At 36.7% G+C, this 72089-nt stretch overlaps 1 protein-coding gene across 1 annotated transcript; it reads left to right on the plus strand.

The window, feature by feature from the left end:
• The first annotated feature begins 20830 nt into the window (after positions 1-20830).
• On the plus strand, positions 20831-52944 carry LOC116633796 (T-cell receptor-associated transmembrane adapter 1). Its single transcript, XM_032406498.1, has 6 exons — positions 20831-21027; positions 33539-33649; positions 40251-40287; positions 47130-47191; positions 49242-49330; positions 52404-52944. The coding sequence occupies exons 1-6, from the start codon at positions 21021-21023 to the stop codon at positions 52659-52661; spliced, it is 564 nt and encodes a 187-aa protein (XP_032262389.1). The 5' UTR covers positions 20831-21020; the 3' UTR covers positions 52662-52944.
• The last annotated feature ends 19145 nt before the right edge of the window (positions 52945-72089 follow it).

Raw genomic sequence — 72089 nt, forward strand, 5'->3', positions numbered from 1 at the left:
GAGTTCTCATGGTAAAGATTTAAGAAAGATAGCCATTTTGGCTTTGGCAAGGAAAGTGGAAGAATAATTATTGTGAAATTCACCTGCCTGGAGCCCTCCTCCTAACAAAGGCCTATTCTCGTGAGGAAAAAACAAAAACAAAAACAAAAAAACTGTTCAGCCTGTTTCAGAACTGTGGCAGAAGGACACTCCTCTCACTCCAGTCTCATCTAGCCCTCCTGCCTCACCTGAGGAAGGTGGCGGGGTTGGGGAGAGCTACACAAGAAGAATCACTTGTGAAAGTCATAAGCCAGAGATGCAGCTCACTGAAAGGCTGAGACTAAATTAGAAGATTACAGAATGTCCCCTCCACCAACACCTTACCACCACACCAATGGGGTTCCAGTGTAACTGCAGTAGATTACAGCTGAAAGACCTATAAGACACTGATTCTGTTTGAAGTGGAGTACTTATGCAAGCCCAGAGTCAATGTGGGAGACAAAACATGAGGACACTAGAGAAATTTGATGCCTCCATCAGCTACAGAAAATATTAAAGAAAGCCCAACTCCTAGCCAAATTAACATAAATCCTCACACTGAGGCCTATTTAGCTGAGTTCCTATTTCCCAATACAACATATCTGGCTTTCAAAAAGGTATAACAAAAGGTAAGGAAAAAACAGTCCAAAAAGACAAATCATCAGAACTAGACTCAAATATGACACAGATGTTGGAATGATCAGAACATCATAAAATAAATATGGTTATGTTAAAGGCTCTAATGGAAAATGTAGACAACATCAAGAACACATGGATAATATAAGTAGAGAAATGGAAATTCTAAGAGTCACCAGAAAATGCTAGAAAGACTTGAGATGGCTGAATAAAGAACTGGTGTGTCTAAAGACAGGTTACTAGAAAATCCCCAAGCTGAAATTTAAAGTGAATGAAAAATGAAGAAAATGGAACAGAATGTCGAAGAACTGTAAGACAAAAAGAAAGAGAAAAGGGAATCAAATATGTGAAATAATGTCATGGAGAACTTTCCAAAATTCATGACAGACACCAAGCCACAAATTCAGGAAGCCCAGAGAACACAAAGCAGGATAAACATCAAAAAATACACCTAGCTATATCAGAGTCAGACTGCAGAAAACCAAAGACAACTTGAAAATCTTGGAAGGAGCCAGAAGGAAAAAAGCAAACAAACACTTTACCCATGGAAGAACAAGGATGAGAATGACAGCAGGCTTGTAAGAAAAGAGGAAAGCCAGAGGAAAGTATAATGAAATATTGAAGGTGTTGAAAGAAAAAAAAATCCATCAACTTAGAATTCTATATGTGGTGAAATTATATTTGACAAGTGAAGGAGAAATGAAGACTTTCTCAGACCAATAAAAATGGGATTAAATTCATCACCAGCACACTTACTGTGCAAGAACTGTTTAAAGACTTTTTCCAGGGGACGCCTGGGTGGCTCAGTCGTTAAGCGTCTGCCTTCGGCTCAGGTCATGATCCCAGGGTCCTGGGATCGAGCCCCACATCGGGCTCCCTGCTCTGCGGGAAGCCTGCTTCTCCCTCTCCCACTCCCCCGGCTTGTGTTCCCTCTCTCGCTGTGTCTCTCTCTGTCAAATAAATAAATAAAATCTTTAAAAAAAATAAAAAATAAAAAAATAAAGACTTTTTCCAGGAAGAAAGAACACCATGGGGCGCCTGGGTGGCTCAGTTGATTAAGCGACTGCCTTCGGCTCAGGTCATGATCCTGGAGTCCCGAGATCAAGTCCCGCATCGGGCTCCCTGCTCAGCAGGGAGTCTGCTTCTCCCTCTGACCCTCCCCCCTCTCATGTGCTCTCTCTCTCATTCTCTCTCTCAAATAAATAAATAAAATCTTTAAAAAAAAAAAAAAAAGAACACCATATAAGTCAGAAACTTGGATTTACATCAAGAAAGGAAGAGTTTTAGAGAAGGAATAAATGTAGGTAAAATAAAATATTTTTTATTCTTAATTGACCTAAAACATAAATATTTAGAGCAGTAATATAATAGCGTATTGGGTAATTATAATATCACGGATAAATAAATGGATGGCAGCAATGTCACAAGAAGTGAGGGGGAAGAACTGGGAACTCTGTCAGAAGGTTCCTACATTACACATGAAGTAGAATAGTTTTATTGAAGGTAGATTTAGTTAAAAATGTATATTACAAACTCTAGGACAAATGATACATTATGTTTTTAAAAAGTATAACTGACATTCTAAGAGAGGAGTGAAATAGAAAATACTTATAAAATACACGTTTTGAAGTATAGAAGGCAGAAAAAGAAATCTCTGGCAATCAATAGAAAACAGTTCCAAAATTTGCTGATTTTAATTCATATATCTCAATAATCATTTTAAATGTGATGTGAATGATTTTTTTTTTAGAGAGAGAGAGAGAGAGAGCATGCACACAAGCAGAAGGTGGGAAGGGGCAGAGGGAGAGGGACAGAGAGAATCCTAAGTAGGCTCCATGCTCAGCACGAAGCTGGATGTGGGGCTCAGACTTACAACCCTGAGATCATGACCTGAGCAGAAATCAAGGGTCTGATGCCTAACTGACTAAGCCACGCAGGTGCCCCTAAGTGTGAATGGTTTAAATGCACTAATTAAAAGACAGAGACAGTCAGGGTGGATTAAAAAAGAATACCCAACTATATGTGATCTTGGAGAAATCATTTAGACAATGATTGGTCAAAAGTAAAGAGATGGAGAAGATACACCATGCTAGCCTTTATAATTGTAACAAATGTACCAATGTAACATAAAATTATAGGGGAAACTTGGTGTGAGGCATGTGAAAACTCTGTGCTATCTTCGTCATAGTTCTGTAAATCTAAAAGTACTCAAAAATTAAAACTTTGCAAAAAATAGGTGTATATTAAGTTATTTGAGCAAGAGACAAGGTAAGACAGTTAAATGTAAAATTAAAGTTAAAAATAAAATACCTTTGAATTAGAAAAAAAAAAAAAGAAGCTGCTCTGAAATGTGCATCTTAAAGATCACAGCATCTCTTAGCTTGCCATGCTGTTCTACATGATGAATGGTAACCATATATCAGGCTGATAGAATGTATAATTCAAAAACCAGTCTTCTATAAAATCTGCCAATTGTTCACCAAGAACTGATACTAATTTACCCATTTAAATACATTTGAATTTCAGGAGAGATAAAAATACAAGAGTATATAACAAAATGAAGTCCTTTACAATTTTTAAGTCTAAAATATGAATAAGTCACTGTACAATTTAGGATTGTCTAGGTTTACTAGTTTGATTTAGCACTAAGTCCATTCTGTTAGGAAACAAACACTGGACAGCTCCTATATTCATGGAACTGTTTCAGGCATTATGGAGAATCACAAAAATGTATAAGAAATGGTTTCTGCCCTAAGAAGGTTACATAATACAATTTAAAGGCCTTTATATACAACTTCTATAACACTTACCCTTTCCTACAAATCCAGATTCTTTATACTATAGAGCCACTAAATAAGTTGGACCTTGGCCTGATAGGGTTTTGCTGGACAGTGAGTTTGTGTGTTTCACCTGTAAGAGAGAAACAGTACTGATTTCTTCTCAACTACATGGTAGTTGAGTTGACATTGAGCTATTAATAGTACTATTTGATTTTTAAAAATTTATCTGCATTTCCTTACCTGACTAAAACTATTTTCTCATTTTTCTTGTGGACATAATTAATTCAATGTTATTCAAATACATGGAAGTTTCTGAAACAGCTGTGAAATTCCAATATTTACCCTTAGCCACGATTCTCAAAATGATTTATTAGCCTTTTATTTTGTCCGGATGGTTTTAAATGCTTCAACCTAGCAGCTTTTTGGTATCAAATGAGGACATGGATTCTGAGCAAAGTGATATCCTTATGCTGTGCTCTCTTCCACCCAAATAGTTTTGCTTTTATTGATGACAGGGCAATATTGAGCTTTTCATATAATCATCAATTGCTAGCAATTTGTTTTGCTATTTCTAGTACAACGTCTTCACTGATAGAAGAATGATGGCAAATAGGAACAATGTGTATGAATATTTACTAGAATAATTAGCAAGAAGTGGCTCTCAAGTATGAAAGTGAAAATAGACAAAAGAACCTTTTTTTAAAATTGTAATCCTCTCTGTAGCAAGGACAGTCTAAAGTTGAAAGGCTTTGTACCAATGTATGCAAAGCATTTCAATAAGACTAAACAAATAGCAACTGTACACGTAACACTTAATATGCTCTTTCCTTCTTTCCTTTTTTGTCGAGGGATGTAGATACTTAAAAATCATCATCATCATTGTTGTTGTTGTTGTTTGCTAACTCTACTGAGCTTTCTTGGAAATGATGCCAGTTAAGAGTGGTGGGAGGAGGAGGGTTAGGGGCAGAGTGGTGGTTTCCACAGGAAATGCATCTTGCAGCTTGTTGTAAAACTGATTTCAAGGGCAGGTTAATGAGATTATAGCTTGCTAATCATCCTAGCACCCATCCTTTGCCATTTCCAAACAAGATGGCCGCTTTATCTTTTGACACCAAAAGCCCTTAGGTCTATCTTTCAATACTGCCATTGCAGATTCACCTCTACGCACAGTTTACAAAGAGTTTCAGAAACTGAATGGGTTTAGTAGCATGGAACACCTGCCTTACTCTAGTGAAAAACCATGCAAGTGCTTTCGGTGCATTCATTGTAGATGAAATCAGAGGGAAAATCCCTTCTCTCGAAGTGTACTTGCTATTCAATTTAGCAAATATGTAAGAGAAATCTTTGAGTTGGGCACTTTGAGAGATACAAAGACAAATAAGGCAAGACCTGCAAACTGTGGCCGAGGCTGAAGAGAAGAGATTGGCAGTGGGACATGGGGCAATTGTCATAATGCAGAAAAATTATGCTTTTGCTTTTTTCTCCACCCCTATCCTTAGCTATCAGATGACATTTTGTCTAGTTCCACAAATACCTAGTGCCCACAGCTCTCTACTACAGGGCCACATCCAAGCCCAATATCACCGAGCTCCAGAAAAGTCCATCTCAAACTGCTCCTCTCTCTCCATCACTAACCAGACTCCTAACCACCACAAGAAACATCAGTTACTTCAACCCAGCTTATAGAATGCTTCAGCCACATCTATCTATCCAGGCTGAGTTCTACAGAACAGTTTCCACTGGGTCTTGTAAGACCTTATGCTGACTACTCTCACCCTGGGGTTAACAGCAAAATTCTTGCTGAGTCTTTGAGGTGGCAGTCCTGGATGAGTAGGGTAGCAGGTTGGGGAAATCTCAGAATGGTGTCTCTTTGACTTTCAAAATCTCTTAGTCAAATTAAGACAGTGATAATCACACTTCTGCCTAATGGCCAAGCCTATTAAATCCTATCTCGCCCCACACTTCCCACTGATGACAATCAATAACTATTTGTTGAATGAATAAATGCATGAATTAATTAATACAAAATGCATCCGGACTACCTCTAGGAGTAGCAATCATAATATCTGTTGTTATCCTCTCATGAAAGGAAAGGAAAAGCACTGTATTTCCTGTGGGAAATTTATACTGGACATCAAACTAAATGAGGACTGTCATTCAGGAAAATTGGTTAATAGTAGTTACTTTCTAAAATCGACAAATATTTGCTGAGCATTTACTACGTGCAGTCACTTTCTAGACATTGGGGAAGCAGTGCTGAAGGAGATGGACATGGGCCCTGACTTCCTGGAGCTTAGAGTCTTGTGGAGGAAAGTAGACCACAAACAAAAACATAAGCAAAGTAATTTCCATTCTAACGTGTTACACAAGAAATAGGATATAATAGAGTAGAGTGTACCTGGGGAGATGAGTGCCCTACTTCAGTTAGAGTTCTAAAGGAAGGCTGTTCTGAATATTCAAATTTGAGCTGAGCCACTGAGGAGGAGATAAAAGAAGCTTTATAACGAAATATTTTACCCTCTCCAAGCAGGGCAAAGGCTGAAGGTAATAAAGAGCTTATCTTGATCAAGGGGGTAAAAAAAAAAGGCTAGTGAGGCTCTAGAGAAGGGGTGGCACATTTTTTCTCTAACAGGTCTGATGGTGACTATTTTAGGCTTTTTGGGTCATGTGTTCTCTGGGGAAACTGCTCAACTCCGCTTTGCCGCACAAAAGCAGCCACAGATGTCCATAAATGATTGAGTGTGGCTGTGTTCTAACGAAACTTAGTTTGCAAAAACAGGTGATGGGGGGATTTGCCCCATGGGTTGTAATTTGCTCTGCTCTAGACAATAGAGCAAAAGGGAAAATGTTACATGTTTAAGTTGGAAAACCATGCACAGGCCAATGCGGGGCCTGAGGGCATAGTAAGGAGTTGGAATTTTATTCTTAGTGCAATAGAATGTCATTGAGAGCTCCCATGAAGCAAGGGAGGGACTTCGTCTAATTCAGTTTTTAAAATATTATTCTGGATGATGGGTGGGCAATAGATCAAAAATGTCATCAGGGTAGAAGTAGGGAGGCAGTGGTCGAGGCAAGAGATCATGATGCTTGGCCCACAGGGGGCAGCAGAAAGATGGTGTGAATGAATGACTACATCTTCTCAAGTCAGGACATGAAAATGGATTGGATGTGAGGTGGGTGGGGGCATGCCAAGGCAGCAAGGAGGAATTCTAGGTTTCTGGGTGACGATAGTGCTTTTATCAAAATGTGGCAGATGGAGAAGGAATCAAAAGTTCAGTTTCAGAAAATTTTAGTTTGAGGGGCGCCTGGGTGGCTCGGTCATTAAGCGTCTGCCTTTGGCTCAGGTCATGATCCCAGGATCCTGGGATCGAGCCCTGCATCGGGCTCCCTGCTCAGTGGGAAGCCTGCTTCTCCCTCTCCCACTCCCCCTGCTTGTGTTCCTGCTCTCGCTATCTCTCTGTCAAGTAATTAAATAAAACTTAAAAAAAAAAAAAAAGAGAGTACAGAAAATTTTAGTTTGACATGTCTGCGAGACATTAGGTCATCCTTCAGAAGAAGACTGACTGAATAACTACAAGATGGACCATTTTGAAGCAGGTCGAAGAGAATCAAGGCCAGTTCCCAGTCATTCACGCGAGAATGACTTTTCGGGGGAGTGTCCCACAGCACTTTCTATAGGGGCTGGGGTGAGAAACTACACCCAGCAAGTGCAACTCAGGACATTTGTTGAAGTGGTCACAACCCTTACTTCCTGTGTCAAAACAAAGGACGCCCTCCTTCTTCAGCATAGGGAACGGGGTGTCTCCACATTAAGTCTATTTCCGCATTAAGCAAGCCTACCCAGGAGTGAAAGGGGGCTGATTGCAGGCGAGATAAAAATAATTAGCGTAGAGACACAGGATGTTAGTTGTGACCAGCAAACAAAGTTTGCAGGTTGATTGTGACCTGCAAATGTGCTGCTACACGTGTTTCTCTGCTAAGCGTTGACCACATCCTAAAACACAGACATGTCAATATTTCACAGCTAGTTTGTTTTGAGTAATCCAGTCATAGGCATAAGGAAAAAAAAGTCACCATGTTTGACTGCTTTTGCTTAATTCAACTTGAACTGGATGCTCCTAGGAATACTGCTGCAGAAAATAATCAAGAAATAGGGAACAGGGTAGTGAACCATGCATGGGTCAGAACATGTATGACCTGTTTCCTAATCCATCCCACAGAAGTAGGTGAAGGGATTTTAGTAGGTATTTTTGGGTCAAATATGGGTAAGAAGGATAAACTTTGAAATAGATTTATGGATTATATGTTAAAAAAAAGAAGATAGTAGGAAGGGAGAAATGAAGGGGAAATCAGTGGGGAGATGAACCATGAGAGACTATGGACTCTGAGAAACAAACTGAGGGTTCTGGGGGGTGGGGGTGGGGAGGATGGGTTAGCCCGGTGATGGATATTAAGGAGGGCACGTTCTGCATGGAGCACTGGGTGTTATACGCAAACAATGAATCATGGAACACTACATCAAAAACTAATGATGCAATGTATGGTGATCAACATAACATAATAAAATAAAAAAAAAACAGATTTATGACAGAACAGTTTAACACTAATAATATCATTCATGCTAATATGCAGTATGCAACCCCAGAAGGAAATTACTGTCCTTGGTGTTTCCAAACTTACTGAAAATACACCACAGTTTGGTAAACACACACATACATTAGATATATCAATTCTATATTTTCAATAGAATCGTGGTCCCATCTTATAGCTCAACTCATTTCAGATTATGCTTCACTACCAGTGACAGACTATCCAATTTTAGCTACTTAAACAATTAGGGGTTATTTCATTAAAGAGCAAGAAACCCAGAGGTAGGTTTGTGGTTTTATTCAGTGGTTCATAAATGTCAGAACAAACTCATAAAAATTCTCTTGACCTTTTCCTCTCAGTTGCAAGATTCCTTCAACAGCTACAAGTACCACAGGGGTGTTTGAGAAAAGGAAGAGGGAATTGAGAGGTCATAAGGGGACATCAGCTTCATTCTTTCCTTTTAACAAGGAAAACAAATATTTTTCAGAATTCCTGTAGCGGACATTTCCTTGAGTCTCATTATCTTATTATCGTCAGGCTATTTGACCACATCTAACTGCGGCAGAGGGTGGGCAAGCAGGTGGAGGCTCTAGGAAAGCAGAGATCGGGATTCTTAGAATTGGTTTAGACACTCGTGTCATTTCCCCCGGCCTTGGCCCATTGTTGCTTCAAACAAAGTAGACCACAAGGAGAAGCTGAATCTCGTCTGGGCAACTAAGTGTCTGTTCTACAGACCGGGTTATAAGACACACTTCATGTAAGTCATTTGTCGTTTTCAAATTGTAACGCACACTGTAATATAGGGCCCAGATCACCCCTCAGGAATAAAGCGCTGATCGCCCTGCTGCTAGGAGGGTTGTCCAAGGAAGACAGGCCTCAAGCTATCAGCTCCCTTCAGGTATCGCCCCAACGGAAGAGAGTCACCTCCCCAAGGACTCACCTCCTTCTCGGGGCCATCTTCATCAACACGAGCCTGCAGAAGCTCTACCCGCTCCTCTTGCCCTTCACGCCCCCACCCCCGTTTCCCTCTATCTCCCACTGTTCTTCCCACACTCAACAGCACCGGAAGGCCATCTCCTCTTTGGAGCTGGTGGTCGGCTGAAGCTTGGGCGGAGACTGCATTGCAGCTTAACTCTCCCCTCCACCCGATCCTGCTTTCCTGGCCTATTTTCCATGGGTGCGCCCAATGCCAAGTGCACCACTAGTAAACCTCCTGCCTGCCCATGACCGTCTCCGAGTCTCCTAACTGCAGAGCCCAACCTGCTGCAAAAATAAAAGAGGAAATTAAATGTATTCAAAATGTTCTCTATTTTAGTTTTAATGCTTATATGAAATTTTTTAAAGAAGTAATTTTAAAAATCAGAGTTATTAAAGTGAAAATGTAATTTGTAAGACGACCACGTGCCAATGAAATTCTGTGTCATTTTGGCGATGAATGGCAAATATGAAAATATTGGCCATCTGCACTGACTGTTCATTTCCCCAATTGAACAGACATGTGATTTTGTTTATAAAAAATGCATTTTTGGAAATAGCTTTACTTTTCAGAATATAAAATGAATTACTGCTCACTGTAAAATTACAAAAACAAGTAAAAATATAAGTAAAAAAGAAAAGAAATCACCTGTAATCTTATCACATATCTGTTATTAATCTTTGAGTGATATCTGTCCAGACTTTTAAAAGGAGTTAACCTAATTGTGTGATGGACATTAAGGAGGGCATGTGATGTAATGAGCACTGGGTGTTATATAAGACTGATGAATCACTGACGTCTACCTCTGAAACTAATCATACACTATGTTAATTAATTGAATTTAAATTTAATGAAAAACAATTCATTAAAAAAAGTAGTTAACAGCTGTTTCTTTGACATTTCCTTCAGTCTCAAGGAAAATCTGATGATCTGACCCATGTTCAATCCTCCTTGAAATATTAACTGAAGTAATTTTTAGGAATTTAACTAGAAGCAGATCTGTATTAAAAAAGAATCTGGCCAAGGACTAGGTACAGGACCCAATCACCCCTCCTTGTTGGGACCAAGTAATGAATCATTGGTATTTATGCGGCAGAGCTGTCCCAGAGAACTGGGGCTAGTTGCACCCGCCTGAGAAAGCAGGGTGACTTACCAGGAATAAAAGCTTAGAAAGGATCCCAGAGCTAACGATTCCCTGAGCTGTGGTAGTGCGCACATTTTCAGCTTCGTTTCTTTTTTTTTTTTTTTTTTTTTTTTAAAGATTTTATTTATTTGAGAGAGAGAGAATGAGAGAGAGAGAGAGAGCACATGAGAGGGGGGAGGGTCAGAGGGAGAAGCAGGCTCCCTGCCGAGCAGGGAGCCCGATGCGGGACTCGATCCAGGGACTCCAGGATCATGACCTGAGCCGAAGGCAGTCGCTTAACCAACTGAGCCACCCAGGCGCCCTTTCAGCTTCGTTTCTTATGACCATGTGTGTTCTCTAAGCAGCGTGGCGGGAACATTGCAAGCCATGCCTGGGAGGTACAAGACCATGGCTCTGCTGTTCTGTGGGCTGCATTGTATCCTGTTTGCTTTTTTAAAACGAAATAAATTTGGTGCTGGGTCAAGCCTAATGTGTGCTAAGCTGAAATGTACAACAACTATAGCCAGCAGAAACAGACATTTTCATTACCACACAAACAATTGGGGACTATATTCTCATTGTAAATCTTCAAATAACATACAGAATTTTACAAAGTAAACTCTCCACTGCAATTTCCCTCCTCTCTTGTTTTTAATCACTAATTTGCCTTCTTTACTTCGCAGAGGTCTCTTCAGATTTTCCATTACTTCTCAAGTCAGTTTTGGTAATTTGTATCATTCTAGGAATTTATCCATTTCTTCTAAGTGTTAAATTTGTAGGCATATAAAGTTGTTTATATTTCCTTATAGTTCTTATAATTCCTGTAAGGTTTGTATATATCATTTTTATGGATCTTTACAAAGAACCAGCTTGGGGTTCCACTGACATTTTCTCATGTTTTCCTGTTCCTATTCCATTGGTTTCTGCTCTGGTCTTTATTATTTCCTTCTTTCTACTTTGAGTTTGATTTCCTTCTTGCTTGTCAAGGTAGAAGATAAGTTTTGATTTAGATTTTTCATCTTTAACTGTGTAAGCATTTTATGACCTATATCTCCTCCTAAGCATTGCTTTAGCCACATCTCATACATTTTGATATTTGTATTTTTATTTTTATTCTGTTTAAAGTATTGTACAATTTTCCTTGTGAGTTCTTCTTTAACCATCAGTTTTTTTGGAAGTCTGTGGTTTATTTTCCAAATATTTGGGGATCTTCAAATACCTTTCTACTTTATATTTCCAATTTAATTCTGTTATGATAAAAAGTACGTTGTATTATTTCAGTCCTTTTAATTTTTTTAAGACTTGCTTTATGGAATAGCATATAGTCTATCCTGAAGATTGTTCCGTGTGTGCTTGAAAATACATATTTGGCTGTTGCCACGTGGAGAGTGTTCTTTAAATGTCAATTAGATCCTTTTGGTGAATAGTGTTGTTCAACGCTTCTATATCCTTATTCATTTTCTCTCTGCTTTTATTAATTACTGAGGTAAGAGTAGCTAAATCTCCAACTGTGGCTGTTGTATTTTCTATTTCTCCTTAATTCTGTCAGGTTTTGCTTCATTTGTTTTCGGACTTTGTTGTTATTAACGTATATACTTAGTATATCTTTCTGATGTGTTGAACCCATTTATCACTATGAAATGTTATGAACAAAACCATCTCTAGTAATAGTCTTTGTATTGAAGTCTATTTCATCTCATGTACATATAGGCACTCTGTTATGATGACTGTAGGCAGGCATTTTTTCACTTATTAGTATCTTTGAATGTTAAGTATTTCTTTTGTAGACAGAAAGTAAGATCTTGCTTCTAGTTTTTGTTTTTTTAATCCATTCCACCTCTGCCTTTTTAGTAGAGTGCTCAGCTCATTCACATTTAATGTAATTATTGACATAGTTGATTTATATCTGCCATTTTGCTATTTGTTTTCTATATATCTCATTTATTTTCTGTTCCCCTATTCTTCCACAGTCTTTTGTATTAAACAAAACTTTTTGGATATAATTTTAATTCCCTAATACTTTAGATGAATTGTTTGAGTTTTTTTTGCTGTTAGTTGCTTCTAGGGGTTAAAATATTCATCTCTAACTCTCACAATTCACTTAAAGCTAACACAGACTTGATTTCAGTAAAATATGGCATACCAGCACAGCTCTGTTTCATCTCTCCCCATTCCTTTGTGTTACTGTCATACACATAAAGCCTTCATGCCTATTATAAACCTAATAATACTGTGTTAGAATTATGGCTTTAAACAATCTTCTGACATTAAAGAAATTAAGGAAGGAAAAGAAAAAAATCATACATGCACACCCATAGTCTTCATTTGCCCACGTATTTCTGGTGACCTCCATTCCTTCCTGCAGATCTGAGTTGCTGTCTGGTGTCATTTCCTTTGGCTTTAAAGACTGCCCTAGTTTTTCCCTGTTAAGTCAGGTCTGCCAGCAGTTAATTCTATCCACTTGTGTTTATCTGGGAATGTCTTTATTTTGCTTTTTTTTTTTTAAGAATAATTTCACTAGGCTAGAGAATTCTTGGTTGCCTTTTTTTCTTTCAGCACTTTAAATATGTCATCCCTCTTTCTTGTGGCCTCCACTGTTTCTTATGAGAAGCTAACTATTAACCACATTGTTGTTCCCTTCTATACAATGAGTTGTTTTTCTTTTGCTGCTTTCAGGATCTTCTCTTTTCTTTGGCTTTCAGGGATTTGAATATCATGTGTCTAGTTGCATTTTCTTTAATGTGTGTATTTACTTGGTGTTCATTGAGTTTCTTGAGTCTGGAAATAAATGTTTTTCATCAAAAGGGGGAAGTTTTCAGTCATTACATATATATATATGTATTTAAAGGTTTATTTATTTATTTTAGAGGAGGAGGGGCAGAGGGAGAAAGAGAGAATCTTAAGCAAGCTACATGCCCAGCATGGAGCCGGACCTGGGGCTCAATCTCATGACCCTGAGATCATGACTTGAGCCAAAATCAAGAGCCGGTCGCTCAACCAACTGAGCCACCCAGGTGCCCCTCAGCCATTATATTTTAAAATAATTTTCTGCCCCTTTTTTCCCTCTCCTTTTATGAGTCCCAATAAATAGATGCTGAAATTCTTGAAATCGTCCTCCAGATCTCTGAGACTATTCTTTTTTTTTTTAATCTCTTTTATTTTTATTCTTTGGATTAGATAATTTCTATTCATCTATCTTTTAATCCACTAAGGTTTCTGCTATTTTAAATCTGCTGTTGAGTCCCCCTGGTGAATTTTTTATTTCAGTTGTTATGCTTTTCAACTTTAGAATTTCCATTTGGTTCTTCCATCTGGATTTCCAAAGTCAGTTTCTATTGATTGCTTTTGTTTTTGTTTTGTTTTGTTTTTCTTGAATATGGGTGCACTCTTCTGTTTCTTGGCAATCTTGTAATGGTTATGTGAAAATAAAACTTGTAGATAACATGCTGTAGCCCCTGTGCATTCTCTGTCATTTTTCTGAGGCTCACTGTATTGTGGGGTGTTGTTGTGGTTGTTTCTGTCTTTGTTAGAGTAACTTGCCTGGACTTAACTTGCAGACTCTCTCTTCTTCTGAAGCCGACAATGTGTCTGCTCAGTTTTGCTGTTTTGTTTTTTAATTCTTAGCATTCCTTCCTTGTACCCTGCTCCCCCAAGGCCTGTCTGCATAGTTTAGTGGTCAACCAATGATTTGGGCAGACATCGGAATTTTCTAAGGCTACTTTGCTTGAGGTATGTGTGTGTTGAAGAACACCCTCAAAGTTGCAACCCATCTCTCAGAGCTACCTTGTGTTCATTTTTCCCTGGTCCTTCTTAGGTTTCCCCAACACCATGCATTGTTAAGCTGCAGGCAGGGATGAGTGGAGAGTTTCTCTCAGCTCTGGTATGGCTCTCACTATTAAATTTTTTTTTATTATGTTATGTTAATCACCATACATTACATCATTAGTTTTTTTTTTTAAGCTGTGAGCTTTTTTTTTTTGATGTAGTGTTCCATGATTCATTGTTTACATATAACACCCAGTGCTCCATTCAGTACGTGCCCTCTTTAATACCCATCACCAGGCTAACCCATCCCCCCACCCCCCTTCCCTCTAGAACCTTCAGTTTATTTCTCAGAGTCCATAGTCTCTCATGGTTCGTCTCCCCCTCTGATTCCCCCCCTTCATTTTTCCATTCCTGCTATCTTCTTCTTCTTCTTCTTCTTTTTTTAATATATAATGTATTATTTGTTTCAGAGGTACAGGTCTGTGATTCAACAGTCTTACACAGTTCACACCACACACAAATATAAACTCAAAACGGTTGAAAGACCTAAACGTGAGACAGGAGTCCATCAAAATCCTAAAGGAGAACACAGGCAGCAACCTCTCCGACCTCAGCCACAGCAACTTCTTCCTAGAAACATCGCCAAAGGCAAGGGAAGCAAGGGCAAAAATGAACTATTGGGACTTCATCAAGATAAAAAGCTTTTGCACAGCAAAAGAAATAGTCAACAAAACCAAAAGACAACCGACAGAATGGGAGAAGATATTTGCAAATGGCATATCAAATAAAGGACTAGTATCCAAAATCTATAAAGAACTTATTAAACTCAACACCAAAGAACAAATGATCCAATCAAGAAATGGGCAGAAGACATCAACAGACATTTTTCCAAAGAAGACATCCAAATGGCCAACAGACACATGAAAAAGTGTTCAACATCGCTTAGCATCAGGGAAATCCAAATCAAAACCTCAGTGAGATACCACTTCACACCAGTCAGAATGGCTAAAATTAACAAGTCTCACTATTAAATTTTGTCTAGAAGCTCATCGTCCTAAACCAGGCCTGCAACCTTGGACTAGCAACGTTGTGGTCTTTCCCCCTTTATTCTGAAATGACGCTCCACTTTTAGCCAGCAATGTTGGGGTTTTCACACCTATCTTTCCCCCTTGCTCTTCTCCTTCCCACCCCAATTAAGTCTGCTGCCTCTGGTTTTAAAGCTGTTGGTTTTTCTGCCATTTTTAGGCTAATAAGTTACCACACAACAAAGGGTGAAGGAGAAGACAGAGGATGAGAGCAGTCGAAGCCAGAAGACCACAGACTGCTGCCATTCTTATCTCAAACTGCAGCCATTTTCTAGAAATAGGCATTTCTTAATTTTCAGATGGTGGTTTTAGGCATTTTCCCCCTTTATACTTGCTTTTATCGTTGAATTTTATCCTTAGTTTTGTTTTACTACGGAAGAACCAACTTGATATTATTTAGGATATCTCAAGTGTTACTTTAGGGTCAACAAAATTGCCCTGATGAGTATAGTTAAAAATCTAAAAATTAACTGCTCTTACTTACTCTTCTGTGCTCTGGGGAATAAGTCGACTTACAAAATTATAAAGTCCATGTCTGGCAGGACTATCTAAAATTAAGTTCATTCTCAGCACCGCTTATTCGCATATTTATCACTCAGATCCATTCTCCGTTCTCCACCCCTCTTTGACCCATGGGAGGCTGACTTCCATGGACAGCATCATGATTTCCCTCTGACTTTGTTGGGTGTGACTAATGAGGAAAATGGGTAAGAGGTTGGAGGGCAGAGGAGAACAAAACTGGCATGTTTTCCCATAACTCCCTTCTTGCCTGGTCACAACTGGCAATGGCTGTGTTTTTTGTTTTGTTTTGTTTTTAACTGAAAGCCAAAGTTGTCATCAGGCAACCCTTTCTCACAGCTATTTATCTCACCAGGTTCCAGTGGCGGACATTCCTCTAATACCTTCAAGCCTAGGAGTTGTCATGGCTCCCTCTGTGGTTAACCTGGAAGGGCTTCACCATCCCTTGTTCTTCCCATTAGCCCAGGCTGCACCTCTGCAAACAGTCCCTTCTTTAAACTCATTCAACTAACACTTTTGACTGTTGCATCTGTTTCCAGCCAGGACCCCAACTGGTGCATCCCCTCTTGGTGTCCCTGCTCCCAGTCTATGTTTCTAGTCCCTAGGGACCTCCAACTAGAGCTTACTTTCTAGAAATATCCTAGTCCTAAATCTCTTCTTCTGATCAAAACTTAGTCTACCATATGTCTTATTTGATGGAAAATCCACTAGAACTAGTTCTCACTGGGAAGGCCATTCTGAGGATGCTGGTTGTGTTACCTGTCCTGAGACATCTGAATTTTAAGGGCTCATCCCTTTATAATCTCAGGCAAAACACTTCTAGAGACAGAAATCCATATATAGGCAGTAAAGTTGATAGTATCTGTGGTGTCCCTCAGGTAAGCCAGGCCCCGAATGTGGGAGAAGGTCAGAAGAGCCAGTTCCACAGGAAGAAAAGTAGCTTGATCCAGTGTTTTGTCATCAGAGTGGTAGTCCTGCAAAAGGCTTTGAAAAAAATAATAAAATAATAAAATAAGAGAAGGTTTCTCTTGTGAAATAATTTTTGGGAATACTGAATATATCTTCCTCTCGAAAAGAGAAATTGTATATTAGCTTACTAAAGCTACAAGAAGTTCTATGGTAAATAAACTGGATTTATTTTGAGCCAGTTGTGTTTCAAATAACAAAATTTTTCAGAATGCTTTGACTTTACCAATAACACTCTCTCTGGGACATTATGTAGAAATTAGGAGGCAAATTGTTTTCTCCTAGAAAATTTGACTACTTAAGCCTTTCACATGTAGGAAGGACTGTATCTACTATTAGCCATTACTCTCCCTTGTTTCTGAATTTTACCTACTCTTTTATTTTAGTATTTGATTGTCCAAGGATTCTGGTCCTATAAAGTTACAATAAGTATAATAAAAAGGGCTGAGAATCTTATGCCAAATCCATGCATTGTTCTATTACTTTTAACTTGTTTTTTCTTTTCTACATGAATAATTATGTCTTCTGGAGGAACTTATAGAGTAAACTTAATGGAAATATGAATCATCAATATAGTCTAATCAGATGTAACACAGTAATTACTTTTGAATAATTTCATATTTTAAAACCACATAATTGGAAGCACAGTGTCCCTCCCCTCCTGTCTTTCATAAAGTTGTTTGCATACCAGCTTCAGTCTTACTAAAGAATGATTTACCGGAATAAAGAAAAATCACACACAGAGAGAAGTTCTGTTTCTATAAAACAAAGGTACTCCAAAGATCCTTTAAAATAAGGAGGCATCTTGGGCCCCTGGGTGACTCAGTCAGTTAAGTGTCTGACTCTTGGTTCCGGCTCAGGTCATGATCTCAGGGTCATGAGATCAAGCCCCGCATCAGGCTCCACACTCAGTGTGGAGTCTGCTCCTCCCCCCACTCTCTCTCTCTCTGGAATAAATAAATACAATAAGGAGGCATCTTTTATTCCAACTATTTTATTTAGTGCATATTATTGGAAATAATTTAAACAATGGACAAATTTATAAAGTGTAAAGCCAAAGTTCCAGGTAGTCCCCTGTTAGTAACTAATGTTAAGGGTGTGAAACCCCTTGAACTTTAAAATACATATTCATATATATGTGTGTGTGTGTGTAGTATATATATTTGTGTGATATATACAGATATAAATAAATATACTATGGTGATAAGGATTAAAATAAAAATAATAGATGACCATCAAGTCTCAAAAAAGAGACTTGAAAATTGGGCTTCTTTCTATAAACTATGACCCATTTTTCTGAGTGTGGAAGCTCTGAATGTCAGCTGCCATTTTGATATATTTTTCATTTCTTTTGGCAACAAAACCGCAATTTTGATGGCCTTAAAGTTCTCATTTCTTTACAGGTGCCCATCAGAACCACATACCTTCCCCCAAAATTTCTTATATTTTTAACTGCCTCAAGCTTGTCAGGACAGATCTGCTTAGTCCAGCTATCTGCTAAACTTCATTTCGATAACTCAACTCATTAAAAAGTACTACAGAAGGCTCATGTTTATTTAGTATTTGAACATGACTCATGAAGCCATCATTCAAATCTCCGATTGCACTCACTAGTGTATTCCATAACAAACATAAATCCATAGGCTCTTTTAGATTCTGATAATGTCTCCATGTGCTCCACCTATATTTAATGAAAAGCTATCTTTTTTCTGCCCTGGCAAATTTCAAACATTTGTGGAGCTATCTAATACAAAGGTACAGACTTTCTGTGGGACCTTGGACAATCTTACTCTATCTTCTGATTTTATAAATCTACAGAATGGGGAACATTGTCATGCAGATCACTTTTAGAAAGTATTCTAATAATTAGAAACTGTGAAGTGGTTCAGATCTATCAGCCGCAGTTTTACCGCTTTAGAAATGCCAGTCAAGCATCGTGTTCATTAACTGGGTGAGGCCATTAAGTAATCACTCAGCATGTACCACAGCTTGCCTTACTGACCTGAAGGACTGGGATATACCCTTTCTCAGTCCCTTCCTGTCTCCTCTGTTCTTGCCTTCCCCAGATTTCTGCAGACTGTAGTACGTGTCACACAGACTTGGGCCAGGGAAGCCCTCGGGTAGCTTTGGGTGCTGGCCCAACTGGTTCATTTGGTTTGAGACTATGTCCCTGTTGGGCTGTTCTGAGACATACACCTCCGGGGATAAGCACAGGATTCCTGCCTTTTCACCTGAATTATTCTCACTAAAGCTGACCTTCTCCATAACCAAAGCCAACCACTGAACACCCTTGTTTCTGGATTTGTGTTCTATGGATCAACCAGGGTATCCCCGTTCCTTCTTTCCCCATCCTCTGCACTAGTCTTGCTTGAACAGGGGATGCCTGCACATAAATCTCCAGTCCTGAGACCACTTCTCTCTCCCATGTCCTCTGTAGGCCCCTGCTGATATAAACGGGTTTCTACTCTGCCCATGTTTCAAGGTCCCATGCTCCCGCTTAGGCAATCTATGTGGTTTCCTTTTGAGCCTGGGGCTTCTATTTTCCTTGCCAGGACCTCTTTTAGGTCCAAAGCTCAACCCCTCACAACTGTAACACAGCTGGGCCCTCTCCTCCTGAATAGATCTCCATTCCTGTGTCCTACCTAATTGTTGGATGGATCCTTCTAATTCTTTGTTGTTCTCTGGTCCCTACATGAACCTGAGACTTCTATTCCCTTGAGCTCTTGGTCTGTGGGCATCCAGGCCTGTTTCATCCAACCTGTTACCCTGCTAATGGATGGTGCTGAACAAAAAGTTCTCTGGCCAAATAGGTTTAGAAAAAACTCTGTTAAAGTGGCTATTCGGGTGTACTTTTTGTAGGACTTACCTAAGCTTTTAATATACTCATATGCATCCATGAAGGTGAAAATAATAGTTTTTCCAAGTATATCTGTTGAAGGAGCATTTATCCCCAAATTTTCCTTTAAGGCCTGGTGTTTTATGAAATGTATTTTGAAAATGCTTTTTTAGAGGATTAGGGAAGCCATGGTCTCTTTCCGTTTTACAGATTCTGATTCAATGATTCACAAGAAATATTTGGGAGGAAAGCGATTGAAGTGGAAAAATCTGTTACTGTTTAGTCAACTTCATTCAAAGAATAAAGAAGCACTGTATTTTGAGTACTAAGAAGTTGTTTTATATAACGGAGCAAGGAGAAAGCAGAAGATTAACATTCTTTTATTTATTCAATCATTGTGAGAATATTTATTGAGACCTACAGCGTGCCAGATATTATTGTAGATGCTGGGGTTTTCATGATGGATAAGATCAATACTCTCCCTGCCCCAAGAATCTTAGAGAAATCAGCAAGAGTAAGATATCCTGCTATCCATTTAATATTTTTATTCTGAGTCTGTGCATCAAAAGTCTCATCTTTAAGTTTTCCTTAGAGTTTAAATTCTTAAAGTTTATGTGCATCCTCTTTTGTAGTAAACTGGATTCAGGTTTGTCATTTTTTTATAACTAAAGAAAACTGGTAGAATCCATAATCAAATATCCACAGACACACAATATGCAGCAGATATATGTACACACAAACACATACAAACCGTACACACAGATACCGCCCAGATCATCTCTATCTGACTAATGCTAAAAATAAACTCTACCATTAACATATACATGAGTTTTTCAGAGCGTTATTGAGAACACATATATTTTAAAATAATCAGGGGGCACTTGTGAAAAAGGCAGATTCCTGGACTCTGCTCCAAATGTTCAGATTCAGTAAGACTCAGGAATATGCGTGTTAAACCAGTGCCACAGAACATACTTATGCACACTCACATTTAGGAGCCTCTGATTCCTGAGACAGTGGAGTGTGCATTGAGAGCTGGAGCTCATTGCCAAGTGGCCTTAGATTGGGCAGATGGACTCCTATTGGCTGGAGTGAGAGTGGCCGGGAAAGAAGGCAGGCACCCAATCTCCCAGTGGGACCAGGTAAAGAAGGCACCTGATAACATAGCAATGTTCAAAAAGCATCAGTCTCCTTTCCTTCATTGTGCCTCAAAGAAAACACAACCAACAGCTGAGCAGACCTGGGGGCTTCTCACTGTTTCCTCCCCAGTTTGATATATTTTAGTTTGTTTCCATGTGAACTCACTTTGTGAGGCGACCCCTGGATTCTCTCCAGAGGGGTGGGAGATCCCTCCCGGACTAATTCATACTTTGCTTTTGTTGTCATTTTTAACTTAGAATAAGGTATTGATAAAAATCCAAATACCAGAATACAGAGGCTTGTGGGATTTTTCTTCTCACATAATACAAAAATTTAAGAGCGTACTGGTTTCAGATCAAACCTCTAGAAGCCTCCATCACCACATTTCCTGTTTGTAACTGAACAAAGTACACACAAAAGATTTTAAGACACAGAAGAGAGAAAACTGAGGTACAGTTAAAGACACGTTTTCCTAGCACTCTGCTTCTAAAATACCAGAACAACTTAGAAAAAAAAGTTTGTGGGGGCATTTTTAATCCACACATTTGCCTCATGGCTACAGAAAGATTTCTCTGACAAGGGAAGCATGTCAGGTAAGTGGCATTTTAAATTCTTTTCTTCTATTCCTATGCCTAAAAATTCACTAAATAATTTCCACATCTCCAACCAAAAAAACACTTAAAATTTGGGAAATAAATTAGTTTACACATTATTTTTAAAATGTGAGATAACCTTTAGTATAATTTAGAACATACTTGGAAATATTTTAATGAATATAAGTTGATTATTTTCTCTTAAAAGAAAAAAAAGGGAAGTTTCATAAGATAAAGCTAGTTGTAGCCATTCATTGTTTGCTGATAATTATGCCATTTACAGTATCTGTTATTTTTAAAGAAACTTTTGTTGATCCTGCATATTCCTCTTTAGTCTAGTTATATAATTATAAAGCAGGTTAGCAGTAACCACATTCTAATTCCTTTGAGTTTAGGAAATGTATTATCTTGCCAGAAATTAATCCAATTGTCGATATCAGAGAGATGACATTCTGCAAAGGCCAGTGAAAATTTGATCTCCGTGGCATGAATCACAAGGCTTGAATCCCCATCAATTAGCCGAGTGTCTGTTCCACGTTGATGGTTCATACCTTTTTAATGTTTTATGTACTTTTTATGTCTTTAATAAACATCTTTTTGTCATAAAAGACACATGTTCTACAAAGTAGGAGGACTGAAATATATATAAAAAAGAAAAAAATTACATAGTTCCCATCATCTTAAAAAAAAAAACACAAGATATTGTGTTGTATTTCCTTTCTACTTCTATTTCAATGTATTCTACATGGTTTGTTTTTCATACCTGAAAAAATAATGAACATAAAATCATATATCCAGATTTTTTGCTAACATTAGAAAACAAGTATTTCCCTTTTTATGATAATTTCTGCCTAATCATTTTAGATGAATGTAGACAATGATATCCATTGGGTTAATTATAGTTTCCTTAGCTATTTCTTTATTGTTGGACATTTATGTTGTATCCAGTTATATTACATTTCAAATGACAGAAAGATGAACATCTCTATACTTTTCCTATATTAAGGGTTATTTTCTCAGGAAAAAATTCTAGAATTAGCATTACTGAGTAAGAGGTAATGAACACTGTAAGTCTCATTATTATCAAGTTGCTTTTCCAAGAGTGATGCCAATCCACTCTCGTCCTAGCGTGTTTCTCCTGAACAGGCCAGTATCACCTAAAAAAATCTTTACTAATAAAAGTACAATATGCTAACCCATTGTTGATAATGCATTACTTTGATTATAATGAAGCTGAACCTTTTTACATGTGTTTTTAAACTGTTTATCATCATACAGTTTGCCTGAATATATCTTTTGCTTAATTATTGCACTTATAATACTTTTAATATCAATTTGTATGAGCCATTGATAGGGTAAAGATATTATATATGATTTCTGTGAGTTTGCTTCCCAGTATTTTGTTTGCTGAATTTTAAAATCAATTGATTAGATTAATCACACAGGGAGCATAAGCCTGACATACGATTTGCACACCTATCTTTATTTTTTCCAGGTTCATAGATTAGCAAAGAACAAAAACAACTGTTCCAGTTTCGCTAGTGCCCTGCAAAAAATAGACAAGGCAGTATTATGAACAGTTGCCATGAGCTGATGGTGTTGGGGAATTCAGGAAGGGTGGGAAGGCCAAAGGCAGTGAATATGACATTCAACTATTTCCAGGATTCATTAATTCTAATTTTACGAGGGATATGATAAAATTTCTTCCATATCATTTTGTAGTTTAGATGTTCCCTTTAGAGGTAACACAGAAGTTCCTCCATTGACAGTTGAGACCTTCCACAATGTCACGGAAGAGATAAAAATATCAAGTATTTGCTGTTAAAGACTCATAGATCTTAAAAGGAGGGGAAAAAAACTTAATGTGAGAGAAGAGTCAGACAATAGTATTTTTTACATTTAGATAAAGTGAAGTTAAAAAGAAAATTAGTGTGAAAAAGTGAAATTATTCCTAGTTACGTAAAGGAACATAAGAAACCAAATCTCCTTGCGTTTCTCCTGCCTAAATGCCTTGCACTCACTGCTTCAATAAAGGGGCCAATATCCTAATTCCTACCATGTTTCTACATGCACATACAATCAATATTAGCAGAATGAACTGGTGAGAACAACTCCTGTGGGCTACCATTCATTCAGTTTACCGAGTGATCCACAACTTAGTTACACATTGCTGTTTTTCAAAAAACGGATTTTCATTGTCTTTACTCAGTTTTCTCTTCCCATGAGCCTCAATCGCCTTTCCGAGAACAATGAGTCTTTCCTTTAGAGATGAGGTAGGACTAATTTATGAATCATCTTTTAAACTTACGTGTTCTTTAAATTAAAGATGGGTCAAAGACAATGTGTTTCATCATTTAATTTAGGTAATGCGTGCAGTGATTTTAAGGAAAGTCAATCCGGGAAAGATTGTCAACATCATTATTGGTCACATTTCCAGGCATTTTGAATTTCATTTAATTCTCTCAGTATTACAGAACTAGAAAGAGGAGAGACAAAAATTAACAGGCCTTCTTAAAACAATAAAGAAACATAGTAGTTAAAATTTTGTTGGATGAAGATTTCCCACACACCCATGACATCTTCAGAGGATCTCGCCAAGGTGCTTCTCCAATGGAAAACAATAAGTACATATATAAAATGGAGTAGTAAATACAGATAAAGAAAGACTCATCAATGGCAGGGATTTGGGCAGCACTCCAATCCCAAAAGGATTTCTCAAATTGACCAATCCCAATTAAAGTTTAATTATAAAAGTGACAAGTAGTCCAGTACTGGGGGAATTATAAAATGCTGTCTTAAAATCTCCCCCCACCTCCCTCCACATGTATGTTCCCTTTAACAAATTCAGTTAAATGTTGGTTAAGAGCAACTATGATGTACTATGTCACACAGATGGGGATCTGAACTCCAGCTTTACAACTGACTTAGTGAGGTTCAGTGAGATGCAAAAAGACACACAACTAGGAAGTGCCTACACTCATCTTCCTCTGCACTTTGAAGCAGACATTCCAATGCCCCGTGTTGCTATTGTCCCTCTCCCCATCTCCGTCCTTCCCCAACATACACCATCCATTTCTCAAATAACCCTCTGTTCATAACAGACCCTTACTTAAGTTTGACAGATATCAAATTTTGCATTAAAATCAGTATCTTATTTACTCAAAAGCCTGGGAGTAGATTTGAGAATCCCTTCCAGTGCTTCTATCAATGACTCTAATGCCTTTTATTGATGGGCTGATGGGGATGGATAGTGGTGGGATGGGGGGCTGTGTGGATACTGACCACGCGCTACAAAGAGTCATCAAGAATATGCCTAGTTCCACACCAAACTGTCATCACAGTAAGAAAAACTCTTTTTATGCATGAGATCCATGGGGATTGTTATAGCAGAACTTTTTCTTTGAACTTTCTGGGGTGCCTAAAGTAGATATACATATTCATGGAATGCAACAAGGAGATGGTCACTGCCCCGACAGAATTTGCAAGCCAAGGAAGAGAAACCACCGTGAAAATCCATATCCTGTATACTATAAACTCATACAATTGTCTCAGTTACAGACTCCCTGAAGGAAACACAATTAAGGCATTATATGTATTGCTTTTCTATTGTTAGTTAAGTGAAGTCTTCTGTATGAATCAAACCTGCCAGCAGAAAAATGATACATTTGCTTAGCTGGGTTTCCCTCCAGAGCACATGCAAATATGAATTCCAAATACAGTGCCTGCCAAGTACTTTTGGCATTAAAGGAGTCAGAGGTCTCATAATTAAAGCTACCACAATTAGCCCCTGGCAGTAGAAAGCTAGATAGAAACTTAAATCATGGTTTTCCTAGCTGTCATTGCTTCGTTAATAACTTCTTGAGGCCTTTGGCTTTTTAACAGTGTGAAGAGCTAAATTCAAATTGTGTGGGAGTTCTTTTTAACTTGATAAAAGCTTTTTAAATGAAAGTAATTACAATTATGAAATAATGATACTAAAGATTGCATTTGTTGAGCAAGAGCTTTTGAGCACTTTGTGCATCTAATAGTATAAGAAGCATTATGTATGCTGAATAGATACCCACATGGGTCTGGAGATATTCATACTGCATATGGGAAATAACTGGGTGAAGAGAGGTGTGAAAGTATGTGTGTGTGCATGTGAACACTTACATAGATCTGTCATTCAAGTTGAAAATCTCGAACATTTAGCTACTCAATAGCTAAATGTGTACGTTTTTTGTTTTTCTCATCTGTGTAAGTTTTTTTGTTTTTCAAAATTGGGGCATTTATTGTTGGCGATCAAAAAATTATGAATGCTGGGGCGCCTGGGTGGCTCAGTCAGTGTAGCACGTGACTCTTGATCTCAGGGTCGTGACTTTGAGCCCCACGTTGGGTGTAGAGATTATTAAAAATAAAATCTTTAAAAAATTATGGAAGCTATCAAGAATGTCATGAAATACAAAGTTTCTAAAAGAAAATCTTCCTGTTTAAAACTCATATCACATTACACAAGGAAAAAATCTTAGAAAACAGAAGAAGGTTAGATAGGAGTTGGAGACTCTCGAAATCAGAGGAAACCAGAGACCATGCTAAACCAACCCCACACTTTAGAATTTGGCCTGTGTTTTCAAAGGCCTCCAGTTGATTATGTGAAACAAATTTATTGTTACAGTAAATGACAAAACCGAGTCCTAGAAGAATGTACAGTGTGGTCTAAGTTCTTGCCTTACTGTTGCTAACATATTTCATGAAAATTACTAGGACTTTCCTTAAGGCCTTTATGTAAAATGTAGGCTCATGACATTGATTTGGTTGTTTCTTTGTAGTTGAGAGCAAATTATCTTCTTGCCCCAATTAATGGACTGATACAACTTTTTCAGTGTTCCTTTTAATTAAAAAGGATAAAGGGAAACTTCTAATTGAAATATAATTTTGTGCAAATGATAGGATATTTTATAGCTAGAATCAGTGTAATTATAAAAATAAGATGAGGGGTTTTGCCTTGAAGTATGCCTTTTTATACAGTGCTCTATTTTATTTACCCAAACCACAACTATGTATTGAATATATACTAAATACTAGATGCTATGAGAACTGGGAAGGAAAAAAAAAACACTAAGTATGAAGTAAATCATTAGTTCTCTCTAGGATAAGTTCTAGAGATTTATTATTCTTTTTTATTTATTTATTTGCTTTCTTACCCTTCCCCCAGAAAGAGAGGTATTTGAAGTACATAGAAGCATATAGTCAGTATAAAGGATAGCCAAATAGATCAAGACAAAGGAAAATAAGGAGCAAGGGATATGATTAGGTCACAAAAATGAGTATTATATAATCCCAGAGATTTGCTTAAGGTAGATTTTGTATCAAATGATATATAAATGCAGACAGATGGCCTCATGAACCATAAGAGTGAAAATATGCCTGTTCTTGAGAAGATTCCCAGCTTCTTCTACCAGAGATGCCAAGTGATATATTAAACACTGTCTTCTAGTCCACAGACTCCTTTTAATTAATGAATTCAAATAGCAAGTTTCATCCATCTGGTTCTTTTAAAACAAGATAACATAGGTAGAAAGTGTACAAAATGGAAAACAAAAAGAGCGACAAAGTGTTTTAATTTTTATTTCCTGACTGTAACCTGAAGTTTAGTATTCTGTTGTCTTTTTAAGGCAGGTTGTCAGCTGAAATGGAAACAGCTTTGATATTCTCTTAAACAATTTTAGGAACATAACTGGGATATGTCTCAGAATAGAAAGCCATCAAAGCCCATTCTACATCCATTCAGAGGTAGATCCAGGGAGAACCTATAGCAGGGTGAAAATTTCCTTCCCAAATCAGTTTTGCATCCTTTCAGCATGTGCATGAGTGAATGATCAAGGTCCCAGGGTATATGTCATAGGATTTGATGCAATAATTCTAGACCTGACTATTACTTTTTTTTTCCAATGACAAATTTTCTAAAGTAAATGTTCTTTTTTCTTTTTCTTTTTCCAAGTTTTTATTTAAATTCCAGTTAGTTAACATATAGTGTAATGTTAGTTTCAGGAGTAGAATTTAGTGATTCCTCACTTACATGCAACACCCAGTGCTCAGCACAAGTGCCCTCCTTAATGCCCATCACCCATTTAGACCATCCCCTGCCCACCTCCCCGCCAGCAACCCTCAGTTTATTCTCTATAGCTTGACTCTCTCTTTAATCCCCCTATGTTCTTAAATTCCACATATGGGTGAAATCATATGGTATTTGTCTTTCTCTGACTGACTTAGTTCACTTAGCATAATACTCTCTAGCTCTAATGATGTCATTGCAAATGGCAAGATTTCATTATTTTTGATGGCTGAGAAATATTCCAATGTGTGTATGTGCGTGTGTATCACCTCTTTTTTATCCATTCATCAGTTGATGGACATTTGGGCTCTTTCCATAATTTGGCTATTGTTGATGATGCTGCTATAAACATTGGAGTACATATACCCTTCGAATTAGTACTTTTGTATCCTCTGGGTAAATACCTAGTAGTACAATTGCTGGATCATAGGGTAGCTCTATTTTTAACTTTTTGAGGAACCTCCATACTATTTTCCAGAGTGACTAAACCAATTTGCATTCCCACCAAGAGTGTACAATGGTTCCCTTTTTTCCACAGCCTTGCCAGCATCTCTTGTTTCCTGTGTTGTTCATTTTAGCTATTCTGACAGGTGTGAGGTGGTATCTCATTGTGGTTTTGATTTGTATTTTCTGATGATGAGTGATGTTGAAAATCTTTTCATGTGTCTGTTAGCCATCTGGATGTCTTCTTTGGAAAAATTAGATTCAACTACTTCTAATGTAAGATTACAAGTCACCCAATTTGGCCAAAGGTAAATCATTTATACATCTATCAAATGCTTCATTGAAAACAAAGCAACTTTCTGGCCAACTCTATAAAAAATTAGCTGTGATATGTGTTCTTAGGTAAGGTATACTATATTATACTATATTATGATATATATAATTACTAGGCTGAAAAAAATAATGGGGGATATTTGCCTAAAACAATAATTTGAATTTTAAGTAGTTACACTTTGTTCATTCTTTCTCTAACAATAACCACACAGAACAACTCATTCATAAGGCCACTCAATTTATGATAACCATATTATCAGCCTATAGGAAAACCCTTATTTTTCTCTTCTCATAGCAGGAGTGGGTGTATTTAATAAGTAAAAATAAAGAAATTGGTCTTTAAGGTAAAAGTTGAAGAGAGTGACAGCACATCCCACTTCATCCCTTTGAAAGTTATTGTGCATTCTGTGAGGAGATTATTTCTCCTCACCCTGACTCTTCTGTCATTAACATCCCAGTTTTACTCAGGCGTAGATTTCCTAGGGTTGCATCTGGCTCATACAGCTTACCTCAGCTAGTGGTATTTTCTAAATTCCTCTTCCCAGAGATTTCACTGACCCTAACCAAACTCCCCAAAGACTGATTTTTAAACAAGAAAATAAAATTTTATATTTATAGTGGTGGACACCCCATAAATTTAATCAGATGACTGGCTGTTAGTACCAACTTCCTTGTATCAAGTTTCCTGAGGAAAAAAATAAAATAATCTGTAGGTTGTTGGGTAAATATAGACTCAGGACAGAGAGAATTAGGAAGTTGTCAATGAGCACTTACACCAAGACTACAGTGGCCTAATGTGCTACTCTCCTTCTCACAAGGATCTCTTCCCTAGCTACTGGAAGGTAGGTCCTTTCTCAATAGTACTAGAGAAAATGTAATAGAATCTTCAACTTGTCTTTCCAAGATTGTGGGTGTGTTTAGACCTCGGACTTGATCAGAACTTTTCTGTTGGCCCTAGTCATTACATTACCCATCTTTACTCCACTTGTCTTCTATTTAGTCACTTGACACATATTTAGTGAAAACCTTCTTTGTGCTGAATAGGTTGCAGAAATAAAAATAGGAGTCTTACTAGTTGTAAGATGAGAATAATAATAATAATAATAATTTCCAGTTATATATTGAATAAGTCATGGGAATAAAAGGTACAGCATAGAAAATACAGTCAATTGTATTGTAATAGTGTATGGGGACAGAAGGTAGCTATACTTGTGGTGACCACAGCATAACATATAGAAATGTACATCTGAAACTAATGTAACATTGTGTGTCAACCATGGTCCAATAAAAATATTTTAAAAAGAATAATATTAGCTAATATTTATTGAGCATCTTATTAGTGAGGAACACTCTTCTATGAATCTCAATCCCCACAAAAATAGGTAAAATGAGGAAATTGAGGAATGAGGACCAAGATGAATAGGACCTTCTTTTTGTCCTTCGAGAAGTTCATAATCAAGTGGAGAGAGATGTTATGCATAAATGATTACCTCAACAAATATTACCTCAACATTTGTTGAAATGTAGAGAGATATAAAAGATATCACTTGGTGGGGGACAGGCAGCAAAGAGTGAATGCTTCAAAGAAAATGTAGTCTTGAAGGATGACTAGGAATTTGTCAAATGGCTAAGGGGGAAGGCATTTCAGGCAAAGGGGCAAATATACAGAGACATAAGGACACTAAATAGTAAGTATGGTGTCTATTGAGAATCTTAAGTGCTTCAGAATGATTGGAGCATGGTATATTATTGGGCAGGCATGGCAGATAAGTCCAAAAAGATAGGAAACCTAAACTAACATTTTGTGGAAATAGTTCACGGTAAGGAAAGAAAAGTGTGATGTTATCTATGCTTAAGGAAGAGATAGGAGCAAGCACCTTCCCCTGAAGGACCCATGTCACAGGCTCCAGAAAAAAGACAAAGGAACCACTTTTTCCAAAAACCACAAAGGAGGGGACTATATGAGACAGTGTGTGGAAAGATAGTAGCTACCGGGAATGGTGGTTGATGAACCGAAAGAGCCATAAACATAAAGTCAGGGCCAATTGAAATAATAGCAACAGAGGCCAGACCGACCTGAAAAGGGTCTGCTTAATATTGTTTTAAAACCTGAGCCATCGTTATATCAAAATCCTTTAAGATGTGTATATTCTTTGATCTAGCAAATCGAGAATTTTTACGTGAAAAAAAAATTAAGGTTGGATATATAGTTTTAGCTACAGATATTCATCACAACATTGCTTATATAACTAAAAATCACAAGCAACTTAAATGTCTAACAATAAGGGATTGCTTAAATTACGGAAAATTCGTTCAATGGAATATAGGGCAGCTAAAAGAAATGAAAGCATATTTTATTTACAGGAAAAGAAACACACTACAAATTATTGGAGCAAAAGTAGATAATAGTATAGTCAGTATAATTGAATCTTATGTCTTTGTCCATAACAATTTCTACACAGAGAAAAATAACTGGAAGTATATGAACCAAGGTGTTCACAGTGATTGTCTCTTGATCATAGGATTACGGTTGATTCTTAGCTTTCTGTTTTTGCTTGTCTGAGTTTGCTAATTGTTTTTAATATTGAACACGGATAATATATACAACAAGTCTGGCCTCTGTGTGGCAACTAAAGTTCATTTATTTGTCACCAAATACAGTGACTGTAGAGGCTGAGTGATTAGAGTCTACTTGACAGACTGAATATCCTGAATTGATAATTGTGATCTATCTCGATAGATAATATAATATGTGCCCTCAAATTGCCTTAAGATGTGGAAGAACCTAGAACTGCATCTAGACTGTGGCTCTGTAAGTGACAAATACAAGAAGAAGAAAAGAAGTCTTTAATAACAGAAGTCATTGATTTAACCATTAGCTTGATAATGGAAAGCATAAATTAATACCTTTGTATCATGATAGCAGAGAGGGAAACTGAGACCCATCTGGCAAGTGAAACCCTTAAAAATTCCCTTTGATTGAGCAATTGTATTCCCAGGAGCCTCTTTCTACAGATAAGTCCACATAGGCACAAAATGCCTGCCCAGTGAAGTTCATTGCATTACTGTTTGTAAGAGAAAACATTTTAAAAAATCAGAATGTCCATCTTAGAGAAATGGGTAGATGAATTATACCTATTTGCCACATATACACATTTACCACATACCCGTATACCACAATACTATGTAATTCTATGCACCACTAAAAATAACATAATAACATGGTAAAAATCCCCTAGACACACTGGTAAGTTTTTTTTAAAAAGGCTAATTAGTATAATATTAGTGACCCATTTATGCTTTAATAGAGAATCTTAAATGTTATTCTAGGATTTGCTAGGATTTGCTAGGATTTTTGATATTGCTAGGATTTTTAAAATGCATACTCAGCAGGCACTTCTGTTTTTTTTCATAAACAATAAAAATCAAAGAAACAATTCTAGGAATATAGGCAGTACCATGCAATACCTAGAATTTCTGGTATATTTTAAGTAGTTAATGATTACTATGTTGTAGGATTCTCATAAATATTTATGGGATTATGTTCATGATGAATAAATAAGGCCCTTCTAAACCTTAGTGTTTTTAACCAAATTAATTGGTAGGTCTATTGGGGAATTAAAGACTATTCAAGTCTTCTCAATTTTCTTATACTTTATGAAACATAAAAATTCCCTTAAAGATAATAAAACCACACATTTCACTATGATTATCAGTTAACTTTTCCCATTTATTAACTAATTCTTTAAAAATCTTTATAAATCATGTGCATTATGTCTGGCACTGCAGCGCAGAAGGCAGAAAAGGTCTTATTCTCTGTGGAGTTCATGGTAACATCTAAATAACATCTAAATAACGTGGTATGAAATTAAGGAGGAGGTAGCAGACATTAGTAGACAGATTTGTTGGTGTTTAAAGAGCCACAGACTAGTTCAAACAAAAGCAAAGTGTATATAAATAAGCAATATGTAATATATGTAGATGTACATCTATATCACAAATGCATATAGATTTTATATATTTAATTATCTATATGCCTATGTTCATTTGAAAATAAATGATGCCAGGAAAGGAAGGAAGGAAGGAAGGAAGGAAGGAAGGAAGGAAGGAAGGAAGGAAGGAAAGGAAAACAGACCTCCTCTAATACACAGGACCACTGAGGGCAATTCAACAACCACACTGTGATGTCAATAAGTCCTCAAAAACAAACAAACAAACAAACAGTGAACAATTCAAACATCAAATTCGAGATATAGAAAATAAGTAAAAGAGAGCAGCACAAAAGACATTTTGGGCTAAGGATTCTTTATTTGCTGGTTTAAAGACAGGATAGGGAAGTAAGACTAATTTCCCTCCTATTGAGAATTTGCCTGTTCTGTTTATTGTACCTAGCATCATGCTACTTAGATTTCTGTGAAAGGGCCGAGCCTGGTGTCTGATTCGGGGCAGTCATACGGGGAGCTGAGACCGGGAAGGAATATCAGCTCAGCTGCAGCTACTGTCACATGGCATTTCTGCTTGTCTATATTATAATATTAATATTATTATATTCTATACTATATTATATACATATTAATATATAATATAATATATAAGTATAATTTACATATGTTATATATAAATATAATTTATATATGTTATATATAAATATATATTATAATATGTAATGTTTATATAGTATATTTATGATATATGGTATAAACTATATGTATACATGTATGCATATCATATATGTATTATATATAAAATCAATATATTTATATATAAATATAAATATAATATATACAAATATAAATATAAATATATTGATTTTATATATAAATCATATATGTATATATATTTATATATAAATATATTGATTTTATATATGCATTATATATAAATATACATATAATACAATATATTTAAATACATAAAATCAGGGTAATTATCTTAGAAATCACTCATATACATGTAAAGATTGCCATAAATAATCAAGGGCAACTGATAGGCAGTATCCCACAAAACCCCCTATGGCTCAGGAATGAAAAAAAGAATCTCTTCACAAGGCTAAGAAAAGCATAATTGGCTCTCCAATATCCACTCATGGGTCTCTAAGCAGTATGAGAAAAATACCTTGTGGCCAGTCTTGGCAAAACGAGGTTATTATGATGCCAGAATTACTGTTTTATCACAACATAGAGTATCCTATACTACTGGGATTTATAGAAAGGGATAGGTGGTTTTCCATAAATGAAAGTATATATGACTATATCTGAAGATTAAAGAAAGGGGGAAAGTATGGCAAATTATCATTCTGTATAATTTGGATGTTCTTGACTTTGAACCAAAGTTTTTATGACAAAGTCACTAGTTGTCAAATTTTAGCAGCTAGACTAAAAATGTCTTTCATTTCATCAACACGGAGAACGTGGGAAAATTGCTTCCTTTTGTCCATGCTGAATACAGGCACTTATCAGCAATACCCATTTGAAATCTGTAAGGAGGCTTTGTCTGTCAATGGTAATTAATTTCTTGGCAGAGGATTTGTTTTTCATTATGAATAAATACTATGGTTTTAATTGTGGGAATACCCAATTCAAAACAAATTGGTAAGCAGCTATTATATTACAGGTATGTCTGTTGTTGTTTTTTTTCCAGGAAATTCTGAATGCCAGTTTTATGCCTGGATAATTGTAGCCTTTTTGGGGTTAGCTCTGGTTGTATCACTGATCTTCAATATTTCCCACTATATGGAAAAGCAGCGACAAGGTAAGACATTTTGAGAAATAGCCAGATAGTACCAGCTTGAATGGAGACAAGTCACTGGAAAACCTACAGAAGAAGACAGTTTTATGAAATGTCATGCAATAGGGTATTCTTATCTGTAGGAAACCTGTTTGATATTTTTTTTCCACCCTCAGGTTTCTCTTAATTTAAAAATGCAATCATACTAGAATATAAACAGACTCCCAATCTTGGCTTTATCTCTGCCTTAGGATATAGAGTAGGAAGGAATTGTCTTGGTAGAATGTAGTTTTCCTCCTCCAACTCAACAGCTCATGATATTGTAGCCTATTCTGCAGCAGCCATAAAGGTTCTCACTGATACCCGATGGGAAGAGTGGAGACCTAACTCCTCAAGCTTCCACTTGAGCTTACTCAAATCCCTCAGCATCAGTCAGCCTCTAAAGTACAGTTAGCGGGATTGGATCAGAAGAGAAATGGAAAAGCAACAGGCTGACCCACAGGCTTATTATCTAACACTCCTGGGGTTAGCTTTTCCTTTCAACAAGCCAGTCAGCAGTTTTAACCATGTGGCTTTCACCCTCATGGACATGATTGAAATAGTGCAATGCCCGGCAATTGGCACAATCTTTGCACACTACTGGCATTCAACACAAGTGTGTTGGGTGGATGGATGGATGGATGGATGGATATGAAAGTCCAGCTATCTCTGGGAGTAGGACATTTCAGTGGTAATAATGAATAGAAGAGAAAATGTCAATGCATTTTAACAGATGAAAAGAAATAAAACAAAGTTAATAAAATTGCATTAGACACATGACCAAGAAAAACTGCATGAAGCTAATTTAGAACAATTGTCAGATTCTGGGGAGAGTCCTTAATCCTCTTAGGACAACACAAATATAAAATATGAAGATGGTGTTACTGTCACGCCTCTCACAAAAGATGAGAGGCACTAGAAAGGGAAGTGGCATAGTTGAGGTTGCACGTCTACTCAATAGCAAAGTAAAGGACAAGGGCCCCATCTAATTCTCCGTCCAAAATGGTTTCCACTAGCACATGTTGCTTTTACATTGTTGACCAAATGTCCTTGGCCAGAAACCCAACATTCTCTTAGGATTTCTATTATATCATTTCTAAGCCTGAAATGCCAGGCAGACAATGCTTTTCCATTAGCAATGATTTCAGTAATTCTTTTTTATTTTTTTAATTTTTTAATTTTTATTTTTTTTATTATGTTATGTTAATCACCATACATTATCAGTAATTCTTTTTTAAATCAAATGTTTTTTGAAACAAATTTCATAAGTCAGATGCATGAATGACCCATCATCTAACATCTTTGAAAAAGGCTTCCGTCACAGAAAAAAATGAACGAAGAGTAGCACTTTTCTTTATATAATAGCTTAAAATGACTATATTTTAATTTTTCCATTAAGATATTTTATGAATGCAGATAATATTGTCACGTGTATTAGAAAAAGATGAATTGAGAGGCACCTGGGTCTGCATTCGGCTCAGATCATGATCCCAGGGTCCTGGGATCGAGTTCCGCATCCAGCTCCCTGCTCAGTGGGGAGTCTGCTTCACCCTCAGCCCCTCCCTCCTGCTTGTGCTCCCTCTCTCTCTCTCTCTCAAATAAATAAATAAAATCTTTAAAAAAAGAAAAAAGAAAAAGGTGAATTGAGGGCTATAAAGTTGAAATAATTTAAGATGGAAGCCAGGACCAGATGTGAACCAGTACTTCTCTCTCTATTGATTCCAGTGGCAGTTCTCTGGGGATCTGTGTGAGGCCAGGGAACAAGTAGCCTTTTCAGTTCTCATTTTTGGTAGTTTGTACATTGGAATTTATTTATCCGTAGTCATATCATTTGCCACCATATGAACTCCTTTTGGAAGTTGTTTTCTTATAATGGTTAGTTGACCACTACTAAAATATAGTAGACTAACTTTTTAAGCAAGAAAGAAAGGAAGAAAGGAAGGAGGAAGGGAGGAAGGGAAAGAGAAAAGATTTTTCTTTAAAAAAAAAAACAAAACCAACAGATTTTTTTTTCATTTCAATTGTACAAACCCTCAGGCATGCCTCAGGCATGCCACAAATTACTTTGTCTAAAAGCAGTATGGTGGGAAATAACATTTTTAAAAAAAAAACAGGAAAGAGTAAATTACATTCATTGTTGTATTTTTAAAAATCAATTTCAGTTCTCTCAATTTGTTTTTAACATCATGGCTTTTGAAGTCAACCTGTCATGAATTAGAACGCTGCTTTTAATATTTACCTGGGAGATCTCTTGTACAAGAAACATAACTTCTCATAGTTTCAGTTTCCCTGTCTACAAAATGTGGAAAAGATCATCCAGACCAAGGGTTCTTGTGTGAATTCTATGGATCCCTCAGCACAGTGCTGGGGACTGAGGAGGTCAGTCTTGCACAGGGCACAGCCCACATTACTGCTCTCCGTGGCCCTGGTGCTTCCTTCTCTCCTTCCACAAGTATTAGTGAAGGGCTTGCTATGACTACATCTTATTCCATTTAATTTTAGTGTCAGGTATTTCAGGGAGTTCCTCTGGCTCCTCACCGCTCCCACCATCTCCATATTCTCTAGGTCCTCTCCAGCTCCCGTGTCACTTCCTGCCCCATCTCGATATCATTTAACATGTCTATGCAATAACCTGAGCTTTAGCAGTAACTGCTGTGTCCATTTAAGTCATATACAGGTGCATTTTAGAGAGTTTTCTGTAGGCTTTTCATAGGATCGGTTCTAACCATTAGGCACTGCAAACTATTTTATTTGAGCAATAACATGCCCTCCTTACGTGGAGCACACAACCTGGGTCTTGCATTTTATTAGCGTGCAAACCTCAGATTAGCCTTGTAGCAGTGCTCATTGATGCCAAAATGCCCTTCGTTCTCATCCCATCTCCCTATTTTCTCTCTGCAACCCTCTCCCAACCGCCCCAGCTTCTCCCGACATCTTTCCCCAAGCATCCGTAGTAACTGCCACCCTTGCTAGTCCACATGACCAAATACAGCACTGTCCGTCTTTCTCACGCACAGACTACAGGTGGCTCTGGGATTAGCTCTGCAAGCTGACTTCTTTCCAGTCCTGCTAAAGGCTCCTCCCGGCTTCATTTCTCCTAGACAGACAAACCAGAGGAGATTCAATTATATTAGCCAGCTTTTCTGCCACTTGGTCTGCGAACACAATGCTCCCATATCTGGCCTCAAGGAACTTTTTATTTTTGCATCTTTGTGCTATTCTTTGTGGCTAAGAAACTTGCAAGATATGACTACACCTATGGCGAACAGTGGGTGAGTAAGTTGTGCTGGTATATTAAATGGCTTACAAAAGAAAATCTCCATCCCAGCAACAACACACTATCTCCACATTCAATCAGATAGACCTGATAAGCCTCTCCTTGATGTTTTCTGTAGCAGTGGTAGGTAAAAGCTTTGTAATGGAGTTCTCCCTTCCCCCCAAAATAAACCGTACATTTTTAGGTGATTTTTTGTCTGTTCTTTAGCAGGATTATATTTATTCCTTTTTCTGCTAGGAAGGTATTAGCTTTGTCCTCCTTTAAATCCCCCAAATTTCTTTATCCAATCTTTCTTCTCTGTTTTGAGAAGAAGGATAAATAAGTGTATGGTTTGCTCATACATCAAAGTCTTATCAGTATATCTCCTACTCACTAGAAAATTATGGCACATTTTTCACATTTTCACATTAAGAATGTATCAAAAAATGTTATTATAGAGATTGAGCCATGTGCTGTTGTTTCTTATTGTTATATATTGCACATGGAAGAGTAAACACTATAAAGGAGAAAACATAAAAGCAAATGTTTGCTTACACGCTCTCAACCATGAAGCTGACCGCAAGTTGTCTGTATCTGAATCACAGAGAGGATTGTGAAAACTCACCCAGCTCTTCTCACACAGACTCTGGCAAATGTAACTGCTTCATAGCAACATAAAAACTGCTTTTTGTTTTATTAATATCATTGAGATGATTAAGTAGCTCCTAAATCATGCCGTTTATTTTTAAAACTTAGAAGTCTTCATGAATGAGCCAACTCTCTACAGGAGCCTGAGCTTGCTGACCTTTCTTCTCAGGCCCAACCTCTAAACTTTTGATTACCACTCCTCTATTTAAAGAAATCATAGGCTATCACACTTCTTACTATAAGAAGGAACTTACTAAAACCATAGAGTACAGATTGTCCAACTTCAGATTATACATTTAAATTCTAAGAGGAGTGTGGAAGTTGGCAACCTTGAACGTTTTAAGGACACTTTCAGGGTGCTTCTTCAATATGATTGGTCTTGATGTATAATGTCTTTTCCCAATACTTATTTTCTTCCTCACATTGTTTTAGTTTCTTTTCCTTCCACTTAAGCATCACATCATTATATTGTATCCTTCTTAGAGTTGCTTCTTCTTCCTTTTTCCCCACAAAGCTTTTTGGTCCAAACCTTGTTTTGCTTCTCTCTACTGATAATACATCCAACACCATTTTCTTTCCATAGAGCTATCCTTTTACACATCACATTCGTGTACCTTCCAGACACCAACATTCACACTCCAAGCACTTCCAACTGGAAAATCCACATTATCTTTTAAAAATATTAGTCTGTGTGCAGAAACATTTGACCCCATGCCTATTTTTTCTTATTCTCTGTAATAATGTCGTTATTTTTGTTTTCAGATTCTTTGTTTATTTTTTAATCTTTTAACACTCAGTCGGTGACAATCCTCTTGCCAAAAGTGAGATTTGGTTATTTCATGACAAATCAAGCTTTACTTATAAATCTTGTAAATAGCGTTTTAATTATATCAGCTTGTTTTCAGCTAATCCATTTAATGAAGAGACTCTATTCCAATCAGCACAATTAAATTGTGGCTGACAATATGATTGGATTTAGAATGTATAATATTGAAAGTCAACTTTGTCATTTTCTAAAATGTTTTTAACAAAAATTATTTCATTTATCTTCCATAGCTACTCACATTCTATAGGCATTATTATCTCTATGTATAAAGTGAGAATCAGAGTTTTAAAGTGATTTGCATGTTGTCACACGGCAAATGCATCGAAGAGCTGCTACCCAAATCCAAAGTCTTCTGATTTCTCACCCTGAATCTTTTCCATAATACATCAGGCTACGGTTTGACTAAATTCTTGTACATGTATTTTAATTCTTCCAAATACACTGACATGTGACATGTCCATTTGATCCTCCAACATGATGATTTTAGTAATTTGTTCCAATATGTTTCTCTAACAGTTAATGACCCTTCTGGAGAATACTTCAACTTTGTCACATATAAATCTTACTAAAAATAATCTTTCTAGTTGATTGGTGACTTATTCAGTCATTTGAAATATTTTTGCTAGTTCCTTACCAACACAGTATTTTTTATATATGAAAACTGAAAGATCACCCTTTGGTTACTATTTTCTCTGTGTTATTGCCAGAGACTTAGATAATATGGGCTTCATTTTTATAGAAATAGCTTTTGCAAGATTTTGCTATTCAATGCCACATTGAATAATACAGTCAAGATGTAATAAATATCATAATACACACGTCCATTCAATTCAATATCTAAGAAAATTTATTGATGAACAGATAATACAGACTTCATAATATTGATCTTATTAAAACTGTGCTCTAAATTTCCCCTATTTTCTCTCAATAATTCATTATGAATCTATTGATATTCACTAAAAAAATTCTTAAAACTATTTTTTTCAAGTTTGAACACATATATTTAATTTGAAGCAAGAATACTTTCTTTTATTTGCCTTTGAATCACCACCTTCAATGTTCAACAGTGGATTACTTTCTGAGACTTGGTACAGAATTTTTTCATGGTTTTATGATCCTATATCAGATCTCTGGTCAGTACTGTTACTGCATACCAGTATACTGTTTCTCTGAAAAGCCACTCTGTGTTTTGATTATTTTGAGACTGTGTTCCCAACTTTTTCCAGATCTTTTCTCCCTAGAATCCTCATCTCTCCTTACTTCTATTTGCACCATGTAGATGAGATAGAATCACAACCAGAGAAATTTCCTGAACATAATTTTTATGTTGTTCACATGACATGAAGTGTTAACAGACACTTCAAAAATAAATAAGTCTTCTAGGATTTGTTTTGTTTTATGTTTTTGTTTTCATTTGTTTGTTTTGGGTAAGGATGAAAAGCTTATTCAAATCAGCAAGAGCAGAGAGGGAAATTTGACAGGAGGCAGAGGTGTTTCATGAAACGTGAAGGCTGAAAAGGACAGTATGCCCCACCCACGATGGACTGCCCCACAGCAGACGCACTAGTAGAGGTCCCCACGTTCATAGGTTGGTGTTTCCCATCCATAAAATGGCCACACATCTGGGCCCTACATCACTTCCAAGCTGCGCTTGTGTTTCCATCTCAAATTACCAAGAGAGAATATATATGACTGGTCCAAATCAGAGAAGATTTTTATGTCTGGTGGTGGTGGCCGAGTGTCTTGATTTAAGACGTTAACTGACACTGAAGCTAAGCTCCCCTCACAATATTCTCTAGAAGATTTACGTGTATGTCAAAATTTCTTTTTATTTTTCTATTTTTAATATCTTTCAGATACCATGTACAGGTACTCTGAAGACTACATTCCCAGGTATGTAGAAAATAAGTTATGTATTATGACTCCCAACTAATAAGGGGGCATAACAAATGCTATATTGCTTATAGGTTTGGCTCAGGGATGTCACATTTGGGTAAAAATAAAATGAAAAGTGAGTTTTAATTACTTTTACTCCTCTCTGAAGATCAAAAGCTATAATGTTATTATCTTCCTTAGTTATTTACTTATCCTGAGTCAATAAGAGAGCTGGTTAAGGAACAAAATGAGACTCTAACCTGGTATCTACAGAATTCTTGTCAATTTCAGATGGATCTATCCTAGATTATGGTTCAGATCAGATTGTAAGATTGTAGTCTAATTATATATGGAATTGTGGGGTCCCTAAGAAACCGGGGTGGAAAAGAAATCTGGCAATACCTAAATAAAATTTAAGATATATATACATGCATACTTAGATAAGGATGCTTTGTGGTGTGTTGCTTTTGAGAGTAATGTCAATCAGTGGGGAAATGTGATAAATCAACCCTAAAATAATATATGGTTACAGATATAACGTATTCTCTTTAATATCTGTTGACTTAATTGTAGAGAAATTTGTATTTTTTTTTTTACACAAAAGAAGGTTTACAGCATAAATCATAGCAAAGAATTTTCATTTTCTTCCACAGTATATTTTGGCCCAAATGTGTTATTAGATTGGAGATTTCTCCTTTAGGATAAAAAACATCTAAATATAGAGAATTTCCTAGAGGACTCTTCAAGACCTTTCTGAAATGGTAGACTGAAAGGCAGAAAGGTCTTTCACAAACACAGAGCTTTCTCACTGGGTAGGATAAGATTATAAGCTTTCTGTTAGCCTCTAAAAGGTCTTTTTAAAATTTTTCTCCATGTGGAAATATCTCTGACATTCAGGATGTAGGCTGCAGGCAGATTCACACAAAGAAGAAAATCTTTATTTTTATGATTTACCATTGGATTCTATAACAGGAGATAATTTTCAATGCGTTATCTCATATAGAGAGAGATTTGCTGATTTGGTTACAACAAACAACATGACAAAGAAAATCCTATATGGATTTTCCATGTGAAAGTTAATCTCTTGGACAATTGATTTGATACTTGTCATTTGAAAGGCAATTAAGATGCAATGTGATAGAAAGTCTAGTGATTTGATCGTTCTGCTAAAGACTGGGTTGGTACTCTTGGATTGGGATGGTAAGAGTCAGAAGGGAAAATTGGTAAAATATCCATCTCATAGTAAGTGGGCTCTTACCTATAGGGCAAGTGTGAAAAAGAAGTTGGTTCTTTTATAACATTCATTCATTCATTCATTCATTCAATAAGTATTTGTTCAACAAATAGGAGTTGTGTCAGACAAGAGATGCAAAGATGGGAAGATGCAGATTGTCCCTCCTGGATTTAGTAATCTATTATCTATTGTAATAAATCTCAATTTAGGCATAGTTTGAATATACAATGCAGAATTTACCTATAACAAGTGGCTGGCATGTTAATTATGTATGTACTTCACAGCTTGTCTATTTCTGGTTATGTAGTTTGGGAGCCAAAGTCACCTTTGTAGGAAGGGCATGGAGGCTCCAGGAAAAAACAAGCAAACGTGAAACTATTTCCAGTCATTAAAACTTCAACATTAAAACAGCAAGTGGAAATAAAGGCTATCTTTCTTAGGTAGAAGTAAAATTAGTGATGTCCCTCAGTTCTTAGATGGTTTGAGGCTACGGCTCCCCATTGAACTCTCTCTGCCCTTACTCAACATTGGCTTAGGTGGGAAGCCATGCTTCTCTGATCTTATCTTCCTGCTTCCCCAAATTCCTGCCCTTCCTGCACTGTAGGTCAAAAATGTGATCACTTTAAGGACAATGTAGCATCTATATGTAACAGAAAGTCAGGTACACACTTCCTGGTAGTTACCCATGGGCCACTTTATTTTTCCTTTAACACGTAATTCTAGGGGCACCTGGGTGGCTCAGTCAGTTAAGTGTCTGCCTTAAGGTCATGATCCCAGGGTCCTGGGATCAAACCCTGCATAGAGCTACCTGCTCAGTGGGGAGCCTGCTGCTCCCTCTCCCTCTGCCCCTGCTTGTGCTCTCTCTCTGTCAAATAAATAAATAAAATCTTGAAAAAAAATCTTTAAAACATAATTCTACACAATGCTGGTCTTTTACTCTGTGTCAGGAAGATAAGACAGTGGGAATATCATGGATTTGAGATCTGGACAATTCTGGATTTTAATCAAACTCTTATAATTACTAGGCTTGGAGTTTTAGCAAAATGAGCATTGGTGAACTTCAGTTGTATCATCTGAAAAATACAGATTATAATGTAATACTTCCCTTACAAAGCATAGTCAATTAAAAAAAAGATAATGCTTTATCAGATGAAAATTAAGGTCTGAGAAAATTCCTGCCCATTTGCTGTATATTTATCCTCTAATTTAGGAAATCAGTTCAGGTTTACAACTACTTTAAATTTATCCTGACTCCTCAGTTTCAGAGTCTCTCTCAAAAACCTTAGGACAGAGTCCCAGCAGTTTTTGCATGCTCTGCTCCTGGGTGGCACTGAAAGGTGCTTTTATGACAAAGCATAACTCATCTCAGCCATTTTTCTACCTTAGGATGATTTCTTGGATTTCCAGAGCTCTGCAAGCTCCTTTCACTTCCCTTCTTTACTAAATACACTAACCCTGGACCTCACTTTTTGTCCCAGCTGTCCTCCTCACCTGAAGATGTTTATGACAAGAGAACTTTTTTAAAAAAAAGATTGTATTTATTTATTTGAGAGAGAGAGAGAGAGAACTGCACAAGCAGGGGGAGGAGCAGAGGGAGAGGGAGAAGCAGGCTCCCTGCAGAGCTCAATGTGGAGCTTTCCGTCCCAGGACGTGGGATCATGACATGAGCCAAAGGCAGACGCTTAACCGCTTAACTGACTGAGCCACCCAGGCGCCCTGACAAGAGAACCTCTGGGTAGCCTCCCCAGACATCTGAGATTTCCAAGTGGATGTGCAGATGAAGCCCTCACTGTGATCACTGCCTACTTGTAACCAAAATAGCTACAAGTTTTCCAGCCTTCTGTTTATTTGTTTTAATGTACAAATAACCGTTAGCCAAGCTCCATCCCTGTGTGACTGCAAGATGCCAGTCCCTTCTTAAGTATTGTTTCTTAAGAATCCTTGAGAAGTATGGATAGGTTCCAGAAACCTTATTCTCAATTGTCTTTTTGTCACCCCTAGCTCTGTGTCACTGCTCTCAGGGTCTTTGCCCATGTCTTTAGAATTCTTCATGCTGGCAGATATTTCTAGTCTCCTTTCCCCAAAAACTTTGGCAAAAGACCCTTCATTTTAAGTACTCCAAAGCACTGGCAATATAAGCTCCTTGTGTTTAGGAGACTTTACAAAGAAGTGGATATACTAGAAGAAAACTGGAACACTGATCAAGAGAATAAAAATTTAGTATTAAGTAGTATTAGATATCATTGCTCTGAAGGTCCATTAAGCAACCTCCTCACAGGAAACACCAATGGATTCACTTCTTAGTCTCCAACCATATAAAGCTAGTACTGAGGTTTGTACTCTTCCCCAGGACCAGGGGTCTATATTTGGTCCTCTTACCCCAAGTTCAAGACACCTACACCCATGGCATGCTCCCTACCAAAGAAAGCAAAAAGTCAGTGAGCATGTACTCAGAAACATATCCCTCCAGCAACCTTCTCTTTTCTTCTACATCGTTGCTTTTTCTGTCCCTTTTGTATTATTCTCATCAATAGAAAACAGTTTTGTTTCAAACCAGAAAGAAGAAAGAAGAAAGAAAGAAAGAAAGAAAGAAAGAAGAAAGAAAGAAAGAAAGAAAGAAAGAAAGAAAGAAAGAAAGAAAGAAAGAAAGAAAGAAGAAAGAAAGAAAAGAAAGAAAGAAAGAAAAAGAAAGCTTTCTTGATACTAGATGGCCTACAGCTACCTCTCCTTTGCTCTGTACCCTTTATAGCAAAACATGAAGTTTCCATCTACATTCTGCCCATATTTGCTGGCTTCTCCTCCTCTCTTTTTTCTTGAACCTATTCTATTCAATTTTCTGCCTTCAATAATCTGCCAGCTCAGCTCTTGTCAAGGTCACCAGTGAAATCCACATGGTCAAATCTTAGTGTCTCCGCATGCGGTCCATCTTGTAGCATTTGACACATTGACACTCTCTCCTTCTTGAAACAGTGACTTCTCCAGGCTCTGGGTCCTCTCATCTATAGTCCTCCTCCTCGCCAGTGGCTCCTTGTCCTTTGCTGACTCCTGACCCTTTGACATCAGAGTGCCCAGGGCTCATCTAATGAACCTCTTCCCTATCTATACTCTTCCAGAAAGTAGTTTTATCTTTTCTTATGGCTTTAAATAACATTTATACCCCAATGGAGCCCAAGCATATATATCTGCCAATTTAAAGAAAAACCTATTAAGCCAATCAAGGTAACACCAAAACCAATTTCTAACAGACCCCTAAGCTTGCTCTTTCCTCAATCTGACAACTTTCCAGCCGCTTAAAATAGCTTTATTTAGTTTTGTAGAAATATCTTTCATTTTTCTTTGGATATTGGAGCCCTACATTTATATCATAGAATTTCAGAGTTGAAAAGAACAATAGCGATTAAATAGTTTAATAAACTTGTTTTATAAATAAGGAAATTGAAACTCAGAGAATTTATGTCCAAAGCCACTCAGATAGAAGTAATGATTTTTTAAAAATTAAATTCACTTAATCTATTTAGATTATGAAGTATTTAAGCATTTTTCTAAAAGGACTTCACAATAAAATAACGATGAAATTAAAACTTTAAAAATAGGGACTAAGGAAAATATACGTGAAAGTAGAAAATACTAAAAGATACAATTAATATTATTTTAAATTTTGGAGTGTCAGTAAATGTGCTTATTGGTCAGAGGGCCATTTCAGACATGTTCAGAGCAATGCGCTCGCCTCTGGTATGTGGGCTTATTTATTAATCTATTTTTAATGGTAATTGATCTTCCACATAAAACACTGCCAGACATTTGTGCTTAAAGTTTATTAGATATTTGCAATAGGCTGGAGCTATTTGGCATTGCTAAGTAAAAATATATTTTTTTAATTTGTTGGTTAGGCAACTGTTCCTTTATAATAGTTTATTTGGGATGATTAATCATTTGAGACCTGCCTGTAGACACAAGGCACTGCATTATAAATCACATCTTATTTTCATTCATAGGGAATGAAATGATATTCATTTTTTGGACATGATTTATCATTTGCAGGTTGTATCTGTTATCTGTGTGAGCTAGGAAAATGGATGGATTGTCTTATTAAAAATTCTTCACCTTTTGCTATTATATTCTCTGCATAGCCAGAGAAAAACCATGAACAAGAACTACTCCACATCCCAATATTAAGCTGTACTGAATTACTGATGGAAGGAAAGGTTACAGATGAGTTCCTTTGTTATCAGATAAAAGAAATACATGCCAGCATCTGGACTTTTCAAGCCATTTCATACAAGTATCATTTGATCTGTTTTTTTAAGGACACCTACTTACTATTTACACATACTGTGTCTTCTTTCAGAAGGATAGGGAGTAGTATAGGTGCTATGCCTTGAGCTAAGTGTTTTTTCTTTTCAGGCAATTCCTCCAGTTCTCGGTGATCGTAATCTCAAAATTAAAGCAGTTGCTACTATTTTATGAAATGCCAGTCTCACTGCTGATCTGTTCCTCTGTTCCCAGCCTGCCATTGTGAAAGCTGGTCACCAGGGCCATTGTCGTTGTCTGGTGACAATGATAGGATGTCTAATCCTAAAAGGATTTCTCAGATGAAGCTGTAAGGAAATTTAATCAAACATCAAGAGCAAATAGTATTCAGGGTTTTTGGACCAGACTTGCATTACAATCCTAGCACTGCTAGTTACTGTCTTTGTCTTTGGACAATTTAACTCTAGGAGTTACAAATTCCTTATATGCACAGTGGGGATTTAAAAAAAAAAAAATAAGTATGTCAGAGTTGTTGTGAGGGCTGAGTGAGCACCAGCATAAAGAAAAGCTTTCAGAATTGGTACTTATTGCAGGCATTACACATAAGGCTAGGGAAAATGTGTTAATCTATCTATCTGACTCTCAGACCTCCCATCTATAAAGTGGGAAATAATATTTTTGCAGAATTTCCCTAGGACTTTGGTATAATGTATATAAAACATTTAACACAGCATCTGGATGTAATAATAGGTGATCAATCATTTTACGACATCTGGACATCTGCCACGCTGGGTCTATAGTATCTCTTTGGTCTTGTATTTTTTAAGCATCATTTTCAGTTAGTATTTACTTAGTAAACATAGTTTTAGGGGATTATTCAGAGTGATAGTCTGGGCAAGTAAACTGGCAGTACAATGTACAGGTAAGAGTACAGATAACCTCAGTTCTAGTCCCAGCTCTGCCACTTACTCTTCTTCTGACCTTCAAATTATATGACCTCTCTGTGCCTCAAATTCCTTATCTATAAAATGGGGATGTGATAGTGCCTGTCTGGTCGGATTTTTGTTAGAATGGAATAAAGGAATATAGAAAATGCAGTTGAAGTAGCATCTGACAAATATAAGTGCTAAGTAAGTATTTGCTATTGTTATTTCCTGAAAGGCCCAAAAACACCTGTTCAAATGTATATACACACACAATGCATGTAGGCATTCATGCACTTTTGCATCCATTCACTTGTACATAAACATATCTACCTTGGTTGGCTGAGGATAAACAAGAACATGTAATCATATATTGAATTTAGCTGAGAAATTAGTTAAGAACTATGTGTTAAGTGGATTCTAATAAGATAAATTATTTTTCATTATTATAGGGAGGATGACTATTATATTGAAGACACACCAATTTATGGTAACTTAGATGACATAGTCCCAGGTAAGTTTTATTTTTCCAAAAATTATATTTATCTATAAATTAATATCCATCCCCTTAATTCTATAGCATTTGAGGTGGCTTATTTTTGGTTGCAATCACATTTAAATATCCCAATGGTAACCATAGGTTCAATAATGTTTAGCATATTATTTAGTATATATTCCAAAGCTGCATATTATAAATTGTATTGCAACATCCTGTTTTTCTATATTTTCTTCATTTTACTGTAGTAGAAATGTGAATACAGGAGACTCTATTACTATGAATTTTGACACACACAATTCTATGAAATAAAGCTATTTCTAGAACAGAAAATGGCTCAGGGAAAGAGCTTTGCACTCTGTCTACAAAAGCAAATCTACAGTGAATAATCTGAAACAAGGAGCATGTTCTCTGGTTTCCCTTGTTTTAACTGCTCATGTTAAGCAGAGAACCTAGGGCCACATTGATGGCAAGTGGGGAAAGAGAAGAACTAAATTACCACTGACTAGGTTATACATTTTTTGTTCTTAGGTAACAAGTACTTTTCAATTCCCAGCATCCCTTATTACTTGAAACATCCCAACCACCCCAAAACAAAATGCCACTAAATTCCTTAAAGCAGACAATCATGATCTGATCCCAGAGTTCTGATGAGAGAAGCCAGGAGGCTAAATGCTAGCATTTAACCCCATCCTTGCACCCGCAAGCATTTCACTTCATTCATGAATTGGGGGTTAACAGAGATTTCCAGAAATGGACTAAACTATCTGAATCTCTGTATATCAAATCTAAGCTATCTAAATCTCTGTATATGCAATTCTCCTAAAGTTAGGAATGTGAGAATATTAAAGGATTCAAAATTTTATTTAATTAAAAAAATGTATTTAATCTTTGTCTTTCCCCTCCTTTTAAAGTATCTTCTAATCTCTACACTCTGAGAAATCAGAACTATTTTTTAGGACTATCCTGTTAAGAATAATTTGCCCTCCTGTTTCACCTTGCAGAATCATCATGCCTACCTGTAATATTTGAGATTTCAATTCTTCCATACTCTGGTGGTACAAAGTCCACCATATCTGCAATTTCCATATCTAAGGGAGCATAGGTGCCACCCACATGTTCTGATTTAGTAATGTTTAAGAATAGGGTTTAGGAATTTGCTACTTAACAAATTTCCAGATAAGTCTAATATATGTTTTCCATGGACCATGCTTCGAGAAACATCATTCTTCTGTGTTGCTTTTCAGAAAGGGTTGAATGATTGATTATAAGATAACTTGCATTGTAGTAAATATATCTTTTTTTCTATGGGATCAAATCAATGCCATCCACATTTCTGCCAGGCAACTGGCCATCCTACAAGTCACTTTCTCTCTTCTCCCTTTCAAACAGGCATATCTGGGGGAAGAAAGGGATGGATGGTTTAATAAGTAAGCATGTCCCCACAGGATGAAATGACTGCAGGTCTGCTGGCTATTGGACACTGCACAGAAACCCTAAATACTTAGGACCAGCATTACAGAGCTCCAGACCCCCCCAAACATCTTGGATGTGCTGTCACTGATTTATGGGACAAAAAACATGACCTAAACATTCTTTTTCAAAAATAGAGGTGTTTAAATGCCTCTGAGTAAAATTTCTTACTCGTGGGTAAAATGACCAAATTGCAATCATCGGCACACGTGCACTGCGCTGTACCGCCATGCACCATTTGCAATCGCACCCAAATAGAAGCAAACACATGGGATCTCTATAACATCCAAATGGAAGCTTAAGTTGAGCCCGTCATGTCCTGCAATGGCATAAATTAATATGATCTAGTCTTTATCCCAAGTGACCTTCTTTTGTCTTATTATTAACTCTATGGGGTAAAAGACTTCTTCACATTCTGATCTGCAGAAAATGGTTTGTGCTTCCTTACTTTTTTGCATCTCCACAAAAAAAACAAGCCAAATGATTCTTGGGGATTTCACATATACAGCTAAGTGTGGTTTGGGTCATATATTTTTATTTGTGCCAGCATTTTTTCATTTTTTCATTGTAAATCGTGATCTTTTCAATTCTCAAGAACCAGTGGATGAAAATTGCTATGAACAAATGAAAGCTCGACCAGAGAGATATACAAATGAACTGCAAGAAGCCACCCCACCTGCACAGGTGAGTTTTGTTGTCTGTATTAAGGGTCAAGCTCAGCCTGGATCACAGCATGGCTGCATGTTTCAAGAATATAAGAGCAGCACATTCTGATTCACATGTGAAGCAGTCTGATATTTTACAGGCCAAATCAGTGTCAAGTTCTGGGACCTGAGCTCTAAAGGGAACCTCAAAGGCAAATAAACGGCACTCAGAACCACACTCAAAAAGTCAAAATTGTGTACCATTACAAAGTCAATAGGTTGAAGGAAAAAGTGGATTCTCTTCTTAACAATTAAGCTTTTTCTTTCAGATTGAAAAAAATTATGTACATCACAAAGATAAACATAAAAGTTGACACATATATAATGCTCATAAGACCTAGATGTCAGGAATTTATGGGGGTAGTGGGAGAAGGGGAGAAGGAAGGAGAGAGAGAGAGAGAGAGACAGTGCTTTAGTTAAAAGATAAATTAGCTGGATATAAAAGACCATACTTCTATTTTATAAGGCAAATGAGTGTAAATTTTAACACAAGTTCTATGGCTGTGGGTTAATGGCAAGAGATTTTCACATGGCTTGTGCAGGGTTAGGTAAGATAAAAATGCAAGCAGAAACATATGAAAACCCAAGAAGAAATAGATAGTTTTTCCTTTTCCTACCACAATCAGTTCGACCTCCTCAGACATAGCACTGACTTCATCAGAAACCATTCACAATTCTTCATCTACATGCTGTTGAAATGTTATAAATTTCAGTTAAAAGAGTTCTTCCTTTCCATCCTAGATCTTGTCCCTTCAATTATGTGTTCTCTTGCTACTCCCTACAAATAGTGAGAGGGCCAGCCAGCATTTTCTACGTGGTCCTTATGTGTCAGGCCTTGTCATATGTTCTTTATATGTATTATCGTTTTAGAGTTTTATGAGGGAAACAGCATTATTTCTCCCATTTGACAGAGGCTTGAGAAGGATGAAAAACTTGCCCTAAAGCGCTCAGGTACTAAGCAGAAAGAGAATCTAAACTTAGTCCTGTCTAACAGAAAATATTTTCCTCCCTAAGATGGGTCACATCTTGAAAACTTCCCATTAAGATAGAATTTTTCTCTTTTCCTCGATACGAATCCACCAAGAAATCAGAATTCTTGAAGTTTTTAAGAAACCAAGATGTGGTAAGGTTTAAACAGATTATGAAGTCACTTTCTGATGCACAAATCTGTCATCTGATGTGTGATTAATGGTAAAAAATTTTTTAGATAAAAGGTATGAAAACCTGCATGTTCTAATATACCTGCTAAATCCAATATAATAAAGAGAAACCTCTTAGAGAAGGCTAAAATATAACCACACCATCTGAAATGTAGAGATTCACAGCACCTTAATTGTAAAAGAGCTGAAAATTCATAATAAAAGTTGCTATTTAGTACATATGAATTGTGGTACATCTGGATTTTACTCAAGTGGAAATTGTGCAAAGCTTAAAATGTCTTTAAAAGTCTGCTATTTTATAAATTATGTATTTAAAGATACTTCTAAGGAGATTAGTATTTATTCTATTACCCCCTTCTCACAAATTTATTTTCACAAATTAAACATAATTTCTTTATATTTGCTCAATTCCATTTTATTAGAATGATCATGATCATCAAAACCACTACCCGGTTTGCTACTAAAATACTTACTTTGGTCAATTACAAGAGCACTCTACAATATTATGCAGAAAGCTTTATGGATAAAGTGACTATTTGTTGGGAAAAGAAATAAGCTCCTTGCCCTTTAAAAATGATGTGCACAGTTCAGTAGTTGTAATTTCAATATCTATGTCTACCATTAACTAAGAAGAGTTCATCAGGACACCTAATAATAAAATGAGTCCACAGAGTTCCTATATCATAAAACAAAGTGAAGGATACAAGTGTGAGCTTGTACCTCTCCTCTTCATGTCCCAGTCTCCCGCTGATCTTGCCTTTCCCTCCTATGTCAGGAGTATCCACTCTCCTTTCCTAAGCCAATACCAATTTATGCTCTTGATCATTTCCTCCATTGCTTTCAAGATCTTGCACCTTCAATTATTTAATTTGTCTCCATTTTCGATTTTTTCTTTAAGGAATCATTACGATTTACCTATCAATATGCAAAAATCACCCCAATATTTAAAAACAAAAACAAACAAAACAACAAAATTTGCCTTCTGCCTGTGTTTCTCTTTAATTCTTAAACTGATTCTCACTTTCCTCTACTGTTTCCATAGATACACAATCTTTTACTCCTGGCTATATTTTTTCCACCCATACACTCAACTGAAACCATTCTCTGGAAGTCACAAGTGACTCTTCATGTACAATCTGTGATCCTTTCTCAGGACTCACATTCTTTGAATTCTGCAGCACTTGATAAAGTTGACCAACTGTTGACCAAACATACATTATTTGAAATGCTTTTAGTTATAAGTACAGAAATAAAGATCTCCAAACCCAGCCTGAAACAAGCTCAAAGGGAACCTGGGGACAGGCAGGCAAGAAGGAAATAAAAGGGGAAGATGGAAAACTATAATTCTTGCCAGATGCCAGTCACAAAAATGGATACTGTCATCTTTATACTTCTGAATCTTTATACTTTATACTTCTGAACTTCAAAAATGTAGAAAAAGTGGGGATTTTTGTGGGTACCATCAAATGACCAGTTATTAAACATATGCAAAATAGATTTTGAGATTCATTAAATTCCTTCCTATCATGTTTATTCCCAGTTTAACAAATTGGAGTATTGTCACTTGGTGAAAGCAACACAGGGCAAGAGCTACCTAAGGTGAAGGCAGGGGGAGAGGCACATGAGAGTCCATCTAAAATGTTCATGTATATTTTGTGTATAAAAAGAAATAAAAATACACACACAAAAATTTCATCTAAGCATTTTTCTACTCAAAAGTCTTGAGTTGACTATTGTTTTTTGTTGTCATCCTACCTGGCCAATTTGGCAAAACAAGGTAGCCAAAGCCCAGAAAACAAGCTGCTTGTTTTTCATAGATCTTAGAAATTCCCAGAAGTCATCAAAGTTAAAGAAGGAGATAACAACAAAAAGTTAACATGCCTTTCTTTTTAGGCAACCGAGGAACCACAGATGTTCTATGCCTCACTGGATCACAACTGTAAGGGGAAGCGCAGGAAGCCCAAGAAAGAGAATAGTTGTTTGTTAGACAAGGATGAAGACGAGCAGTTACATGCTGTGGATGCCAGCCTTTCTAAAACCACTTCAGTAGACAATTTCCCACTTGAGAGCCAGGAAATAGAGGAAAATGTTCATGATGATCCCATCAGACTGTTTGGATTGATTCATGCAAAGAGAGAATCTATAAACTAGCTGGACTATGATCTAGCTCAATAATCCCACTCTTATTGGAGATGTTTAAAAAAAAAATCCCTATATGACACAAGATTTGGGAGGGTGACGATCTAAATCATTTGTTAGTGGGATGGTGGCTTACCTCTTATCCAGAGCTTATGTTCTTGCAAACCAAATGTAATGCCATGAAAATCAGTTATTTGAATTTGCTTACCAAATGCCTAAGTAGTAAAATGTAAAATAAAATCGTTTGCAAATTGAACCTAATTACGAAGTCACAACTTCACCAACAATACTTAATACCCTGTGAAATAAACAAAAAAAAAATGTTTTAAGCATAAGTATACTCTAGAACATGTTGAAAGAAAAATAAAAGCCACCATTTAAAAAAATATTTTTCCTTTTTCATCCATGGAACACCCCTTAGTTGAAAGAAATTTCTGATTGAAAGACATGGGACATTAAATATATTTCTACAAGAAGTGGAAGAGTCTTCTTAAGAAGTATTGTTCCCACATGGAAGTATCTTTATTGCTTTTTAAAATTGTTATAAAGTTAATGCATGCTCCTTATAACAATAAACAGATATAAAAAAGAATTTGGATATTCCACTAGCCAGAGATAATTACTATGAGCAACTTTCCATACGTACATACATCAATTGTCTCTTTCTTTTTTTCTCTTTTACCAAAAAAAGGGAGTGATTATTTTACACATATTATTTAAACTTTTTCCACTTAATATATTGGTGATTTATTTTCCTTATTTTTTTAACTATAACTAAATACAGTTACATATTATAATTTCAATGCCTGCATAGCATCTCACTGATGACTGCATTAGAATTTATTCAAATAATTTGAAAGTACATTTAGCTCATTTTCAAGTTCTGTTTTTCACTTTTACAAACAATATTGCAATAAGAATGCATTTCCACATGGATGTAAGTACTTACCTGACTTCTCGAGGCTAAATGCCTAGGAAAAGAATTGCTACTTCAAAAAGTGTACATGGTGAGTATCCATAGAATATATTTCTAAAAGGTCAAGAGTTTGATCAAGGTATGTGTCCAACTTAAATTCCTAACCTGCCCTCCAAAAAGTTATTTTTTAAAAAATCTTTCTGTTATCTTTCTCCATTTGGAATAGAAGTTTAATTGGGTCTCAAGTCATCACTGACCAAGGAAAGTGTACATGTGAGCTGTCAGTCCTGCCCTCTAACCAGAGCTTAGTGGATTTCCTTCATTCTTCTTCAGTTTTCTGTTGAGCTCCTAGTGTAGTGTAGGCACTAAGTTAGACACTCGTGTACAACAAGGGAAACAGAGGTAAAACAAGGTAGGCCCTGTCCCCATGGAACTATAAATGTGTAGAAAAGATGAGTATCAGGTTAATAAAGTATCAGTACTAGTAAAAAATATATAATTAAGAAAATAGAATGAGAAATAATAATGGAGAGAAGGACATCTCTGAAGAGAAAATTTTAATTCTGAGAACTGAACAATGAGGAGTGACCCATGTAAAGAGAGAGGAAGGAAGAGCATGTATGGAAGAACTCTGTCCATATCTGGAAGTACCAACTTCTGTCAATAATTTTTTTCCATTATGAACTGGCATAGAATTAAATGTCAATGCTAGAGTAAAATATTTCAAGTTGTCCACAATGTCATAAAAAAATCCAAAAAATATTAATGTCTAAGGGCAGAAGAATAAGAATCAGGTTTCTGATTTTAGAGAAAAACCATGAAAACATAAGAAATAATAATTAATAAATATATATTGACTTTAAATTTTAAAAATATTTGCTATCATATATTTGTGTTACATTTCTATACATGCCATGGTTCAGTAAAAATAAAGTTTGATTGTATTTTTGGCAGTTACTTTTTCCCATAACTAATCTACATCATTCACTTATATTATTGACCTAGCTCCTAAAGATATTTGCATTTTTTGCCTCTGGTTTGTATCATTTGAATTCCACTCAATATTTTGAGTTTTACGTATCAAATGTACTTGATGACTGATAATTTGGAAGGTTTTAACTACAAATTTAACTTCCTTAATAAATAAAAGACTATTCAAGTTATCTATTTCCTGTTGAGTGAATGTGGTAGTTTGTGTCTTTTGAGGAATGTGTCCCTCTCATTTAAGTTGTTTAATTTATTAGCATGAAGTTGTTCAAAATATTCCAATATTGTCCTTTTAATATCTGAAGAATCTAGTAAATTTAACTTCTCTTTGATGCTTCTTTTCCCCCCTCATCTCTCTAGTTAGAGATTTATCAACTTTTTTATTTCCTCAAAGAACCAGTTACCATTCACATAATTTTTCTGTTGTTTTTATATTTTCTGTTTCATCAATTTGCCCTCTGATTTATATTATATTATTTCTTCTGTTTGTTGTGTTTTCATCTGTTCTTTTTTTAGCTTCTCAAGGTGGAAGCTGAGGTCAGTAATGAGACTTTTCTTCTTGTCTAAAATGGACATTTGTTTTCATAAATCTCCCACAAATTTTGATATATTGTGTTGTTATTTTTATTTCAAATATTTCTAATTTCCCTTTGATTCCTTCTTTGGCCTATTGGTTATTTAGAAGTGTATTATTTACGCAAACAATGAATCATGGAACACTACATCAAAAACTAGTGATGTAATGTATGGTGATTAACATAACATAATAAAAAAAAATCCAGTTCATTTATCCCATTAAAAAAAAAAAAAGTGTATTATTTAGTTTCCAAGTATTTGAAGAGTTTCCAGATATCTTTTTGTTATTGATTTCTAATTTAACTCCATTGTGGTAAGAAAACATACGATTTGAATCCTTTTAAATTTATTGAGCCTTCCTTTAATGCCCAGAATATAGTCTATCTCAGTGAATGATGATATGCACTTGAAAAGAATGCATAGTCTATTTTTGTTAGATAGAATATTCTCTAAATGCCAATTAGGTTAACTCGGTTGATAGAGCTTTTCAAGTCTTCTATATCCTCTCTATTTAAAATGCATTTTTATAGGCAGCATATAGTTTATTTTGCTTTTTTAATCCAATCTGATAATCTCTGTCATTTAATTGAAGTATTTAGACCATTCTCATTTAATGCAGTTATTGATATGGTTGGGTTCAAAGCAATACTCTTGATCTCTGTTTTCTCTTAGTCTCCTCTATTCTTCATTCATATTTTCCTCTTTTTATGACTTCTATATTACAATTGACACTTGGACAATACAAGGGTTAGAGGAACAACCCCCCACACAGTCAAAAACCCACATAAAACTTTTGACTCCCCCAAAACTTAACCACTAATAGCCTCCTGTGGACTGAAAGCCTTATCAATAAACATAAACAGTTGATTAACACATATTTTGTATGTTTTATGTATTATATACTGTATTCTTACAATAAAATAAGCTAGAGAAAATATTATTAAGAAGATCACAAGGAAGAGAAAATACATTTACAATACTGTACTTTATTTATCAAATAAAAAACTCTGCATATAAGCAAACCCATGCAGTTCAAACCCATGTTGTTCAAGGGCCAACTGTACATTGGTATTATTTTATGACTCTTTTTTATCTTCATGGATGGATTATTAGTTAGAAATCTGTTGTGTCATTTTAGTGATTGCTTAGGGTTTATAATAAACATCTTTCTTTAAGATTTTATTTATTTACGGAGAGAGAAAGAGAGAGCAGGGAGGAGAAGGAGAAGCAGGCTCCCCACTGAGGAGGGAACCCCAAGCTGGGCTCCATCCCAGGACTCTGGGATCATGACCTGAACTGAAGGCAGATGCTTATCTGACTGAGCCACCCAGGCGCCCCTATAATAAACATCTTTAACTTACCACAGTCTACATTCAAATGATATACTACTACTTTGGTATAGTATAAGAACCTTAAGACAGTGTACTTCTCTTTCTTCTGACTTTTGTGCTCTGGGTTTTATTTATTTTACACATTGTTACTATTTTTCCCTTAATAAGGAATTATCCTTGTTATTTCCTTTAATAAGGCCAATTCTCTTTTTAAAAGATTTAAATAATAATAAATATAGTAATGTTTGTCCCTGTAGTTAACATTTCCAGAACTCTTCAATCCTTTGTGTAGATACAGGCTTCTATCTAGTATCATTATTCTTCAACTTAAAGGACTTTCTTAAACACTTTTTTAGAACAGGTCTGCTGGTGATGAATGCCTCCAGCTCTTACATATCTGAAAAAGTCTCTACTTGCTTTCATTTTGAAAGCTATTTTCTCTGGGTAAAAAAATTTATGGTTGAGTTGACTATATATTTCTTTCAGTAATTTAAAGATACTGCTTTCTCAGTTACATTTTTCTGAAGAAAAAATGTAGTGTCATATTTGTCTTTGTCCCTCTGTTATTTCTTATTTTCTCTGATTGTTTTAAGATTTTCCTTCTCACTGGTTTTAAACAATATGCCTTGGAGTAGTTTTTGTTTGTTTGTTTTTATGTGTCTTGTGTTAGGAGATTGTTGAGGATCTTGAATCTGTGTATTTATAGTTTTCATCAAATATGGAGAAAAAAATGACCAATATTTCTTTAAATATTTTTCCTGTCCCCCCCCCACCCATTTTCAAGTTCTTCAATCACTTTCAAATTCTCCCACATTTCACTGATATGTTTATTTCAGTCTTTTCTCTGTGTTCCGTTTTGGATAGTTTCTTTTGCTATGTCTTCAAGGTCACTAATCTTTGCTTCTAAAATGTTTATCTGCCAGTAATCCAAGTTAGATACTTTTTAATCTCAGACAATTTGTTTTTATCTCTATAAATTCAGCTTGAGTGATTTTTTTTCATTTTCACATCTCTGTCATACATGTCTAACCTTTCTTCTCACTTCTTGAACATATCGCATGTAGCTCTAACAACTGTTATAATGTTTTTATCTACTAATTCTATCATCTCTGTCATTCTGAGTTTCAACTGACTTATTTTCCCCATTATGGGTTATATTTTCCTACATTTTTGAATTCCTAATATTTTTTTAAGACGAGGTACGTTAGTATGTAACTTAAAAGTCTGTGTTAAAGCTACAAATAATGCACCAATTAATATTATACATCTATAGTATGTACAATACAGAATATATATAAAATATTAAGGTAAAAATTCCTAGGCCTACAGGGGCGCCTGGGTGACTCAGTTTGGCTCAGGTCATGATCCTGGAGTCCCAGGATCAATTCCCGCATCAGGCTCCCTGCTCAGTAGGGAGTTTGCTTCTCCCTCTGACTTTCTCTCCTCTCATGCTCTCTCTCACTCTCTCAAATAAATAAATAAAATCTTAAAAAAAAATTTCTAGGCCTACACACAAATTTAATAAAAAGTTATAGTTGGACATTTTAATATACTGTTTAAAAAACTCGATGGGTTAAGTAAACAAATAATAATCTCATAATACAGAGGATTGAGTAATACAGTCAACATCCTCAGTTTAATAGGTATGTTTAGAATTTTTAACATCAGAAATAAAGAACATACATCCTTTCCACATGTCTCTGGAAAGTTTACCAAATGTATTAGCCACAGTGGAAACTCATAAATCATAAAAAGCAGAGATTTTACAAACGACATATGCGCATCATAGGTCAATGAAACTAGAAATCAGTAAGATTGATCCCCAAATTCCCTCAACTATCTGAAAATTATGAAACATTTTTTAAAGATTTTATTTATTTATGTGATAGAGAGAGAAAGCGAAAGCAGGGGGAGTGGCAGAGGGAGAGGGAGAAGAAGGCTCCCCAATGAGCAGGGAGTCCAATGTGGGGCCTGATCCCAGGACCCTGGGATCATGATCTGAGCTGAAGGCAGACACTTAACCAACTGAGCCACGTAGGCGCCCTTATGAAACATTTTTCTTTTATTTTTTTAAAGATTTTATTTATTTGACAGAGAGAGACACAGCGAGAGAGGGAACACAAGCAGCGGGAGTGGGAGAGGGAGAAGCAGGCTTCCCACTGAGCAGGGAGCCTGATGCGGGGCTCGATCCTAGGACACTGGGATCATGATCTGAGCCGAAGGCAGATGCTTAACAACTGAGCCACCCAGGCGCCCCATGAAACATTTTTCTAACATAACTTCTAGATCAATGAGAAAATTGCAATTAGGATAGCAAATTTTCTAGAAAATAATAAAGTAAAGAATACATCTAAAAACCTATGCATTATAGTAAAGATGTATTCAGAGGAAACATTATGACCTCAAATTCTTTTTTGTTAAATATTATTTTTTAAATGATTTAAATTCAATTAATTAACATATAATGTATTATTAGTTTCAGAGGTAGAGTTCAGTGATTCATCAGTCTTATATAACACCCAGTGCTCATTACACCTATTTTTTTAAGATTTATTTATTTATTTGAGAGAGAGAGAGTGCATGTGAGTGGGGGAGGGGCAAAGGGACAAGGAGAGAGAATCTTAAGCAGACTCTGTGCTGAGCGTGGGGCCTGATTCTGGGCTTGATCAAAAGACCCTGAGATCATGATCTGAGCCGAAATGAAAGAGTTGGACACTTAACTGAGCCACCCCTGTGGAGTCTTGCTTTAAAACTTTGTTAGGTCCAGAGGAGGGTCTTGCCTCAGCAGTAGGCCAAATTTAAGTTAGTTTAAAAGCTGCTCTGGCCCTCATGAATTACGAGGTGTTCCACTCTGGCTGTGGAAAACAGGTATTCTGCCCAATCTTGTGTGAACCATGGGGACTGTTTTCTCTCATCTTTTTTAGGTGGGTCTTTTCCCCAAGCTTTTGGTAGCTTTCTTACATGCATGCACTGATTCGTATTCAGCTAAATACTCGAGAGGGACTCTTTGCCCATCTCCACAGTTCTAGGTACAGTTCTCTCCCCTCCAGTACTCCACCTTCTTGGATTCTCTTGACATGAAGATTCATCTTCTCAGTTCTGACAATCAGTGGACAATACCCACAACCCGTCTACCTGCTATAGGGCTGAAAACTTTTTCTAGGCAAGATATGGCAACAGTAGAGTTCACCTCACTTCCCATCTTTCAGAGATCATTGTCCTTCTTTGCCTGATGTTCAATGTCTTGAGTGCCATTGTTTCATATGTTTTGTCTGGATTGTAGTTGTTTAAGGTGGGAGGGTATATGTATCCAAGTGAGAGGGTAAATCCAACATGTAATTTCATCTTGACCAGAAGCAAAACTCCACTTTAGTGTAATTATACAATATGTTTTTAGTGTAATTTAGTGTAAGTCTGTAACTGAACTTGTAGTCTTTTAAATGTTAATTAGTAAGCTATGAATTACTGATCATTATGCAATTATTAAGGGAATATATATACTTTACCTGTGGCAATTCTCAGGGCTTATGTCCCAGAGGAGTCTCATTATAAGCTTTCACATTTCAACTAAGAAAAAAATGTACAGACAGGAATAAAGAGAAAATCCGTGACTAGAAAACAAAAGATTCCAAACTCTCGAGATTTTCACTAAGAATGTTAAAGCTCCAAAAAGTTCAACTCAAATCTCAAGAATAAGAGCAATAATTCATTTCCCTTTGGTATTAAAGGGCTTATTTCTGGCAAAGTAAAAGTAGGGTGATTAGTTTTGAAATATGCTTTAAATCTCTCTCTGAGGTTTTGCCTTCACTTGATTAATAGAACAGATAATTTACATTAAGACACTAAAAACAGGAAATATCAAAATTTAGAGAAGGGAACAAGAAAGAATACATATCCAGTAGAGGTGCTCTCTTAGTGCTGCTTGTCATTCCTTTAACCTGCTCTGTGGGAAAACAGCCTACCCACTTGCATTTCTATTACCTAAGAAGTCATGGCTGCCTGGATCAGAGGTGGATACCTGAATCAAGACAGTTAACTCATCTTCTGAACCAATCTGTATACAGGAAATTGAACAGTGATTACTGAAGGCAGAGCCATAAAGATGCCATGAGGTGGAAATGGGGCCTTGGGAAGCAAGACACAATTACAAAGTACAGAAACTAACAAGATGATAGTTGCTAGAGAGTGGGGTTCAAGACTCCATAACCAATCAGACTAATCAGATAACCACCACCACAACTACAACTAATATTAAAAACTTGTTAAGTGCAAGACACTGGGCTAAGTGCTTACTTTCATACTTAATTTAGTCACATAAAACCCTAAAAGATGGATGCTATTAAATCCTAATGTTATGGATGAGAAAACCAAGACTGATGAAGACTAACTTGCCTAATATTGCACAGATAAATTGTAGGTTCAAGATTTGAACATACGGGGTGCCTGGGTGGCTCAGTCGGTTAAGCGTCTGCCTTCGGCTCAGGTCATGATCCCAGGGTCCTGTGATCGAGCCCCATGTCGGGCTCCTGGCTCAGCAGGGAGCCTGCTTCTCCCTCTCCCCCTGCCTCTACTCTCTGCTCTCTCTCTCTGTATCTCTGTGTCTCAGATGAATTAAAAAAAAAAAAATCTTTAAAGAAAAAAAAAATATTTGAACACACAATCTAAGTCCAGAGCTGGCTCTGTGGAGTAGTGATGTCTTAATGATCTCTTCAGTTGGTTCCAAGTGCTTTGAGCCCTATTTTTGACTGTCCTATACCCCACCTTTTTGGTCATAATTAATCTCTCTCTACTTCAAATAGACTGGGTTTCCATTATTTAAAGTCAAAACTATTATTAAAACCAATTTTAAAAATATTTCTTTAAAATGTTGAAAAATAATGACCATTTATGGTAGCTTTCACACACTAAGAGCCTCTCCAGTTTAGGACAAATCCAAATATAAGTCCACTTAAATGACAGTCTGTTGCTCTCAATAAACACTAAGTCATCCACCACAAAATGTTCATATCAAAGTGTTTTTACAGGCAAGTATTTTATCAATGACACCTGTTTTTAAATACCTTGAAAGACAGAAGTCATCATTTTGGTGATTTGGGATACAAAAGTCATGCTCATGGCCCCATAAAAGACAAAACTTAAAACTAACCTACACAAAAAAATTCCAATAATAAGGCTAAAACCTTATTTTGTGCTCAATTTTGTCCCATTTTATCTGGGGGGGGATTAAATTTATCTCATTTAACATTAGAGAAATCTTTGGTACTTAAACCAAAATGAAAAGTGAATAAGCATTTCAATCAGTAGTGTCATTGGCCACCTCTGATGCAATGGACAACTCTCTTTGTCATAAAACTGGACAGTTAGTAGAGCTTTTATTTTGTTCTGTCTTCATCCCAATTGATTGAAGCAGTAATTGGTGGATTAATTTTTAAAATTAAGTACTGAATAATAAAAAGTACCATAAACATTTTAACCTCAAATGTATAAGCTTTTCTTTATTAACCTTTTGACATACGACCAAGACTTTTTCTTGAGAACATCTATGATGGGATTTCCATGCCATATATCTCACTGACTGTAAAACACTGTCTACAGCCCCAGTTTTAGTTTCTTTAGTGGAATAAAACTTTAAAACATTTGTGATGAAATCTAAGTGCAGAATCTCTCCAGATTTTTGGCCTTTTTTCTAAGACTTTTATAAGTATTTTGTAAGTATTGCTACCATCTAAATTGGCAACAATTTTTAAGCAAGTCATGTTTATTGATTCTTTGTAAAGCACCAAACTGAATTATCAAAGAAAATGCTCTGTCCACACCCATATTTCATTAGGAAACATAACAATTAATTATCTTAATTGTTTAACAATTAAATTATCTTATATAACTACAATAACAAGTATAGCTAGGACAATCAACTTTAGAAAGGAAAGCATACCACACTGGGGGTGGAGGAAATTCAGCAGGTTATAAGAGAATATCTAATGGTCTGAGTGTTTTTGATGCTGTGGCCAAAAGTCAGTCTGTTTACAGAAGGAAGAGAGAGTAGCTCCATACGTGGAGATCACTTAGCAAATGTTCTACTTCACAAATCCAAGTCAACTTTACAGAATGAATTTTTAGAACACTGGTAGGGTCCCCCACACCCACAAAATCTTTACCACTCAAGTCGTAGTAGTACCTGAACTCTACCAATGAAATTAATTATTGAATTAAACATCATTGTGTTTTGTAATTTTTCTTCAAATAACTGAGAGAAAAAAGTATTAAGCCAACTGGGGCAAACTGCCAGTTGTCCTCCAATTTCCATTCTCCCATTCTTCCTTAGTACAGAATCTTGATTTTTAACTAGTCACCATGAGGGCCTTAACATTTTTCTCAGCTTGACAAGCTTTAGACAGATTTCTTCCTGACTATAGACCCTTAACCTCCCTTTTCCTAGGGTATTTCTTTTAAAACAGTTGTAATTGCAAATTATTCCTCTGCCTCCTTTGAAATATATACAAATTCCTTAAAAGCCTCTTGGCAGTTTGATGACCAGGGACCTGGGAACCATCTCTTTGCAATGTGAACATCAAAAGAAAATATGCCACTATTTCCCAGTGTCCATGGGAGGGTAGAAGCTTAATTTCAGCGGGTACCTTTCTCCAAGTTGTAAAACTATCCCCTGCCACAAAGATAAGAGAAAGTTGACTTTTCCTTTGAATAAGACCAATTAATAAACACAGGTGGCCTAAGGTTACCTCCACCCAGCTTTTAAAATCTCTCCAGTTTTTTGGTTCAGTAGAGTGGAGTTCACTTTTCTTCCTTTATTGCAATAGTCCTGAATAAAGTCTTCATTGCCTGTTTAACTTTGTCCAGTACAATGGATGCTGAATGCATAGCTGCAGGAACAACGTTCCCCCTATCGCTTGGTGTGGCCTTCTTTGGCCTTCATTTCCTCTAGCTGGAAGAAAGACATGGTGAGTGAATTTAAGCAGCAATATTAGATCACAGGAAAGAAGCCATAGGCTGGGGATGGCAGAGAAACAAGATAAGAAATGCCTACCTCCCTCCCAAATGGAACACACCAACCGTGGACCAACTACCTGCAGCTTTTTCAATGTGAGAGAGAAGTTTCTGTGTTATTTAAGCCATTGTTATTTGAGATTTCTGTTACTTGTGGGTGGACCTAATCTAGCTAATATACCCACAAATATCTTGGTTTCAGTTTTTAGTTAACTTTTCCCCAAGAGGTAAGAAGACATGCTAATATGACGTCATGAGGTGTGCGGTGGGGGTAGCAGAGTGGAGTCCACGGTGGTTTTCTTCACAGACTGAATCTATTCCACACTGCTCAGAATATTCTTAGAGATGTTTAAAAAGCCAGTTTGCAGGAAGATGGGTATTAAAATTCCTCACAAATGCATAAACTTGTTCCTCACCATTAAAATTTAGAATATATATATGACGATGGAAACTAAATTTGCATCATTATTAATTAATATATTCACCAATTCAGAGGACATACAATCAAAAGAATCAAACTGTGCCTTAAGGAGATCCCCTAAAAGAAAATATTTGGCAAGACGTTTACAGATACTTTAAATAAATATGAAACAACCAATTTTTAAAAGACCAACAATTAATCCCTTGGTTATTTATACTTCATTCACTCTCTAAATCTCACTATCAAATTGTTAAGGACAATATTACTGGCTGTAGTTTCAACCGTCCAGTTGATATTAGTCTGACCTAATTCATTCAACCTAGCAGGCCCTGGAAGACATGTCTCCAGCCATGATATAAATGAAGTGGCCTACAGAGTTCAACTCCAATACAGGTGAGAAGAAAGGCATGAAGAAGGGGGACAGTCAGATCCTAATCAGGCGGCAGGTCTGCAGCCTCTTGTTGTAGGGCACTTGGGTGAACAAAGAAATGAGCCCCTCTTACCAGGAGTGCTTCAGTGTTCCCTGCTCTGTAAATTTTAAACCTTGGATTACCTTAAGAAGAAAATACCTTTGCCTGCCGATTTTGTCATTCTTGTAGTCATTGCATTCAATGAGAAACAGCACATTCCTCATTTTTTTTAAAGATTATTTATTTATTTATTTATTTGAGAGAGATCATGAGCAGAGGGCAGTGTAGAAGCAGGCTCCCCACTGAACAGGGAGCCTGAGGAGGTACTCAATCCCAGGACCCTGGGATCATGACCGGAGCCAAAGGCAGACGCCCAAATGACTGAGCCACCCAGGCACCCACATTCCTCATCTGTAAAATCAGAATGTGCAAGGTTACTTCTGGATGCACCTTTTTTCACTGTAAATAAGTAAAATCCTATTCATCCTTTATTCCACCTCTGCAAATAAAAATGAGATCTTAGGCCTGGTTTTGACTTTCTGGGCTAAGTAATGAAGTTAGCAGAGCCTCACCTAAAGAAGAGTATAAGTCTTCACAATTAACAAAAAGAGTCTAAAAGAGATGAAGAGATATCCCCTCTCTCCTGAAGTTACAGACAGGGAGAGCTTTCTGTGTCATAAAACACATTCAAGGAGTCTGATCTGATAAGGTATTAGATTGAGAACGCTCACAAGAATATCAATCTTATTTCCTCTGTAACAAGGAGACTTGTGTGAATATTCATAACTGTTACCAACTTGTACTGTTCTTCCTATTAATATAAATTTGTCCTTGGAAGTATCAGAAAAGATTCTTGTAACACGCTGAAGACTTTAGAGATTGTTACCATACCCTGTAACAATACTAAAAGAAACTTACAATTCTGCTTGGTTATCTTACTTGACCTGGTAATATTATTATAATTGATATCTCAGTGCTTTTAAACAACATAAATACTTGGAAGATTAGTAGGTCATATTGGAAAAGAATTGCTGGCATGATGGAAAAAGTTAAAGCCTATGACAGCAGCTTTCTTGTTTTAATAAGAGATGAGTCTATCAACTTATCAGGAATAATATTTCACAAATATTATGAAAATGGATGAATAGTCCACCTCCCTGCTGCCTACCAGTAGTATATCTAAAATATAAGGATACAAAAGTTGAAAATAAAAGGATGAAAAAATATAATAAGCAAATAACATAAAAGAAAGTTGACATCGTTATACTACTGTTAGGCAAATGGACCTGAAAACAGAAAGCAATACTAGAGATAAAAGGGTCACTGCAATTAATGAAGTTAACATTAACTAGGAATATTTAAGAATTCAAGTTTGTATGTACGTAATACCATTTATAAAGCCAAAATTTACAGAACTACAGAGAGAAAGTACAAAAATAATAGACTTAAACACAACTTTGTCTGTAATTAATAGATTAATACACAAAAGAATCAGTAAGGCTTTGAAAGATTTGGAAAACATAGTCAATATTGACCTAATGCAAAACTTGTAAGCTACTATGCTCTGGCAAACTGTTATATTGTGAAAGGGTTACAAGTCAGACCAGACCTCGCTGCCCCTGTTCTAGAGAGAGCTGACAGTGGGCTGGGCGTCTCCACCCTGACAGATCTGTCTCACCCGACCCCGCAACCAACCTCATTCATTTACCCTGGTAAGACATGATCAGAAAATGTTTGTGAGGAACTGGGATAAAGGGCTTGTATAGAAGACTATATTCAGCAACTGGATGTTACTTTCAAGAACACATGGAACCTTTATGAAAATTATTGACCACATCCTAAGCCATAAATAAGTCTCAATATACATCAAAGCATCAGAATTACACAGACATATTCCATGACAATGAAACTAAGTTAGAAATCAATTTTAATAAAAAATACGTTTAAAAATCCATAAATTTGGAAATGATAAAACATATTTTTGAGTAACCCATGGATAAAAGAGGAAATAATTAAAGTCAAAACTGAACGCTAAATCCAAACTATAATTCTACTTCTTGTCGACTGTAGGTAAATGGAGAGCCTTGAATGCTTATGTTAGAAAAAAAAAAGAAGGGGTGAAAATGGAAGGGTAAAATATCAATCGTAAAAAGTTGGAAAATAAATATCGATCAGTCTAAACAGAAAAAAAACACACAAAGGTAAGAAGAGCAACAGAAAGGAAAAATGGAATTAACAAAACCAAAGTTCATTCTTCAAGAAGGCCTAATACTGGCAATCTTCTAGATCAGTGGTTTGCCACTGAGAACAGTTTTGCTCCCCGCTCGCCAACCTTTCTTTCTCAAGGGTCATTTGGCAAAGTGCGCAGACAGACTGTAACTGGAAATACAACCTGGGGTGGGGGGCGCTATGGGCATGTACTGGGTCCAGGCCAGAGACGCCACCAACCACCCTACTGTGCACAGGATCACCCCCAAAGCAAAGAATCATCCGACCCAACATGACAAGGTTGAGAAACCCCATCTCGCTGAATGGATTAAGAATAGAGAGAAGGCATGAGGAAACAATATCAGGAACACAAAGATGTTCTCATGACCACAAATACAGAAAGAGACTTAAAAGGATAAGAACAAACATATGCAGACAGAAAAAAAAACAAACAAACAAAAAACAGAAAAGTAAAAGATTTCATATCACTGTGGAAGAAATTGACTCCATAGTTTCCAGTCTCCCTGCGGGAAAGCCAGACTCTCCTACACAGCTGAGGAAGAGTGTGGGGGAGTGCACGCTGGGGGGCACGGGGGCAACACTTACAAGAATTACAAGTGCATTTGCTCTTTGACACAGGACTCCGATTTTTAAGAATTGATTCTGTGGATACGTTGGTATGTTCACAAGGATATTTCCACGCGGCAGACACGGTGGCATCGAACGTCTGAAAACAAGAGGAGTCTCGTTCCTGGAGCCCTGGGACTGCCACCAAATGGAATACTGTGAGGGCTCTAATGAGGAATAAGGACATGCTCTGTACATTGGTGTGGAAATGTTAACTTTTTTTTAAAAACACGGTGTATAAGTGTGCATAAAGTATACTGCCTTTTGCATAAGGCAGTCCGGGTGAAGAAATAAGAATATACATATATTTGCATTTACTTGTATTTGCATGAGTATGAATATGAAAAACTCCCTCTAGGGAGGTGGAGGGGCCTCCCAGAACATACTCAGAATTGAATTTCACACAACCTTGACAAACAACGGCATGAAGCCAGAATTAATTTTATTTACCTGAATAAAACAATATACCTTTTCTGGTCCCAGAGTGTTGTAGAACAAATTCATCCCTTCTCTACCACAACAGTACATTAATGTTTTCAATAATTGATTGATTTTGCATCATTTTATTTGAAGACCAGCCCTCCTTTGGAGTATGCCAATAAAAAACTCAAGAATGAAAGCGGTTCATATTTTATCCAATCTCGTGTAGTTATTACTACCGCCTGCAGAGACCCCTAGTTAGACCGTCTGATCTACTCAGAAACAGCAGCCCTAATGAATCGGGCTTCTCACAGAAATACATCACACCATGCACTTTCTTACAACTGCCCTACTTTCCAGCAGTCTGATTCTGTACCAGAGAGCTGACATAAAGTAATCCTTCCTTGACAGAGGAAGGGTGTCAAAAGAGAAGACTGAGTATTGTAATATAGAATAAGAAACAGAATTCATCCAACAGGTATTCACTTTCGCCGAAACTGCATTGTTTGCCTACAATGTGACAGGCACCATTCTAGGCACTGGGGTTATGAAGAGGGATGAGTCACACATTCTCTGCCCTCAAGAAGCTCCATGCAGTGCAGTACCATCCACTCTGCACTGCTGAATTACATCGAAGCCTCGGGTGCTTCGTTAGCAGAAGGGGGCAGAGTCGCATTCTTCTCTCATTCTGTCTGCTGGGCAACTTGGGGTTTCATTTCTCAGGAATTTATAGCCTCGAAGTATTATTAGAGCCAGAGGGAAGGGGAAAAGGCAAAAATATGGAGCACGACCTCTTTCAAGGCTTTTGTTTAACGATTGCCCCAGATTCACCATCCCTCAGATGGCTCCGGCAACCCGTGTGCTAAGTATTAACAAAGCAACATTATAAAACTTTCTAAATGTTGACATTGTTGTGTCCTGATTATTTTATTTGGCTGATGTTTATCAATATAAGCTGTACTAAAATAATACAAATTTCTGCCTTGAAAATTTTATTGGCCTCATTTTCTAGCGAGGATAATTAAACAAGTGAAGATAATTGGACAAATAAAGATGAGAAAAGCATGGCAATTGCTTGTCATTCTATTCTCATCAGCAGATAATTCATCTAGCTCAGACATGCTGCTATTTAATCTCTCTCCTTTCAATTTGGGTAATGTTGCACTCTAATCAGGGGAATTAAAAGCACACTCAATTATAAAGGAATGTTCCATAAGGTAGAACAGAAAAAGCTGAGCTATCTCTATATGCATTTGGCTTAACGGCACCTGCTTATGTTTGGCAAAAGGCAAACTCTTTGACTCTACTTTTGGAGGGGTTTGATGAAAAGCAAATAAATGTTTAATAATCAATACCTTGTGTTCAATAAGGAAGAGGGAAAGATTCTGAAGAAAAGTGAAAAGAAAAGCTTCTACTGAAATTTGAAATTGGTCCCATTTCTCCAAAATTAAATATACTCATATTAAAACATTCCACTGATTCTTTGGGCTTTAGTAATTTTTTCATGGTTTATCTATAATAGCTTTTTCCTTTCAGCTCTAGATATGGGGGACAATCCCCCCAAACAACATAGTAACCACAGCTGTTAGATGTGATAGGAATTTTCTAGGGAAGAAAATATGCTTAATTTTTTTTCATCTTTTTGTGTGTGTGTGTTTCAAAAGCTGCTTGTCACAGAACAGTTTGTTTACAATGTGTTTATCATGTTATATGAAAGGTGAGAGGTTATACAATGAGTCCAATTATGCCCTGTATGTTGGAAACAGTATTTCCCTGAATTGGGCCAGAAAACAATTCCTACGAAAAGTCCAAAATCCACACCGATTCCAAACTGCCGTCCCTTACCTGTCATGCTGGGCAGGAGTTGGTTCTGATGTTTCTCTTTGTTTTTGTACTCTTCAAGACAGCTCAGAAAAGCACCATAGTAGGGGCGCCTGGGTGGCTCAGTCGTTAGGCGTCTGCCTTCCGCTCAGGTCATGATCCCAGGGCCTGGGATCGAGCCCCGTGTCGGGCTCCCTGCTCAGCAGGAAGCCTGCTTCTCCCTCTCCCATTCCCCCTGCTTGTGTTCCCTCTCTCGCTGTGTCTCTCTGTCAAATAAATAAATAATATCTTAAAAAAAAAAAAGAAAGAAAGAAAGAAAAGCACCGTAGTAGAGTCATAATACGTGAGACATAGCACCTAAGAACTTGCAAGGGTTTTGTGGGGCCCCTCCAAGATATACAGCAAAGCAAAGGGTTTTATCTCCTTTCTGACAATGTATAAACCTAAGAGGAAAGCCTTTCTGTTTGTCTGGATTGAAATTCAATTTCATTTCAAAAATAAAAGTTGAGTTAAATGAAACTATTTGCTATTTCTTGCATAGATTCTTATGTTCTTCAAGGTGTTCAATCCTCTCCTGGACAGAAAGTCAAAAAGGTCAGGGATCCCTTTGATAAACGGTGAATCATGATTTTGTTTCCACTTTTCTAAGGTGTAGGCTGAGTAGCTTGTCTACAGATATCATAGTCAGAAAAAGAATTGGAGGATTTTATATTTAAATCTATAAAAATTTTTGCAAATCTACAGAGTTGCCTAGCTTATTAGAGAAGAATCTCCTCCTGTCTGGGCTTCTGCCTTATCTACTTGCTGCTTTTGAGAAAACTGCCTTAGGTGATTGATCCAGCAGTAGTCATGTACTATACCCCTTGACCCATGGCTGACCCAAGGCTATTCCATACCTGCTGGCCTACAATGTGATCTGTTATAAGGATTTTGCCAAGGCATGATGACAATTCACTGGACCAATCGGATTCGATCTTGTCATTTTTTTTAGAAATAGAGAAAATCATATAATTGGTAGAGAGTCTAGAGAGGGAGAGGCAGAAAGACACAGAGAGATAAAGAATTTCAAACAAATATAGTGACACAACACTAGAACAGAGATCCATGCATAAATGCATCTAGAGGAACATCTACTAGAATTTACCTTGTGTCACCAGAGCTGCTGTCATTCAGACCATCAGAGCTATTGCTGTCATGAAGCTGTTTCTGTCTCAACAAAGCCTGGATATGCAGGTCATTTCTTCATTCAACAGAAATGTATGGAGCAGTTAGTATATGCCAGTCACTATTCATGATGTAGGAAACAGCAGTGAGATAGCGTAACGAGACACCTTGTCCCTTGTGGGGTCTACATTTTAATAAAGAGAGACAGAACATAAACCAAATAAATAACTAACTTATATGGCAGAGCAGAAGGAAAATTGCTATGGAGAAAATAAAGCAGGAGAGGAGGACATGTGGGGTTGAGGGAGTGATGGATAGTTGCAGTTTTATTTTTCTTATTTGAGCATAGATGACACACAATGTTACATTGGTTTTAGGTGTAAAGCTTAGTGATTCAACAAGTTTATACAATAGGCTATGTTCACAAGTGTAGCTACCATCTATCCCATTACATCGCTACCATCATGTCATTCACTGTATTCCTTATGCTGTGTCTTTTATTCCCGTGACTTATTTACTCCATAATTAGAAGCCTGTACCTTCCACTCACCTTCACCCATTTTGCCCAACCCTCCAACCCCTGCCCTCTGGCAACCATCAGTTTGTTCTCTGTATTTATAGGTATGATTCTGCTTTTTCTTTGTTAATACATCTGGTTTTCGTTGTTGTTGTTGCTGAAGATTCCATTTCTGAGTGGGATCATATTGTATTTGCCTTTCTCAGTCTGACTTATTTCACTTAGCGTAATACCCTCTAGTTCCATCTGTGTTGTCTCAAATGGCACAATCTCATCTTTTTTACGGCTGTGTGATATTTGATATATACACACCACATCTTCCTTATCTTGACTAATGCTGCAATAAACATCGAGGTGCATATATCTATTTGAATCAGTGTTTTCATTTTCTTTGGGTAAATACTCAATAGGGGAATTATTGGATCATATGGCATTTCTATTTTTCAATTTTTTGAAGAACCTCCATACTGTTTTCCAAAGTGGTTGCGCCAATTTACATTCCCACCAGCAGTACACAAGAATTCCTTTTCCTCGACATCCTCACCAACACTTGTTATTTCTTGTCGTTTTGATTTTAGCCATTCTAACTGATGCAAGGTGATATTTCATTGTGGTTTTGATTTCCATTTCCCTGTTGATGAGTGATGTTGAGCATCTTTTCATGTGCCTATTGGCCACCTGTATGTCTTCCTTGGAAAAATGGCTATTTAGGTCCTTGGCTATTTAGGTCCTTGGCCCATTTTTTAATTGGATTATTTTTTGGTCTTGATATATATAGTTCTTTATATATTTTGGACATTAACTCTTTATTGGATATGTCATTCGCAAATATCTTCTCCTGTTCAGTAGGTTGCCTTTTTGTTTTGTTGGTGGTTTCCCTTGCTGTATAAAAAGTTTTTATTTTGATGTAGCCCCAATAGATTACTTATGCTTTTGTTTCCCTTGCCTCAGGAGACCTATCTAGAAAAGTGTTGCTATGGCCGATGTCAGAGAAATTACAGCCTGTGCTCTCTTCTAGGGTTTTTATGAATTCAGGT

This window comes from Phoca vitulina, unplaced genomic scaffold (genome assembly GCF_004348235.1).
Source record: "Phoca vitulina isolate PV1807 unplaced genomic scaffold, GSC_HSeal_1.0 scaffold8, whole genome shotgun sequence".
NCBI classification, from domain to species: domain Eukaryota; kingdom Metazoa; phylum Chordata; class Mammalia; order Carnivora; family Phocidae; genus Phoca; species Phoca vitulina.

What these genes read in the sequence shown, in the direction of transcription:
- LOC116633796 (XM_032406498.1), top strand. An exon ending in TCTGAAGACTACATTCCCAG is followed by an intron (nt 40,288 to 47,129) that starts GTATGTAGAAAA and finishes TCATTATTATAG; the next exon opens with GGAGGATGACTATTATATTG. An exon ending in CTTAGATGACATAGTCCCAG is followed by an intron (nt 47,192 to 49,241) that starts GTAAGTTTTATT and finishes TCAATTCTCAAG; the next exon opens with AACCAGTGGATGAAAATTGC.